Here is a 72,089-nt window from a genome sequence, read left to right as displayed (position 1 = left end):
TTGGTTAAGACGAAGACACTGGAGTCTGATTGCTAGAGCCAATCCTTTCGCTGTTGCATGCTAGCTGAGGTGCTTACACTCTCTGCCTCTGTTTCCTCATTTCTAAAATGGTTCTAGAAATAGTTTCTACCTTATATGGTGGTTGATAGGATTATATTTAGTGTACATAAAGTGCTTAGACATAGTAAAGTCTGATGAGGACTCAATATAAATTTGTACTATTTGTACTATTTTGTATTCAGTGATTACAAGGCCTGGTGGCTTGTAGATCTGGTAGAAGTTCAAGAAAGAATTGATAAATAGTGTAAAAAACTCTAGATGGAATAGCAGTTTGGAGGGAAAGTGTAGTTTTGGCCAAAGAGAGAGGATTAAGGATTGCCTTATAGAAAAGATAGCATTTGAAATGAGGCTTAAATAATACAGTTGAAATGGAGAGGAAGAACTCAAATTAAAAGAATGTTGTAAGTAAATGAACAGGGTCAGGAAAATACAAGTCCTATTCTAGGGACAATCAGAAGACCAGTTTGTCTGGAACAGGAGTTTCAGGAAGGTGTAAGACTCCAGTCACTCTCTTGCAACCTTCAACTCCTTGCCTCTATCTTTTGGCCATACTGCCCTAGGAAACATCATACTTTTGGATCAATTCTATGCAAACTACCTTCTCTATTTCTACTTCCAGGCTGGTGACTATTGCTGGAAAATGGGAAAAATTCCTAAATGTTAGAAACACTAGAGATTCATAGTGTCCTCCCTCATGTGGCTCCTCAGCAACGCTAACCCATTCTCCCCCACTTTCCCAAAAAGGCTATCTTCTCAGCATCTACACCTCTTTTCTACCACTCTTCCCTCCCACCCCGAACAGAGGATGATCTTGCCTTCTATCTCACAAAATTGCGGCTATCACATGGAGATCTTCGCTTCTCTGCCCACATATCTGTAAAACTCACCTATATCCAGCTGTTCCCTCTTTGTGGGCACAGATGTTTATGACCTCCCTGTTTATGACCATCCTCTTCGCCTGTATTTTGTGTCTATCTCCTCTCCTTCCCAGGGCCTTTCCTCTCTTAATTATCATCTTTCACTTTTCACTTCAACCGCTTTGAAGCCAATCCCTGGCTCTATTCTTTCAGTCTATAGTATCGGCTTATATCTCATATATTAAAGAATCCCTCTCCTGACCTAATGTACCCTTGTAGATGAGCTGTAATCACTGGCTCATCCCTTTCCATTTCTACTCAGATATTGGGGAAGGCTAGGCTAGATTTTCTGTGTCTAATTCCTCATTTCCTATTCGCTATTTATCCTGGTTTCTATCCCCAACACAAAACTGAATCTCTTTTACAAAGATCAGTGATAACTCAAAAATCCTGTCATTTCAGAAGGAGCTATAGCCATGGTTTGTCAGGTGACTGATTTCTCTCTGGCTACAGTTATTTGGATTATTTATGGATTATTGACCCAAAGGCTTTCAAACCACTTGCTATCCAGGATCCTTTGACCTATGGCCAGATGAAGAAGAATAAGGCAGGTTTATAAAATTCTCTCTTCCTTTGTAACTTGTTTAGGAAATATTGAGAATTCCTAGTTAGAAGTGGGACCTAAAATGTGAATATTGTGAAGATGAAAGGAGCTAGATAGAGGCTTGGATGTTAACAAGAGCCACATGCAAACTAAGCTATGAGGACGCAAACTATGAAGAACGAGAACAAGTGTCCTCAGAGAGAGAACAGTACAGAGAGAAGCAGGGATGCCGTGAGGAGTAGAGCCTGGTTCTTACGGCTGCCTCGGTTTGCTGTTCCAGTTCTAGTTTATATTTATTCTTGCATTGACTTCGTTTTTCTTGAGATATCTTGAGTGAATCTGAGTTCTTAGCAACCAAATAAAAAAGCCTGTAACACCATCCAACTTTATCTCTTGCCACACCCTTATGTGTCCTTGCTTTGATCATGTAGAACTACTACTGGTTCTTTCAACCTAAGGTGCTGTTTCCTGTCCCTGTGCCCTTGTACAGGCACTTCCTGTAGCTGAGAATGTTCACTCCCTCCCTAATTTCCATCCACCTGGGAAGCTCATTGCCTTCCTTCAAAATGTTTAAGTAGCTTCACTTTCCCCTCCAATATTTGAATTTGAAAGTTAAAAGAATTGTACAACAACTATTTTTATACAGTATATAATCAACCAAATTTTTACTTTTGTGAAGCTTTCATTGGAGTTCAAAGTAAATTTCATCACTTTCTTCTCAGTGATAGTAGCTATTTGTTTTGATATTTTCTCCTCTTTTAGATCATGAGCTGTTTTATTGTTGTTGAAGGAAGAGATGGTATCTTCCTCGGCTTTGTATCTCTAGCATCTCAGTCAGTGTCTGGCATCTTTGTGGGGGTGAGGGGAAGGTAAGTTAGGTGTTCTTACTCTTTTTGTTGCTTTAGCGCTTTTATTATACTACTTATAATCACTTACAATATTGTATAGTGTAGTAATTGTTTCGTGCCCCACTTCGCAAAAAATATCCCCAAGCCAAAAAACAGTGTCTCTATATTGTTAATCTTTCTATCTCTAGTTCCTGGCACCTTTAGGCTCTCAGTAAATATTTTTGAATGAATGGATGTGGACTCAAATAAAATTCTGAGGTCTTAAGTCATGGTCACTGTCATCAGTGAAGATAAAGTGCCAGGAGGAAAAGGAGTTTAGTTTTAATCATTTTGAGTTGGAAAAGCCAAGGAACTTTGTAAATGCAGATTGAAATCTCAGAGCTGGAGAGTACTGAGTACAGATTCGGCAAGTGCTACTGGGTCACATCAATAAATGAGAAAGAAATGAGAGAAGATGAACAGAGGACAGGAGCTTGAGGGTCAACAAGAGGAAGCTGAGCAGTTAGTGGATGAAAGCTGTAACAAACAGTCAAGGGCACAGGAGGAACCGCAGATGGTACAGTCGCATGGAAATCAAGGTCACAGTGAGCTTTACTGAGTGGATCTCTGGACCCTAAGCAGAGGTGGGAAGAAATCAGGTGGAAAATGACACACTTTCCAGCAAATTGCCAACGTCCATCTTAATCATTTCTGTCTTTTCCTATTCTCTTAACACAACGTCTCACTAACTTGCTTCCCTTCTCCACCGGCCAAAGGTGGTGAACTTTATAACCCTAGAAAAATGATAAAAATGTGTTCTGAGGGGTCTACATCTGGGGCTAACCATCTTTAAAAAGAAAGTCTTATTGGAAACATAGTAAAAACTGGCTATTTTGACTTTCATTTTTCTTATTCGTTAAGAGAATAATATTAATGGTCACAATGGATTGCTGGGGAGATTAAATTACTTTTGTAATACTCTTTGTAGCATGGATTAGCTACTCCAAAAGAGGTGGTTTTTAATGTTATTATTATACAGCCTGCCCATATTCAAATTTAATTGTACTTTCTCTGCAGTGTCAACATTTGATGGTCTAAATCATTAAGAACCATTGAATGGAGTATGGGCTCTATGAGGGCAGAGATTTTTGCCTGATTCATTTACTGCTACAGTCCCAGCAAGTAGAATTGTTCTTGATATGTAGTAGGAGTTAAAAAATTTGTAGAGGATGAGTGAATACATTTATTTAAAGTAACTAGTTGAAGAAGTAATTCTAAAAGAACTAGGAATGCTAAATTGTTTGGTCATAGAATTTCCTCTTTTCCAACTTTGATGTTTTAATCCTTGTTCAGGTGTTAATTTGTCAAAGCTAGTGTCTGATACTTAGAATCTTTAAAGTATTAAAAATAGTTTCTCATCAAATCTGAGGAATCACAATGTCAAAACCAGTTTCTAGGACAGATCATTAAATATTCTTTTGGATAATCTGTTCTCATTCAAGTTTCTGAGGGAGATGGAAGATCCAAAATTCTGTTCATTAAGATGCCTTATTTGTAGCAGTCCTTTTTTGTGGTATTTGTTTTTCATTTTCTCCTTTGATACCCAGGTAATTTCAGTACTTAAGTAAAAATATCTTGAAATGTATTTGGCATTATCCTCTTGTTTTGGATCTAGTGTATCAAGAAGAGTATGACTAAACATTTCAGCAGCAAATCAGTGGGGAAAAATTCAGACTTTTCTGAAGTATGTTAGGGAATGTTATTTTTAATTGACTTTCAAAAACAAATTTTCAGTGTGGGAAAATATTTCACCTGGTTTGCACTATTGTCACCAATAAATATTTAGGTGTACCTAATATCAGAGCCCAGTTAAAAGTTAATCCAATGAAGAATCTTTACCTCAAATATCTGTTCTTTTCAGAAATCTTCAAAAAAATTTTTATAAATATGTTTTAAATTAAATATGAATAATTAGAAAGCTTGTGACATATCCAGTAAGTTAATTGTTTATAAATTCTTGAGCAGAATATGGTGAAGATAAAATGGTAGTGATTTTTTAATGTTATAATGCAAACTGAGTAAAATTCTCACTTTTCTCTGCTGTTTCATTGTATGATGATCTTATATAATTTTTTACAAAACCTTACTTGTGTAATTTATTTATTTTTTATATGCAAGCAATACTTCAGGTTTCAGTTTTTTCAAGGGCTCTGTTCCAGATTGGTGCTGTTTTAATGCTGGAGTGCTGAGTCAACACACACTATGGCTAGGATTTGGTAAAAGCAATCCAAAATAGAACTATTCCTGTTTTGTGAACCTTATCTTTCTTTGGTCTTAAAATATCAGTAGCTGAAAGTCACACATTTTGAGGAGAGAATATTTCCTGGTAGTTATGAGCAAAGTGAAGGAATTTGAGAAACTAGATTCCCTCTCCCTGCTTGCCTTCTTCCCTTCCTCCCTCCCTCCTACCCTCCCTTCCTCCCTCCCTCCTTCCCTTCTTCCCTCCTTTCCCTCCTTTCATTCTTTTCTTTGAGAAAACATTTGTTGAATGCCTGTTATGAACACCACACATACATCTGTCAACTAAAGAAGGGCCTTGCCTTCATGGAGACTATTCTGTTGAAGGAAAATAGATAAGAAACAACATAACTGATATATAGTATGTATAGAAATTGATGTATGAGATCAAACAGTGATCAATGCCACACACACAAAAAAATGAACTGGGGCCAGCCCTGGTTGCCTAGTGGTTAAGTTTGGCATGCTCTGCTTCAGTGGCCTGGGTTTGGTTCCTGGGCGTGGACCTACACCACTCCTCAGTGGCCATACTGTGGCAGTGGCCCACATGCAAAATAGAGGAAGATTGGCAGCAGATGTTAGCTCGGGGCGAATCTTCCTCAGCAAAAAAAAAAAAAAAAAAAAAAGAACTAGTATAAGAGGTAGAAAGTGAATAGTGACAGAGTGGTTAAGACAAGGTCTTCTTGAGGAGGGAATGTTTTAGAAGAGACTAATTGAAGTTCAAGAACAAATCATGCAGATATTGCAGAGGAGAGAACTACAAGGAGAGCAAACAGCAAAGACCCTAAAGTAAGAGCGAGGTTTGCCAGTTCAGGGGACAGAGGCATCCACTGTGGGTGAAACTTGGGGAGTTTGGCAGAGAGTGGTAAGAGACCACGTAAGAGAGTTAAGGGTGGGGGAGAAGACCACACAGGGTCTTGTAGGCAGAGATAAAGACTTTGTGTTTTATCCTAAGTATCATGGAAAACCATCAGAGGGTTCTGAAAAAGGGAGCGACATGGTAGTAATTACTTTGTAAAAAGATCTTGCTGGTGGTTCTGTGGAGAATAGACTGCAGAGAGCAAGAGTGAAAGCAGGGAGACCAGTTATTGTTGCAGAACAGGCAAGAAATGATGGTGGCTTGGCCTGGAGTGTAGCAGGAGGATGGTGAGAAGTGGTCAGATTCAGGTTACGGTTTGAAGGCAAAGCTGGCAAGATTTGCTGAAGCAGTGGATCTGAGGAGTGCTAAGAGTCAAGAAGGATTTGAAGGTTTTGGCCAGAGCAACTGGGTTTGTGGCTACAGAGGGAGAATAGAAAGGGTCTGAGGACTCTGTCCGGGGAATACTCTGACATTTAGAGGTCAAGAAGCGGTGGTATCTCCAGAAAAAAACAAGAACTGGCCAATGAAATAAGGGAAAAATCAAGAGAGTGGGGTAGAAGAAAAAGAAATAACTCATTTTAAGTAGGATACAGTAACCATACCAAATGTTATTTAAACATCACTATGATGAGGATTGAAAATTGACCATTGTTCATGGCCATTTGGAGTACAGCTTGACAAGAGTGGTTTAATTCAAGTGATGTGTACAAAGTCTGCTTTGAGTAGGTTTGAGAGAACTGGAAAAGAAGTGAAGATGTGCAGAGGCAACTCTTTCAAAATGTCCCATGTTAATTTGTGGGAGATGTAAGATCAGTGGAGAATTAAAAACACAATAAAACAAAACGTATAGGTGATATTACCACATTTATGTGCTATTGGAAACAACCAATAGAGAGAGGGAAAAATTGATGATGTGGGATATTTAGAGTAGATAATTGCAGGAGGAACCTCCTTGCATAGGGGAGAGGGGTGGGATCTAGTGTGCCAGTTGGTTTTGGAATAGGGGTGATTTCGGTTCATTCCATGAAATGAAAGGAAAAGCAGAGTATGTGGGCACAGATCAAGGCGTGTTGAAACCTGGCTTCTCCATTCACAAGCCGTGTGAACTTGGGTAAGTTATTTAACTTCTCTATGCATTAATCGGCTCATATATAAAACAGAAAAAGTAACAATGTCTACCTCGTAGAGTTCTTTAGAGGAATGAATGAAAATGACAGAAAGAATTTAGCGTAGAATTTGGCATGTACCGATCCTCAATGACACAAATATTATTTTTTGTCAACTCCTTAATACTGTTGAGTTAATCTTATGATTGTGTTATAAATGAAGTATTTATGCTTTTATATGCTGTACTGCCTTGTTATGTGTCTGTAGCTCAGGAGTTGGCAAACTAAAGCTGTGGGCAAATGCAGCTTCCCTGGTGTGGTGAATGCGGTTTATCAGAACACAGCCTCCGCATTTGTGTATTGTGGCTGCCCTCTGGGCTTTATCTGCCGGGTCGGCTGCTTGCTGCCGAGACTGTAGGCCCACAAAGCCCAAAACGTTCACTGTCTGGAACTTTCAGAAAAAGTTGGTTAATCCCTGCTCTGGCTGTTATTACCAATCCATCCTGTATCCCCAGACAGACTGTAAGCCCCTTGAAGTCAGAGGTCAGATTTATCAGTTCTTTATATCCCTATTACACTATTATTAATGGGCAACGTTAAGTAATTGTTAATGGATGTTCAGATATTTTAGAAGTTTCGTTTTTTCGCAAACCATCGCAGATGATGGAAGGTGAGACCGTGTGGGAAGGGGCTTTTTCTGAGGCTGTGTACTGACTTCGTGCACTCAAGGTTTACATATCACTCAGCATAAGAACCAAAGCCCTGTGAAGGCTCATGAGACCATATGCTGTCCAGCCCTCGTCTGCCTCTCTGGTCTCACCTCCTGTTCCTCTCTTCCCCGGTTGCTCTGGACCAGCTGTACTAACCTCCTTATTCCTCACACCAGGCAGGCAGGCCTCTCTAGACTTTTGGCATTTCCTGTTTCCTCTGCTTACATGGTTTGCTGTTTCACCTCCTTCGGGTCTTTAATCAAATGTCGCTTTCTACCTGGCTACCCTATCTAATACGATTGCAACCTTGTTCTGTCCTGCCCCCCCACCCCGCACCCCCCTGCCAACATTCACCATTCCCTCTTCCCTTTCCTATGTTACATGTAAGCTCCACGATGTTAGTAACTTTTTGTCTGTTTTGTTCACTGTTGTTTACCCAACATCTAGAATAGTGCCTGGTAGATAGCAGGTGTTCAATAAATATTTGGGGGTGAATGAATTACATGAGTTAGTGATAAGCAGAAATTTCTCTTACCTGATTTCAGTCTGCTAGTTCCTTTCTTGCACCAGGCAAAGAGCACAGGCTCTTCCCTTGAAGACGTCTGAGGGGAACAAACCCTTAAGGAGTCCTCAGTTTTTCTCAGCTTGCTTCTATGGCCTCTGCTGCTCATGGCCTTGCCATTCAAAATGTCATCTGCTGACTAGCAGCATCAGCAACACCTGAGAGCTTGTTACAAACGCAGACTCCAGGGCCCCAGGATGACCTATTTGATCTGAATCTGCATTTCTACAAAATCCTCCGGTGTTTGCAGAGTTTTGAGAAATACTGGCTGGCCTAGGTCATTTGATAACTTCTTATAATCACTTTAGTTCAGACTAAGGGTTTTGATTCATTTTTGGTAATTCCTTTTACCGTAGCCCCTTTCTCTGTGCTATTTTATTTCTATTACCTTTTTTTTTTTTTTTAACTCTTTTTACTGTCTTCATCTCCTAAACTGCCAGACTGCCAGCTTAACCAGAGCAGCTTGGAGGACAGATTGTTCTGCAAACAAAGGATTCTATATGTTGGGGATGGCAGATGTTGGCAAAAGTGCTGCCCTTAGCCATCCTGTGTGCCTGGCAGACATCCCTCATCAATCATAGACCTTTTGTCTTGGGACTTAGACTTGGCCTATAATCCATCTCTGTGCCAGACATCCTATAAAATGGCCTGAGTTAGCAGGTAAGAGTCAGAAACCTGTTTATTATTCCTTGGAGTCAACTACATAGACACTCATTCACTCATTCTTTCCTTCAACTGATACTTATTGAGGGCTTACTTTATTTCCAGTAAGATTTAGTTCTAATATGAGAAAATCTGTGTATTGAGTTCATGTTTTTTTAAGACATAGAATCTTCTGCTTCTCATATAAATGGGATTCTATGATCTTTTAAACTAGAAAAAAATTCATCTTAAGTTGCATTAGTCTTGCAGTCAGGCCTCTGGAATAAAAGTGTGCCACTAATTCATAAGAATCTTCAAGGGGCCGGCCCAGTGGCGCAGCGGTTAAGTGCGCGCGCTCCGCTTCAGCGGCCTAGGGCTCACAGGTTCGGATCCCGGGCGCGCGCCGACACACCACGTGTCAAGCCATGCTGTTGCGGCATCCCATATAAAGTAGAGGAAGATGGACATGGATGTTAGCCCAGGGCCAATCTTCCTCAGCAAAAAAGAGGAGGATTGGCATCGGATGTTAGCTCAGGGCTGGTCTTCCTCACACACAAAAAATAAATAAATAAAAAAAGAATGTTCAAGATTGATGGTTTGTATAAGGCTCCTCAGAAGTTGCCTATACTCAGTATGAAACAGAGGGTTGTAAGACAGGGAACAAAGACAGCATTTTCTCTGTTATTGTCTTTGAAAAGTACTGTAGTGAACAAAGTTATATTTCATTTTACTCAACTTTCCCAAGTCCACTTGTCTAGGGAACTTCCTTTATTTTCTAACCTATTGACACTCTTGAACAATCTTAACCAAAGGTTATTAATGTGGCCAGAGAAGTCGTATTCGTCACAATGCTTCAAAAAAATGGTTTATTCTAGCATGATAAATTTGGTAATTAATTATAATCATTGACTTAAGACTTTCATTTGATGTATTGATTTCAGTTGAATTTACCTTAAAAGCTTTCTTTATATACCTTATGTAACTATAACACAATAATGTGAGAAGTTAATTTCAAAAAAAAAAAAAAAATCTATTTTAGTGGTATCAAACTTCAGCATGCGTAAGAATCCTCTGGAATGCGAAGTTCCAAGGCCCCAAAGCCACATAGTCTTTTTTTTCTCAGGCCTGGGATAGGGTCTGGAAATATACATTCTTAATAATTGGATCGGGTGTTTCTGATACAGAAATCCCATGGAATAAAATATTGTTCTACCTCAACGTCATATTATAGATGAGAATCTGAGCTCACTGAAAATAAACCACTTGTCCAAGAATATTTATACAAATGTCATTAAATGTACCAGAATAATAATTCTACTTTATCTACTTGTTTTATTGCTAGAGCCTGTTGACATATATTTGTTCATTGTATAATGTAGACTGATTCCTAAATAGTTTTTCTCAGGTAAATACTATGAAATGAAGACTCAATCCGTGAAGATCTCAATTTTGAATTCTATATTGGTACTTTTGTGTCATTCAGCACTGGACTTAGCACACAGTGGATTGTCACCATTTTAAGAAGTAAGGGGGCTGGCTTGGTGGCCTAGTGGTTAAGTTTGGTGCACTTCACTTTGGCGGCCCGGGTTTCGTTCCTGGGTGCGAACATACACCACTAGTCAGTGGCCATGGTGTGGTGGCGAACCACATACAAAAGATAGAGGAAGACTGGCAACAGATGTTAGCTCAGGGTGACTCTTCCTCAGCAAAAACCAAAAAACAAAAAAGAAGTGAAACATACCCTGAGCCTTCTCTCTTCTCTCTAACTCCCACCCCAATATCAACATACAGTAAGGTAACTGTTCTTTCTCTGAGGTTCATATTATTCTATTGATGTTTTTGGCTATGGAACTTATCACTTGCTACTTTTGCATGATATTTTTTTGGATCTTATATAGGTCCTAACCAAATGCATTTCAAAAGTTTGAATTATCACAAGTGATTCTTGAGTGAATGACTTTTCTTTTTCTGTTTTTATTTTTGCTTATGTGAAAAAGTAGAGAGTGGAGTAAAGAGTAAAGTAGGACTTTGCTCTCCAGTCAACTAACAGGAACATTTTACCTGTAACCAATGTGTTTTTAGACCTCAGAAAGACTTTCTAATTTAAAGTCTTTACAAATATTTTCAGTAAAAACTATTGTATAATCAATGATCTGTGCACTGATGCATTATGTTGTCCTTTTAGAAAATTTATCTTGAATCTCCAACTTTATATTTTCCCATTTCCTGTAGCCTTAAAACATTCCGTAAGTTTAAATTGTATTTTTCTGACAGGTTGATTGTACTTCTTTTGAAAAAGAAAAAAAAGGAGGCGATATTCTTAGATAAGAGATAGCTCTCCCAGATTCTACCTGCCCTCCGTCCCTTCTTGCCCACAACTACTGACCATAGTCGTATGTAAAGGCGAAAGAAAAAGGAAAACAAGAACAAGTCTATAACGGTTGACATCTTGACACTATATTGTTATGTAAAGAAGGACGACATCATTGATATCAAAATTTTGTTTGAAGTTATAATTAATAAGAAGTATATCAAGAATCTTTAAAACTGGGGGAACTTACCATGGAACATGCAATAAGAGCCAACAGGCTGAAGATGGAAGTTAATTTTTCCATTCTTTAATGTTGCCCCTGAAAGCAGGCCAATGGTTGTCTATGGTTAGTCAAATTGATGGACATTATTTTTCTTAATTTAAGATAAAAATTTAGAAAGGATTCTAGTGCATGTTAAGTAATATGACAGAGAAAAAGCACTACAGCCTTTTAAAGATGTGCTTGACATTTTGGAGAAAGGAAGCAGCATATATGCACAGCAATATTATTATGTGTGTGATATTTTATAACAAAATGATGGGACTTGTATTTTATGAAAGGCAATTCCCAGATAATTGTTTGAATACATTTGGAAAATAAAAGCATTTTTGGAAAATCCCTGTTGCCTCTAGTGGTGACTAGTTTGGAGAGTCATAACTTATTTGGGTATACTTTTGATATTGTTTGTTAAAATTAGTCAAAACTTATAGATTTCTGTATCTGTAGATTCATGACCCAGATAGTGTCAATGTGACTGGACTACTGTAAAAAAATAACTTCTTAATACAACTATTTTTTAAAAACAAAAGATGTCATTCCTCTGTTAGATTTATCTGAAGGGAAAAGAATTGTGCAATGTGTATCTTTCCTTTAACATCACTCTACTAAGGTATGATTGCCTTGATATGTTTTTTCCCCAGTGATTCCCAAAAGCCAATTATTGTCGGTCAGTGTCTGAATTAGAAAAAGAGGTTCTGTCCTTAATCTGATGATAGTTTTCAGCAGTATATCACAAGTACATGGCAACTTGTGTTCTGGGAAGGCAAAGTTCAAGCAACATCATGAGGACAGATTGCCTTGGGGTCAGTGTGGTGTCTGTCATCTGTACTAGCTTTGAAAATGACATAGGAAGAGAGGTCCACAAATTCTACAGTTGTATGTTCTTCTTAAAATTGCTTTCTCTAATAAGCTCTCTTTAAAGGCAATTTAAAAATACATAAAAAACCCAACTCAAATAAAAACAACAGAAATGCAAATCTGTCTTTATATGTCTTTAAGACTCTACTGCTTGTGATTGACTTTAGAGACCATTAAAATATATCAGCAGAAAAGAGTCAATAGATTGTGAAATTGGATATAAATTGTGCAACCAGTCAACATGAATTCTTGACACACTCTTTCAGAAATTTTAAAGAATTGTTGAGCTTTACCACTGGCAATATTTCTTTCTTAAAATACATTTGAGTATTTTAGGTAGCATGACTATTTCTACTTTTTCCTTCAGCTTTATTGAGGTGTAATTGACAAATAAGATTGTAAGATATTTTAAAGTGTACATGTGATTATTTGACATGTGTGTACATTATGGAAGGTTTCCCCTCATAAAGTTAGTTAACAACCATTATCTCACATATTTACCCCTCCCCCCTTTTTTGTGAGAACATTTAAGTTCAACTCTCTTAGCAAATTTCAATTATACAGTACAATGTTATCAACTGTAGTCATCATGTTATACATTAGCTCCTCAGACCTTATTCATCTTAAATTGAAAATTTGTACCCTTTTACTAACGTTTCCCTATTTCCTCCACCCCCCCAGTTCCTGGCAACCACCATTCTGCTCTCTGTTTCTATAAGTTTGTCATTTTTTTTTGTTTTTTGATTTCACATACAAGTGATACCATGAAGTATTTGTCTTTTTCTGTCTGGCTTATTTCATGTAGCATAATACCCTTCAGGTTCATCCATGTTGTTGCAAATGACAGGATTTCCTTCTTTCTTTTTTAAGGCTGAATAATATTCCATTGTATATATTTAACACACCATGAGAATGATATGCTTGAGAATATGAGCAAAAGTTAGAATTCCAGGATCAAAATCCTTACATCTATATTTCTAAGTACCTACCTTGGCAGGAGATTCTTTCGAACAAGCAAGCTGTTGCTTAATCTTACTTTTGCCAGATACTCAGTTTAGGTAGCCACAATTTGAAAATTCAAGAGGAAAGACAACTTCCACAGAAAAATCTCCCTTCTTAAATACCTCTGTCTGGATTTCTCTTGGAGTTGAGAGAAAGTTTGAAGGAAGATCATCTTCCAAGTTGATTTTCTTTACCTAAACAAAGAAACATTGCAGTTGCCAGTTTGGCAGCTTCATCCATAGAACTGTGATCCAATCACAAACAGGCCTTGGAAAAGCATGCATAATACTCTAATACATTGGTTTTCAAACTTGACTGCCCATTAAAATTACGTGAGGAACTTTTAAAAAATTCCCAATTCTCAGACTTTATCTCAGACCAATTTATCAGAATCCATGAGTCAGGAAGACAGGCAAAAGTTATTTTTAAAACTCCCCTGCAGTGATTACAAAGTGAAATCTTGTTTGAGAACGACTGCTGTAAAATGGTGTGGATTCTGGAGTTTCCACATGTCTAGACATGTGTAGCAGAACTGACATGTGTACAGTGAGAGTTGGCATATTTGAGAAGAAGGATTTTGAAGAATGGGAAAAGGAGGCAGTTGAAATAAATGCTTTGTCTCCATTTTGGAAGTAAGAGGAAAGATCTGGTGGTGGGAGGAGAAAATTAGGAAACAGAGTTTATAGTTTCTTAATCTTAATTTGATAGATGTATAATTTTATTTAAAGGTACTGTAAATAGGCCTTTGAGCTACTTAAAATATCAAACATATGGAAATTGCTTAATAAATTTTCCTGTAGCTAATGAATAGCTGGATTACTTAAGAGGTAAGAAAATACTCCAGGATACATTGGATTCTGTAAGTATGTGGTGTTGTCACCATTCTCTGAACAATATGAATGGGTACAATAGCTAAGATGGTAGATATTGGAAAATTACATAATCTATTTTTAATTTATGGCAAATGGATATAGTAAATTAGACAATTTTATGTTTAAGATGAATCCAGGTACTGAGAGATGTATCCATATAAGATAATATTTATTCAGTTGAGAAAAAATTACCCTATGCTAGAAGATGTTATACTTTATTTTCTAATAACTTGGATTTGTTGAGTTCTTACCACATCCTAGACTGTGTGCTGATCCCTTCATATGGATTAGATCATTTAATCCTCACAATAATGCCTTGATATTTATGTTATTATTGTGAGATTACTGATTAGAAAATGAATCATAGGAAAGTCAAGTAACTTGCTCAAGTTCACACAAATATTTAAGATGGGAATTGACCTTACATTTGACACATTTCGGAGCTTGAATTGTTTTCCACTGTGGTATTTTGTTCCCCAAATCCAATTGATTTCCAACCACTAACTAATTAACATACTTTTTTTATGACAGCACTTACTGAAGTGTAGATGCAACCCATTAGTAATCTGTGATATCAATTTAGGGAGTAGCAAACAGAATTTAAAGAACGGATTCATCAGAATAGAAAAGAAAATATCAGATTAAATTAAATGTAAGTATTTTTTCAAGAAATATTTTATGGTTATACATGTGGGTGTATATTGGGTTATTATGTAAATTATGTCTTTGAGTCGCAGTCCGAAAAATGTGAACACCTTTGTTAGAGGGTAGTTTAGTAGTGTGTGTGGGATGAAGTCAGGTAGCCTGACTGAAATCTCAACTCCCCTCGTCTGTTGAGCTGTGTGTTGTATGGTCAGCTACTTAACATGTGTCTCAACATTGTCATCTACAAAATAAGGTAGTACTAATCTATTTCATAGAATTGTTCTGAAGATTAAATGAAATTGGACATATAAAAGTTCTGACCCATGTAATTAGTAAATGTTGGTCTTTCAATAGAATTTCGTCGTTACTTCATTCAATTTTTAAAATATCCTGCTGTGATGAGTTTCTAGTAGTTGAGGGGTAATGCATAGTAAAATTTTAAAGGTGATTTAAAAACTTTTGGTGGTATGGGAGAATTGAGTTGAAATTGATCTTAAATTGCCAAATTTTCTTTACCTTTTCATTTCTTTGCTAATGATTTGATGTAATTGATAACTAGAACTCATGTACAATCTATTAGATTGCTAGTTATTTTTGACATAATTCTGTTGCTATACATTTATATGATCCAGCAAATGTTCTAAGTTAATGCTGAATACTTAAATTAATGAACTGTTAGCTTCTCTAGTCACATACTCTGTGAAAAAGGTAACATTTCTTTCTTCGTGGGCTGTAACATGTTTTGATGCCAAGATACACTTTCAGCCAAGTGTTTTAAATACGAGGTGCAGTTTCCAGTCGTAATGGAATATTGGCCACGAAGGACTTAGAATGAACATCATCAAAACTGAAACAATTTCCGCATGAGTCATAGCCAGCAAAGGATTAGAGTCTCTGAAGCAAACAGAAACACACTTCCTTTATAAACAAAAACTATTTATCCAAGTGAAATTTTAATTAAAATCTGACTTTAAATCTTTTAATCTAGAGATCTCTAGAGACTTTCTAGGACATTACCTAAAGGAGCAATTGTCTTTTGAAACAGGAAATTCAGGTTGCGGGTGGATTCTCGTTGTTATTGAATAAAATTATTTAACAGATAGAATTTTTTTCCTAAAGAAATTTGTATTTAGCAGAATTAAAGTCAGTGATTTATGTTTGCTCCCCTGTTAAAATAGCCCTTTTCTTCCTTTAGTTCTGTCAGTTCTTGCATTATATACCCTGAGGCGATGTTTTAAAACAAATTTAAAATTGTTAACTTATTGTTGGATTAATCCTTTTGTATTAGGAAATGTGCCTCCTTATATCTTTTAATACTTCTTGCCTTTAAATCTATTTTATCTGCTATTAGTATAGCTACAGTGGCTTCCTTCTGGATAGTGTTTAGCATGGTATACTTTTTTTCCATTCCCCCCGCCCCACCCCAATCATTGAGTGTCTTTATGTTTAAGGAGAATCTCTTGTAGACAATACATAATATTAAAAATTAGGTCTGATAATCTTTGTGTCTTAATTAGATAATCTAGTTTGCTTACATTAAATGTTAAGTACTGATGATTTTGTGTTTAAATTTATTTTCTTACTGTTTGTTTTCTGTGTCCTATTTGTTGTTTTCTTTTTTTTGCCTTCTTTAGGATTAATCAGGTAAGTTCTTATTTCATTTTCCTTCTATTGATTTGTTAGCAATAGATTCTCTTATCGTGATTTTAGTGGTTATTCTACAGATTAAAACACACATCCTTGATTTATTAAAATCTATTTTAAATTAGTACTTTTATTACTTCCCAGACAATGCAAGATTCTTACAATTTAACTCAATTTACTTACTTTCAACATTTATGCTATTATTAAAATAAATTCTAGTTCTACATGTATATTAAACTGCACAACACAGTTTGGTATTGTTAAAATAGTCATTATTTATTTAGATGTACCCACATGATTATCCTTTCCAGTTCTTTACATTTCTTCCTGCATTTCGTATTTCCATCTGAGATCATATTCCTTCTGCTTGAATGTCTGCCTTTAGAATTTCTTTTATTGCAGGTCAACCAGTAACACATTCTCTCAGTTTTTTGGTCTGAAAATCTCTTTATTTTGCTTCAATTTTGAAAGGTGTTTTTTCTGGGTATAGACTTCTAGGTTTCTAGTTACTCTCCATGAGCACTTTAAAAATGTTGTTCCATGTTTTCTGGCAGAATGCTTGTTAGGGTTTTTTGGATTTTGGAGACATTTGAGTGAGCTACCCCTGGTCTCAGTTTACTGAGGAACACATCAAGCTGCCAGTTCTGAGAGGGGACGAGAGCAACAGGAGGCCCTATAGTGCATCCAGAGTAGAGTACCTGCTGCTCTTCAGCCTGGGCCTTTTGAGACTTAGCAGATCTGATGGTAAAGTGTATGTGGCAAATGGAGATAACTGTATGCATCCTCTGGCAAGTAAAAAGAGCAGAATTACAGTGAGATTTAGAGTTTTGAAGAAAATCTATTCCTTCCTGTTCCTTTTGAGAAACATCTCCTGGATGCCTGATGTTAAGTTGATTAAATTGTACCCCACCCATCATAGAGGGGAAAGTGATTTGCCCACACTGGAATAGACATGTCCCCTGGACATGGATTTGCCTTTCTGTCCATGATACTTTTGCTCTAACCGCAATATATGGACCTACAGAATGCTGTATTCACTAGTGGTATTCTACCGCAACATCTTTCTGATCAAGAATCTCATTTCACAGCAAGAGTGTGGAATGAGCTCATGCATGTGGAATTCACTCTTCTTACCACACGTTCCTAAACATAGGAGTGTAGCCTAATAGGTAACCTAATAGGACAGTGGAATGGCCTATTGAAGCCTTTATGATGCCAGTTCAGAGTACAGACTGTCCAAGGATGGGGTTCTATTTTACATGATGCATATATACTTTGAATCACTGACCAATATATGAGCCTATCTCTTCCATGGCCAGAATTTATGAGATCAGGGATGGAGGTACAGCCGGTAGCACTCTTCTCACTATTGTATGTAATAGCCCACTCACAGAATTTTTGCTTCCTGTTCCTGCAATTTTGAGCTATGCTGGTTTGGAGGTCTTGGTTGCCAAGAGAGGAATGTATCTACCAGGAATTTTTGGTCTTCTCATGCCACTGAACAAAGACATGTAAGGGGGTTACCCAACTGGCTAGAATGATCCATCCTGATTGCTAAGGGGAAAACTGAGGGTTGCTGCTAAAAAAGAGGAACAGAGAGACCTATGGAATCCAGGGGATTCTCTCAAAAACTGCTTAATATGTTCATGTTCAATAGTTAAATTTAAGGGGAAACTGTATGACCACTGAGGATTTAAATACTGCAGAAATGAGCGTTTGAGTTTAAGTTTGGGTTTGAGTTAAGGGTTTTCCCTTAGGAAAAGAACATTGGTCAGCTGTTAAACCCTGTTTGCAGCTTTCCCAATACTTACAGAAACAGCCTCATTAAATTATCTCAGAAATGCCAGGACCAGTCTTCCAGCATCCCTCCGTACTGGACAAAAGCAAACCTTCCTCTAAACTCAGAGAGACTAGCACCAGTCAAAAAGTTCGGCTTTTTCATAGGTCTGCGTTTCACACTGCGGCACCCGTCCTGCAAGCTTCCAAGTTTTTATAATTTCAAACATTGCCTTTCTTCCCTTAGCCCTAGGAGTGTTAGCTTCTTTCTGTAGTTGCTGTCTCCATGATACCTTAGTGTTCTCATTTTGCCTTTTCAGTTATCCAGTTAACAATGCATAATGCCTAGTTAATGGTACCTGATATTAAATTCTCTCTATTAAAAATAACTGACGTTCTTTATATCTCCTGACAGGACCATGACTGATGCACTGACTAAAAGACTGCAACAACTACTCTGCTCTACTAGCAGCAGTGGTCTTGGGTTCAGGATGATGTTCAAACTCACAAGACAAAATATTCTTCACAAGTTTACTTAACATTCACTTAGAAAGTGTATACAACAGGTAATAGCATAGCATACTTGGCAATAGCTTGATGGAGATTTTGTGAATTTTAGGCTTCCTGTGTCCTAGTCACTCTGAACCTGGGGTGTGCATGGTCATGAGAAGCAAGTCTGGATGGAGTGGAAAACCTAAGTTCAGAGAAGCCTTAAAGCTTATTGATTTCTGGAGACTCTGATGTAGTTAAATGGCCATGGTTGGGTGTTCTGGAGGCTCAGGCTAGAGGCATATTTTTTTATGGAAATATTATTGCCAACTTAAATGATAGTAACATCTCACTTATAAATATGGTCTCTTTAATTACTCCCTCATAACCAGAATGCTGAGAATCAAAGCTAAAATATCATATTTGGAAAATATTGCTCTTTCAGCCTCTTTTGTAACACATGTTCCTTTGAAGCTAATTTCATTCAATTCTGCATGCTGACTTTCTGCTCATTGTAGTCACCCCTTCTCATTTCTTTTGTCATTGGTATTGTTACTTGGCTAAAGTCATCCTGGATGACTTAAATATTCAACTGGGTGTCCCAACGATCCAGTGTCCTCTCGTCTGTGACCTTCTCATTTCCAATGACCTTTCTCTTCTCTGCTTTAACTGTTCATTGCTGCAGTCAGACTTTGGGTTGTTATTACCCTAATACATTCCACTTCTAAATCACTCATTCAAACATCTCACTCAGAGACCACAACCACCTTTGTTTAAGCTTACATGTTCAACTATTCCCACTTGTATCTTACATGGAACACCAGTCCGTTGGCCCTTTGACTTTCTCACAATCTGTCAGCTCTCTTTGTTTGTCCTTCCCTTCTTTAGTCAGCATAGATTAATGGTAGAACATTAAAGTAACATTCTTTCTAATGTCCTAAGTCAGTATTTAAAAAATTTTATGATTGTAAATAAGAGTCAGAAATATATTGAACAGTATGGCCCAGGATACATATACATGCACATATTTAACAGAACAAGGGGTTATAAAGTGCAATGCACTCTGTTACATCCCATTCCATCCTATTGCATCCCATTCCATCCCAGGCTATCTATCTCATCCAATTGTATTGCATCAAAACTCCTTTCCATCCTAGACGGAGAACATTTCCCTGGTATAGGATAAAGAGTAAGACCCCTTCATAATCTACTTTAGTGTGCAGAAAGTAAAACAATCACTTATTAATTATTTGTTTAGTTATGATTATTTACTAAACACCAAGGAGGATTCAGAAAATAATATATGTACGTATCTCAGAATCTATCTCTCTATCTGTCTCTTTATCTATCTATCATCTAGGAACTTACAATGTATTTAGAAAAGACCTTATAAAAAAACAAAATAGGGGGCCGGGCCAGTGGTGTAGTGGTTAAGTTCATGCGCTCTACTTCGGCAGGCCAGGGTTTGTGGGTTCGGATCCTGGGCGCAGACCTACACACCGTTCATCAAGCCATACTGTGACGACGTCCCACATACAAAATAGAGGAAGATTGGCACTGATGTTAGCTCAATGACAGTCTTCCTCAAGCAAAAAAGAGAGGAAGATTGGCAACAGATGTTAGCTCAGGGCCAATCTTCCTCACCACAAACAAACAAAAAACAAAAAAAATAAGAAAAACATATTTAAAGAATAAATTATCTGACACTCATTATAAATGTTGCAAAGGAGGTGGGGAAAGAAAACTCTGGCTTTTTCCGACCACTTCCCTAGAGTTACAGGCTCAGTAGGCATATGAATGGTCTGTCTTCCAGGTTACTGCAAGTCACAGTTTTACCTAAATTTTGTCACTGCATAATATGTTCTCATTCTTTTCATCCTATTAATTCCATATCCTTACAACCCACTATTTGATTGTTAAACTGTTTCTTAGTCTCTCTTTCCCTTTCTTAGTGCAGCACCCTACTTTAGAATTTCTCTGTTGCCAAACTTTTTGTTAGAGTAGACAAGGCTGCAGGAACAAATCTACCCAAAACATAATAGCTCAGAACAACAGAACTTAATTTCTTCCTCATATAACTTTCTATTGACATCATAGGTTGTCAGAGTTAAGATTGGGGAGGCTTGTTTACATATAGTCATTGAAAGTACAAAGATGATGGCACATATCTTCAACATGTGATTTTAAAGGTTTCCCTGGGGGTCATTGTTTTAACAGTAGGAAGGGAGAAAGATCATCAGGGAACACATAGGAAGGATTTGTGGCTGGGTTTAGAAGTGACTCATCACTTTCTGCTCCCATTCCACTGGGTGAAGTTAAGGCACATGGCCACACCTAACTGCAAGGAAGCTTGGGAAATGTAGTCTAGCTGTATGTCCAGAAAGAAGAGAGAAATGGATTTTTCTCTGACACCTTAGGGCTCCTTCTATAATCTGAATTCTTTTGACATTTAAACTCCCCTCCTCACTTTAGGAGTTCTCTGAGAGATTTGACATTCCTTCAAAATGACTCCTTGGAATAAATATTTCTGTAAAGGTCCCTTTGACCTATGGATTTTTCTGGATACTTGTGGATTTCTTAACCCCCCTATTTAATGATATGATTCTCCAATGGCAACTTGGGATTGTTGGGCCCACGGTAAATATTCTGAAGCCACATCCATCTTGGTATTGCTATATCCATATTGTTTGTAATTGGCAGTGATAGATGACGTAACCCATGTGGAGAGACACACCCAGAAGTCTGCCACTATGAAGTAAACATTACCCAGCAGGACTGTCATTAAGTGAAATAAGGAGTACCTAACAGGAACCAAGGTGAGATTATTTTTCATCCTTGTGAGTAGACTTGGCAAGGTCCTATGTACTCAGCTAAGATAAGAGGAATGGGTATATACATTCTTTATATTGTCATTTCATCCTGGCTCCAGGTGTAATTTTATTTTCATTTTCCAAATAGTTGAGATTTTAATTCCCATATTTATAAAGATGAATATTCCATACTTTGCTCTTGGGATGCTCACAATATGAGGGAGTAGATAAAATGGACTTATTGGAGTAAATGGCAGGAATATGTAGCCTGTCCAGACAGCATAGATTTGTGATCTACCTTAACAATGTTCATTGATCCAGGAGCAGGAGCAGAGAAAGTAAACAGTGAGAGTTGCTCATAACATAAAAATAAAAATGGGAATGCTAGAAATTGTAAGCATTGCCTAAAGAATATGGATGTCAGAATTGGATCTGCTTGAATTGGAGTCCTGGCTCTCCAACTAATAAGATGCTTCTTCTTAGCTAAGTGATTTTAACTCTCTGAGCCTCATCTAAAGAAGGAAAATACTAGTACATGTATTGTAGAACAGTATATATATAATCTATTTTTATCTATCTATCTTTCAGTATCTATATTTTGCATTGTCAGTTTCAAGCTATAATAAATTTACAATACTTGCTAGTTATTGTTATTAAATGTCATAGTCAATTTATTATTCACTCAAAAATATTTACTGTGTGCCATCTATCACTCTATAGTTTTTTCAACATTAGGATCCAGGCAGAAAATGGAAACACGTGATCGCCAAATGGTAATCATATACTGAGAAATCAAGAGGAGTTAATGAACCTAGTGAGACTGAAGAGGATATTTAATAGAATGAGGGGAAGGGCAATTTAGAAAGACAGAAAACTGGGCCTGAGAAGAGGATTCTAGAGCCCCAGATTTGAGATGAAGAAATCTTATGGGATATGTCTATTTAAAGGAATGGTCTTCTGATGATTGGCTTAAGTGATGTTGGCAGGTGATGGAAAGTGATGTGGTTAGAAGCTATGAAACTAGGAATCGAGTGGGGTGAAAACAAGGGGGCTGCCATGGTGAAGGATGCGATGGAGACAGAGCAGGGCAGAAGAAAATGGAGCAGGGTCTAAAACTCACTGAAGAAGCTAGGAGCATGTTCTAGAGGTTAGTTTGTGGCTTAGGTGAGGAAATGGAGGTGATACATGACTGTTAAAAGAGGAGAAATTGTTAAGTAAGGACAGTAGTAAAAGGATCCGGATGTGGCTGAGGGCAGCTAGCAAAATTTCCTGCAGACATATAGTTTATAGTGAGTGGGATAAAGAGTATTTTTTATAGGAAAGGTTGTATGTGCCGTTGTGTGGAAGAAGCCAGGTTTAGCTGGTTTATGATTCAAGGGAAAACCCTAAGACAGAAGGAGACATGCTTATAATAGGCACCCCGTTGACATGGTCAAAGGGGCTGATACAATATTAGATAGATAGTGGTCTGTTATCTATTGACTATACGGCCTATTCCTTGTTTCCTGTCTTTCTTTTGTACTGTCATGGTTCTATTCAAGAAAAGAAACCATTCTTTCAAGTAGAAAGGGAGTCCACACAGATAACCACATGTTTACAAAGCAATGGAAAGAATGATTGAAGGAATGGAAGTTAAGGGGCTTCCACTGTCTATTGGCCTTAAGCTTGTGTGCTTATAGTTGTGATTCAGAGTTGTGATACAAAGCTGCTTCTGCTGCTACCACTGTGGCCAAATTGCCTCACACCCATGAAGCAGCAGTCAGCTGCCTCAAACACATCTGTCTCATCTTCCTTGCTAGTAGCCAAAGCAACAAGAAGATGGCTTCTGCCCTACTTCTGCCTTCTACATCTCGTGTAAATGTACCCCACTGGATTGAATCAAATCACATTCAGAATACTAGCTGTGTCTTGGATATATAATTTTTAGTTTTTCCTCTTCTGACATATAAGAAGTTACATATAAATTATCGGTAAGTGAAGACAAATGGTAATAAAGCATAATAAATACACTCATGTCTTTATGTCTTTTGTTGTTGTTGTTATCCAGCTTAGATGATATAGTACACTCCTATAATCTTTTGCTTATATCTTCTCATAGGCCTTGTCCATGTTCAGTGCTCAGAAACCTTGATTTGACTTAATGGCACACTAAGAACTAAAATATGAAAAATAGGTTCAGCAAGAAATTCCTTAAAAGGCAATATAGTGGACCTTTCAGTGCCGATGCACCCCTCCCCATGCCTAAAACAGCTTAAGGGTCAGTTCTGGAGTCTGTGATCTGGTAGATTCTTCAGTCTGCATAGGCTGAGCCCTCTAAAATTTGGATGTGCCTACGTGAGGAAGAAGGGAAGTAACAGAAAGCCATACCACTCACTCACTCACACCACATTTTCTTGGTGTCTGCATATCATTTTCCCTGCTCATTCACATATTTGATAATAATACAAAGTAAAAGAATGCTTAGCTAAGTTTGAGTTTTCCTTATATCCAATAAGCCTACACCAGCCTTTGTGGTGTGACTTAGCTTATATATAACCACAATTCCTTGAGTAGCTTCTCTTTCTCATCTATCTTTCTGTCATTCTCTCCTGGCAAACCTGGTGTTCTGGTTAAATTCAGTCCTCCCATATATTCTGCTCTTGCATATATCCTGCCTGTTCAGTATCTCTGCTTGGAAGTTGTTGTAGGCAGATTTCTAAGAATGTGCCCCTCAAGATTTCCACTCCCTAGTTATTTAATCGAACACTAATCTAGGTACTGCTGCAGAGGGACTTTCCAGATGTTATTAAGATATAGATCTTTAAATAGAAAGATTATCCTGGATCATCTTAGTAGGCCCAGTCTAATCATTTGAGCTCTTAAAAGTTGATATATTTCCCTGGGTGGAGTCAGAAAGATGTGGCAGAAGAAGAGTCAGGCAGAAGAGATGTCTGGGAGAGATGAATGAGCCTTGAAACATTCTCCCTTAGAGCCTCCAAAAAGGAGTGCAGCCCTGCCGATACCTTGATTTCAGCCTTGTGAGACTAAGCAGAGAACTAGCTGAGCTGTGCTGTTGTGTGGACTTCTGACCCATAGAACTGTGAAATAATGCATTTGTGTTGTTTTAAGATGCTGAGTTTGTGGTAATATGTTATGGATATAATAAAATATAATGCAGAAGTTAAATAAAGATCTCAAACTTAACATATCCAGTGCAGAACTTAGGATATTCCAATTCCTTCCATCCTGATTCTTCTCTGGTCTTTCCTCTCTCACTAAATGACACCATTATTCACACGCTTGCTTGGGCCCCAAATATCGGAGTTATTTCTAGATTATTTCTTTTCCTTTAAAACCCAAATCTAACACTTCACCAAATATTTTTGAATATTTTTCAGCTGTTTCTATATCTGACCACCTATGATGAAGTTTAATTTATAAATTAGGCACAGTAAGAGATTAACAATACTAATAATAAAATAGAACAATTATAACAATATACTGTAATAAAAGTTACCATAGGTCTTAGCAACCTCAGCATATGATTTTTTTTCTTTCCTTATTAAGTTGAGAACTTTCACCTTTTCAGTTAAAGGAAGCACTTTACGGCTTCTCTTCATCATATCCAAATTGTCAGCATCACTATTCTTGCACTTTGGTGCCATTATCCAGTAAAGTAAGGGTTACTTGAACACAAGCACTGCGATACTGCCACAGTCGATCTGATAACTGAGATGGCTACTAAGTAAATAATGGGCGGGTACATATACAGCATGGATACGCTGGACAAAGGGATGCTTCACGTCCCGGGCAGGACGGAGCAGGGTGGTTCGAGATTTCATCATGCTACTCAGAATGGCTCGCAATTTAAAATCTATTATTTATTTCTGGAATTTTCCATTTAATGTTTTCAGACTGAGGTTGACTACAGGTAACTGAAACCGGAGAAAGAGAAACCTCAGATGGGGGGCACTAATGTAAACAAATTTAGGCTTACTTTAGGTATCTTTGAGAAGTTTTGATTCATAAGTGTTTGTTGACAATATAGGTATTGTGTCCTGAAAGAAAAATGGAGTTCTATACTTTAACAGTCAAAAATGTGTGAAAGATATAGCTCTCATGATATAATGAGGACATTTCCCAAATAGTCATGTTATAATAATTTTGATTAAAACCTTAGCTAATAGTTGGAAGCAATGGAAACTTGGAAATCTCAGCCATCAGCCTTTTATAGATGATGTCTGAAGCCATCATCTGTGTTTTTCTTAGGTTGGAAAATGATTTTTTATATCAAATTCAAAGACTTGTACCTCATATTTCATTTAGATATTTAGATTTGCTGGACAGGCATTTCTGCTCTGGGATTGAATAGATCATATAAAAGCCTTTTTATAAGTAATGATCAGGTGATTCTCAGAAATTTTTCAGGGGGCATGCTGTGGGGAGAGCTAAGATTATTTAATTTTAATATCTATTGACATGTTATTTTGTGTTTTGTAGTTATTTGATGGATTGTGGTACTCATTTCTAGCTTCATCATCCTAAGTACAAGTCCAGATATCTCACTGTATTTTTTCCTAATTACCTCTTTGGGCTCATGGTACAAGGCCAGACTTCTGGCAGCAGTAATCTTCATGTGAGTGACATAACTGGGGACAAACTGGTGGCTGTTATGACAACACTGGAGGTTTTGTATTGTTGCTCAACTCTTTATTTTCACTTTTTTGGCATAATGTTTACGTGGGTTGTTTCACAGTTTCTTTCTAAGATTATTTCTCACCAAAGCTCAGAGCTTTTGGAACATCTCATCCTCATCCCCAAATGGAAATATTTTTATCTAAAAGGCTCTGATAACTTGTATTTTGGGTCGTAGAAGTCATAGTTGTATTTTGAGTAGTAGAAGCAGTAGTTGTGGGGTTAGTGGGGTCTGTTGTGGTTGTAGTGGAGTCCGTTGCTGTATTTGGGATGCAGAGGTAAAGAAAGGAGGATAAATTGAAGGATATCCAGGGAACAGTGGAGGTCCAGGTGGATAGGTCTTGGTTAGAAAGGTGGATTTGGATAACCTGAGCCATAAGGAGGAGGAGGAAGGGGAGGAGGAGGGGGTGGTGGAATTCTCCCTGGACCATTGGGTGGAGGAGGGGATGGAACAAGTTCTGCACCAAAAGGAAAAGATGGTAGAGGAGGAGGAGGAGGTGGCTGTGGTTCAGGTGGATGTGGTCCTCTGGGGCCTCTTTGACTCTCACCAGGCTAAGGGAAAAAAGAAATAAACAATTTTAAGTTAGATATGTCAAAGTCAAGCATAAGAATGTACACTCTCTGTAGCAGGCAGAATTCTAAGATGGCTCCCAAGATTCCTGCTCCCTGCTGGCACATGCTGGCCTGACCTTATTGGATAAGTCCTTTTAAAATAAGTTCTATAGGTCAGAGACAGAAGAAATCAGAGAGATTTGATGCTGCAGCAAATGCTCTTCCTCTGTCTTTGAAGCAAAGAGCCATGTTGTAGGCAGGACCACGTGGAACTAAATGGTAGATGGGCAATGGGAGCTGGGAGTGGCCCTGGCTCATAGCCCACAAGAAAGTCGGGACCTCAGTCCTACAAACAAGGAACTGAATTCTGCCAACAACCATGCAAACTTGAAACAAGAAGACCCTGAGCTCCAGCAAGAAACACAGTCCTGGGAACACCTTTTCAGCCTTGTAAGACCCTGAGCAGAGAATCCAGTCAAGCCAAGGCAAGAGTTCTGACCAAAGAAACTGTGAGATAATAAATGTTTTTTTTTTTTAAGCTACTAATTTGTGGTAATTTGTTATGCAGCAATAGAAAACTATTGCATGTATCTAAGTCACACAGTCTGAAAGTCTATATCAGAGAAAAGAAAGAGTTTCTCTTTTGTCCTCTGAATGCCTGGGCTCTCAGTGAAAGCTGGGATAGTATTGAATGAAAAGAAAAGATTGTGGGTAAAATCATATCCTTTGCTTATAGTAGAGCCTGTCATCGGAATCAATTCCAAATGGGGAAAATGTCTCCTTATATCTCATTCAAGAGTTCGAGATTGTTCTAGACTTTGAACATTAACAGGTTGTGAAACATGTTATTGAGCACCTATTTTGTGCAGTATGCTAAAGTAGGAGCTGTAGGGATACGCACATGCCTTTTGTGAGTCTACAGGCCAAGGAGCTACAGTACAAGGCAGTACAAAAATGGCCCCAAGGGAGGCAGAATGATAGTCTCTGGAGTTTCATGGTGCCTCATATTTCATTTAGATATTTAGGGTTTGAATTCTGTCTCTGCTGCTTAGAGATTCTGTGAACATGGAATCCTCTTTGAGACTCTTTTTCCTCATGTGGAAAATGACGTTCATAAAAATACTCAGCTCCTAAGGTTATTATCAGATTTGTTGTGAAATAGTACCTGGAAAGTGCCTAGGGCAGTTGGCTCAGGTATAGTACTCAAATGTTATGTGCTACTATTTGTTATGTTAATACCTAGTATAGTGGTTGCAATTCTTGGAAATACAATTTTGGAAATAAAACTAGCTGAAAAGTAGTGCAGGAAACAAATACATTAGGGATTCAGAGCGATTAGTTTTGGATAGAGGAAAGATTAAGCATTGCCTCGCTGAGAAGGCAGCATTTGAAAGGAGGCTTAAATAATATAAAATAGGGAGAGGGCATGCCAAATGTACAAAATGCTCGTGCTCTGGGCTAAGAAAGCACAGGTCTTGCTCTATTGAGGGTTTATATGGGACACACAACTGTGTTCCCTTCCTGCTGTCCTCAGACCCTTCACCTGTTTGTTTGTCTGGCACTTTCCTTTGCTAATTCCAAACTTGAGGGTTCCCATAAATCATCTGTCTCCTTAAGCCCTAATTGCAGGTTCTTGAACAGTGGTGGCAGATGTCAAAACCATCACAAATTTATGGTTCTTCAGCGCTGTCCTGCAATCTTTTCAAGTGTCTTAGATTTGCTCTTCCCTGTTCCCCAGAGGCCTATAATTTTCCAAGTTGATGCCAATTTTATTAAAGTTCTTTACCTCTTCCTGAGCCCTCATCCACCCCACCAAGATGACTCTCCTTCTACTTCTTCAGAATAATGCAAGCAGTTAGAAATGAACTTCGCCGACTTACTGGCCACACCACTGTAAAGTCATTGATATCTAGATATTTCCTTTTCCTTTTCAAGTGTTTTCTCAGGGCTTTGTCAATTTTCCCTTTTCTTTCCTGCATGTCAATATATGCCTTTAACTGGCTTGTTTTCCCCAGAAAACAATGATCACTTATGTTCTATTTATCTTTTTTAAAAAGATTCACTTTCAACCATGCATTCTCTTGTTGTTACCACTCTCTCCTCATCTCTTTCCTTTATAGCAAAGCTCTCTGAAAGGGTAATCTAGGTTTGCTGACCCCGCTTCTCACTTCCTATTCCCTCTTCAACCTGGCTTCTGCCCCTAACATGCCACTAAAACTTGTATTGATATCACCAATGAAACAAAAAATGCCAAGGCACTTCTGTGGAACAAGTACTCAAGTTTGTCCTCTCTAGCTAGTGATAGGTTATTGGATTATGGAGGGCATTTGATGCAAGGGCTGACAATCCAAGGGCTAGTCAGGGTGTTTGAAAAATTCAGGACTTGATTTTTATTTTTATTTTTGTTGAGGAAGATTTGCTCTGAGCTAACATCCATTGCCAGTCCTCCTCTTTTTTTTTTTTTTTTTTGCGCAGGAAGATTAGCCCTGAGCTAACATCTGTGCCAGTTTTCCTCTACTTTATATGTGGGACACTGCCACAGCATGGCTGGTCAGTGGACCCAAACCTGCAAACCCGGGCCACTGAAGCGAAGCACGTGGAACTTTAACCACTCTGCCAGGGGGCCGGGCCCAGGACTTGATTTTTAATTGGCAAAAAAACCAAATCTTTAGTATAGAAAAGTATTCCACACCATTTTTTGTTGTTGAGACAAAGAATTAGCTAAAAGTACCCTTGTTTCCTAAGGATATCCTGAAATAGATCTAAAAGTTATAGTCATAAAAAATCTTTGTAGTAAATATCTGTTCTTTTCCTAATCTCTTAACCCAACCACAGTGATTAGCTTCCCTTCCACAACAGGACAGAGGTAATGAACTTGGTGAAAATGATGAAAATACTGTGTTAGAAAGAAAAAGCAGCCTCTCAATGGCCTATAATTGGAGCTAATTTGCATTACTTCTTTTAGGAACAACCCAGCTAAGACATGGATATTTCGAATCTAAATTTATTTATATTTGAATGGGATTAATAGTAGTCCCTTTGTCAGACTTGCTTTGAGGTTTAAATTAGATAATGTTTGTAAAGCATTTGTAAAATTGCCTATAACAGAATGAACACTCAAAAGATGACAGGCTGAATATTACAAGTTACCCTGCCCATATGCAAAGGATGTTCTCCCCTTTGCATTTCTAACAGTCAGTAGTTATTAATCATCATGAATTTCATATTATTATGTTGGAGAAAGGCTTATTTCTACTTAAACTACTTATGCTAAACTGCTTATATTATTGAAACTCTCAAATTTGTTTTGAAAAAAAAAATCATTGTTTAGATAATCAAAGCCTGATCCTTTAAAAGAAGAAAGTGTTTTTCTCTTATATTCTGAAGTTAATAAAATATTGACAATCAGCTTTAAGATCAGGTCAGTAAGACATAATATGACCTTTTAAATATGTCAATATGTTTTATTGGCTTATCAAAAATTATGTCATATCTATAATGCACTTAGTAATATGGCCAAAGTCAGACTACCTGAGTGACCTGTCGAATGGCCTGCTTTTATTGAAGTTTCTGAGAGTAGGTGGAAGTAGCATTATTTCATGTTTCAGAATGATGTAATTTATGTTGCCTGCTTTGTGGAAGTCCTAGTCTTCTGCTGAAAAAGATTTTTTATCTTTTTCCATTTGATATAATAGATTTTGTCGTTCTTTGGTAGAAATTACTTTGGAATTAATTTCCTCTTCCCAAGACTGGAATTAATGTATCCCTACTTTGAAATTGATCATCATTACACTGCTTAAAAATAAAAACCCAAAACTTGTGGCTTTTTTTATCCTTTGCAACTTTGACTATTTAGAAGCTTTCTTGGTGCTTACCCCGGTTCTTTACACATGGTCGGTGTTAATGTAAATGTTTGTAGTTTCTCAAAAGTCAACGTGCAGCGATTCTCCTGAGTCCTTGGCAAAAAGCATATTCATTCCTCTGAGGTAGATGATCCATGAACTCGATGTTGAGAAAAACTATTTTAATTATCTCATTTTGTAAATGAGGAAACAGAGTCCAACAAATTTAAATAACATGTTCAAGGATATTCAAATACTGTCTTTAAGTATATTAGATCAAAAATTTACTTTACATGCTTATGAAATTGCTAATGTGTGGGAACCCACCTTTATACATGTCTGTGTAATGCAGTTTGATGTTATAGATCTAAACTGTCCAACATGGTAGCCATGAGCCGTGTGTGGTTATTTAAATTAAATTCGATTTTAAATTTAAATTAAAGCACTGGAACAGTGTTTCATCAATGATTGATAGCTACTAATATATAAGGAAGGGTAACGTCATTAATGTGAAAAGAAATCTGAAGTAATAATTGTGAGAAAAATATACATATGTGTTAATGAGACTTACCGGGAAACATACTACAAGAGCCGAAAGGCCCAAGATCAAGCACAGTGGTTTCATCCTTACGGTTCCCCCTGGGTCCCCCTGAAAGTAAGCACGATGGCCGATTAGCATTTCTGTCTTTTTTTTTTTTTATTTAATTGAAGTAGTATTTGGTAAGTGTCCCAACCCTTGGTATATGAGGTAGCAGAGGAATAGTATTGTAACATTTTAAGAAATTGGCCGAATGTTATTTTGGACTCAGTATGAATGTGGAGCAATATTGGTAGGCTTATAACATTTAACTATAAAACGATAGACCTAGTTTTGACTTTTGACTTGTGCACTGACACTGAAGATAATGGCAAGAGTTGTTCATAAAGTGTTCTATGCAATTGGAGAGTTTATAAGTAAGGCTTTTGCTTTCAGAAGTACCTGCTTTGAAATGGACACATTTGGATTTGAACATCTTGGTATTTTTAAATAGCGTTTACATTACTTGATACATTTCTGCAGACTTGTATTTGAGATATTAATGTTTTAATTAGATCAGATGTTTTAAATTTAATTTCTTGGGACATCTCAAAAATAGAGATAGGAAAAGATTTAGCCTGCTAGATATAAACTAGATATAGTTTAAAGAAAAATTGTCACGTAATATGTATCCTAGTTTTAACAACATTCTACTAAGTTATTTTAGTCCATGATGAGCGGTCTCAAACTACTTCCAAAAATCCATATATGGTACATCAAAGACCCAGGCAGAGAAAAAGCAGGTGTCCAGGTATTTTACTCTTAATTGGCTCAGAATTTACAATATATTTCAAGTCATGATAGCCTGAGTTCCAGGAAAGCAACTCCGTGCAGCTTTGTGCAGGCTGGTTTTCTGACAATCAACTCTGCCCATCGGTTGAGTGTGTGGGCTGAACAATTCAAGTTTTGAAAGAATCCTAGGAATAAGATTTCACTGAATATTCAATTATACATGCATATGGTTATTTCTTTAAGCATCACTTTTCCTATGACACATTCTTATAAAAAGTTTTAAAAAGCAGGGGCCGGCCCGGTGGCGCAAGCGGTTAAGTGCGCGCGCTCCGCTGCGGCGGCCCGGGCTTCGCTGGTTCGGATCCCGGGCGCGCACCGACGCACTGCTTGGTAAGCCATGCTGTGGCGGCGTCCCATATAAAGTGGAGGAAGATAGGCACCGATGCTAGCCCAGGGTCGTCTTCCTCAGCAAAAAAAAAAAAAAAAAAAAGAGGAGGATTGGCGGATGTTAGCTCAGGGCTGATCTCCTCACAAAAAAAAAAAAAAAAAAAAAAAAAAAGTTTTAAAAAGCAAAGGCAGAACTAATAATAAAAATATACTTAGAGCAGTTCTCCCAGAGTACATCCGATAGTATTCTGATCACTATGAAGCTCGAAAAACATTCAAGTACATCGGGGGGAAAAGTTGATTGATTGTGTAACTGGATGGATTAATTGTCCCAGTTGTCCAACATGAATGCTTTACTCTGACAGATAGACTTTCTCAAAATTTAATGCGTTTTATGACTTACCAAATTTCATGTAAGGCACATTTTATTCTTTTGGTGAAAATGAATGTTCTATAAAAAGCCCATGAAAATGGTATCTTTGAATATCTGAGGAAAATTGAGTATTCAAAGTAAAAATTCTTCAATTCATTTTTCCATGTACCTACCGTTGTGTGAAGATCCTTTTCAGGGCTGATTATTCCGCTGGTCCAAATGATTCCAGCCGGTGACTTTTTGAAAGATGACAAATGAAGATGAGAAAAAATGAAAAATCTCAGCTCTTACATACGTTGCAATGGATTTCTAGTGGAAAGAAGGGAAAGGCTAGTTGGAAGATAAAATCACTTCTAGATTGATGTTCTTTAAACAAAGATAGGAAATTTGTCATTGCCAATTTGGCAATCTTTTTCTGCATGTTTTTTTTTCATTTCTGAGAAGCTTTGATCCATTCAATATTTGGTGTTTCCTGAGGAAACATATATTATACAATGAATCATAATGTCCTTTTGTCTCAATAAAATAATCTGGAGCTTGTGGCTCACCATTGCCTCTTTATTTTAAAAAAAAGTACAAGTTGTTCTATGTCAAATAATTTTAATAGATCATCTTTTATGTGTTACTATCACCATATATTCTATTTTATCTAATAGTTAACTATATTATGTGGGAGATTAAAAATTAATATTATTTTTAAATTAAACTCTAACACAACCTAGAGAGAATTTGGGAGAGAAAACCTAGAATTAGAATTAGAAGTCATTATTAAATAGATGTTGCTAAACACCATATACATGGTACCATGGCCAGTTATGTTCAGAGTATCTAAATACATTGCTTGACTGTTTGGACCACTTGTGCTATATCTTGTGGGTTTCATGTTTCTATTCTTTTTTCAGCTGAAATAATGAAACTGTATTACTATTTTATGCTTGGGCATTTCTACATATCTGATCCTGTGTGTTATTTCTCCCATTTATGTAACATTGGCTGAGTTGAAGAAATGTTTTTGAAGGATGAGAAAAACGAGTGCTTGCATTAAAATTTTGATCTAAGTTTTCAAAATAACAAGAAAGAAAACTTCCACACTTTTAGTGGTTAAAGAAGGATAATAGTCAGAAGATTCATGTTTCTCAGTCTTAACTATAATTTAATTCTCTGTGTCTGTAATTGTTTCAAGATATGTAGGTTGTTTAAAAGATCCTTAAATGGACATTTTTTAGGAAATTTCCTTTTGCCAATGAAAAACTACAACAGTAGTCTGAGATCGTGTTTTAAAAAGTCATATGCTGCTGGCCATTATTAACTTGAGAAATTTAAACAAAAATATGATGATGTAAAGTTTTTAATTATGGGGAAATTATACAGAGATATTTTTACTTTGAAGTGGACCTCTATGGGAAAGTTACAGCTTTATACTTTTGCTAAACCCAGGCTTTGAGAAAAAGTTTTCCTATCCTAGATGATTCTGTAATCTCTAGTTTTTACAAATTGTTGTATAATAATAATAGCTATTGTTTATTAAGCCTTTACCATATAGCGTGTGGCAGGATGATATGAACTCTGTTATCATCTTTGTTCTACACATAGATACTAATGAACCTAAATCTACTCACTTCAAGGCCTGAATACTAAGTTAACCAGTGTTCCATGTTGCCTCCCATATGTAAATAATATTTGTAAACTTAACTAACATTGTATGTTATAGTACACTGCAGAGACTAATCAATTATAGTCAGGTCATTTTACTTCAATGCCCAATACCAACCCAATATTTACTGGGCAATATCAGACAAGCTATTTTACCTCATTGTGCCTCAATTTTTTCATTTGAAAAAAATATATATTTATAATTTTTATGTCATGGAATTTAGTTATTCCTTTGTTCATTCATTCATTCATTCAACATTTGATGAATACCTATTGAGTGTCAGACGTAGTGCTACTTGTTAAAGTCACAGGATATTTAAATGTTTAGTGTTTTAAAAATCTTTTAGGAGTCATAGGTGGTATAGGAAAAAGGAGCCACACTTTGAGAGTTGATCTTAGTTTTAAATTACTGTACTTAATTTCATTCACTTTGTCATAATTTCATTGCCTTACAAAAATTCTAATGACAAAATCAAGTGTAACAAACTGTATTACTGGTTTGGTAATCTAGAACCTCATCAGTTACTAAACAATTACATGCCCAAACAGTGAAGATGTTTCTAAGTTAACATGGAAAATTCAATAAACTGCTTTCTTCTCTGACAATAATTGTTTGTCAAAGATGAGTCTCTGTTTTTTCTTGTTTGGATGCCAACGTTTCTATCAGCCAAGCATTTTAAACCCGGGTATGATTTACATTGTAGTGGATCACTGGCTCTGAAGGACTTAGGAGGAACACTGGCAAAACTGAAATACAGTTTCTGAGTGGGTTGTGACCGACAAAGAATTAGAGCAACACAAGCCAACAGAAGCACATGTCTGTAAGAAACAGAAACAGTCCCTCAAGTTAATCTTTAATTGACTCATGGCTTTAAAAGATCCTGAATGAATACTTTCTAGAACAGTGCCTAAATGAGCTAATGTCTCTGATCACAGGAAATTCAAGGTGACAGTAGAGTCACATTGTCGTTAGTGCAGAGACTAATGTACAGATGGAAAATATTTTCCTGATCTAATTAGAAATAACAGAATTAAACTCAGTCATGCAGCAACCTATTTGAAATCTGCTGCCCTATTGTGCAGCAGTAATAACTCTGTTTCTTTGGCCCTGTGAAAGCATATGAATGTGTTTTTTATAGATTATTTAGAAACAGATGATTTGGCCTCTGGGTTAATAACACCTTAAATATGTATCATGCATTTGAATTTGCAAATTGCTTTTAAAAATTTGTGTGGAAATATTTATTTTGTAGGATTAATCAGTGATGCCACTGGGCCCTGAGAGAAAACTTATTCTATTAGACTGAAGAAGTCTAGCATGATGAGATAAAATTAATAATACGGCTTGCAGATTGAAAAAAAGCTATAGCTCTGACTTGTCCGGCATGGATATTGCGTCAGACCCAGACCAGAGAGTTACATAACTTTCTGGAAGTTGGTTACCAATTTTTCCATTGCTTTCACCTAGCCAAAGTTAAAAATGCAATCAGATAAAAACAAATCACAATGTCCATAAAATAAAATCACAGTAATTGTGCTATTGTACCTTTCCACTCATTGCCATGAGAAAATTTCTCATTTATTTTCAAGCAGGAAGTGTATTATTCTAAAGTAAACATGAAAGTGATCTTCACAGTATAACCTGAATGTCTCCAGCCTGTGAATGTAAATAAGTGTACAATTGCCCTCTCATCAGAATTTTGCTAGATTGGTAACTCCGATTATGTAACCAAACAAATTTAGTTCCCCTTTCAAGATCTCTCTTGAGGAATATTCCTGGCTTCATCTTGATATCTAAAATATATTTCCTTTGTCACAATTTCATTTTATTTTTAAAAAGTCTGGTTGTATACAAGTTTTCTCTGTAAACTAGATCCAATACTTTAAAACATTTAAACTGTAAATGAAACATATTTGTCAGTTGATAAATCATGTTATATTTATTCTCTCATTTAATATGTAAAATAACTCTAAGACACAGTCAGGAAGAAATTAACATCCTAGTTTTTTAAGTGAAGAAAGTGCTGAAGGGCAGAGTTAGTACTAAGACCATATCAGGCTGGTTTAATAAGGTTTATTCCTAAAAAAAATTGTTTGTAGTCTACTGGTAAGAATTTGTTACTTAAAAAATAATGAAGGACTCTAAAAGATAAAGTCTATTAGAAAATAATGAAGTTGTGCGTCATCTCCTGAAAGCTAGTACAAGTGCCTTAAATAACAACTTTATATTTTTGGGGAAAATGGTGAATTGTTCTCTGAAATGGAAGTCAAAAGACCTCAGTTCTGGAATTGATTTTGCTGCCTATGAATAGGATGGCATTGGGAGAAAGTTCACTGACCTCTCAGGGCTTTATTTTCTTGCTTTGTAAAATGATAAAGTTAAATTGAATAGCTCCGTGTCGTCCCCATCACAGGCAGATCTAGGTTTTGAGGAGAAGAAAGCTTATATAATTTTGGGAGTTGACTATAAAAAAAGAATACAAAATCATAATTACAAAGTACCTGCAGCTACTCGAAGGCCACCTTATAGGAGAGGCTGTGAATACACAATGGTCTGAACCATCCAAAGTCCACCTGTTATGAGGGGAGATGTGCCCAAGGGTAAGTTGAAATAGTAAGAGAAAGAGGCAATGTTAACCAATGGTAGTTTAAATATCTTACTTTTGCAAATTTAATAAAAATCCTATGACTTTTGGACACATTGCTGTAGCCCCTTAGAAGGCCTTGGGAGATTCTTCAGTTTCAGTTTCATTTGCGTTGTCATTAATCTCCTTCTGGGCCTCTTCAATTTCTCGCATCTTCGTTCTAAAACTTGATGTGCCTAATAACCACCTGGAAGTTGATGATAACTAAAAATTCAGGGACTCAGTGGCTGAGGTTCTGTTTTGTTAGGTTTGGGGTGGGGTCCAGGAAACTGCATTGTTAGTAGATACCATAGATAATTCTGACACAGATGTTGCATACAGTATACTTTGAGCAACAGTACTCCAATAGAATCCAAACTAATGGCTGGAAATAGACAGTAAAATCACCTCTTGCATTTTAACTGGAAGCTGTTATTGGGAGCAACTGATGCTTTGGGAAAAAGATAAGGAAAGGCCATTAAAGGCTAGTTGTGAAGGTCAGAAGGCCTCCCTCACGGTGTGTAAAGAAACTCCAATCTCCTGCAGTTAGAAAGGCAGAAAAATTTGAGGACCAGTCCCAGGACTCAATTATCAAAATAGTTGAGTTCCAGGGAAGACTACTCTCAACCTAGGCAGATCTGCAATACCTAGTTTAGGGCCTTGATTGGGAAAGAATGAGACCAAGAAATATGGATTGATCCTTAGATCTCATGGTGTATCAGTTAGCTGTTTCTGTGTAATAAACCACAGCAAAACTTGGTGGCTTCACAAAACAACTGTTTAATATTTCTTATAAGTCTATATGTTTGCTTGGACGTTTTCATTGTCTGTCTAGGCTTGGTTGACCTTGATTGGGCTTGCTTATGTGTCTGTGTTCAGCTCGTGAGTTGGCTGGTCTAGGTATCCTTGGCTGGGACAGCTCAGTTCTTTTCCACATGTCTCTGAAATCCCTCCAAGAGTCTGGGCATGCTCTCATGGTGATATGAGAGATTCAAAAGAAAAAATCATAAATGTGTAAATGTTTTTTTCAAATCTCTTCTTTTTTTTCCAGTGTGATTGATACAGTGTTGTCCCACTGGCCAAAATACGCTAAACGTCAAGCCCAGAGACAGTGCAAGAGGGTATGCAATAGGCTTACATAAAGGGAGGTGTGAAAAATTGGGGCCATTAATTCAATAAATCTCCACACTTGATGTCCCCTACTTTCTGCTTCAATTCCTAATTTTAAAGAATCTAAGATTGGGCTTAGTTTACAGTAGAGTTTCTCAACCTTGACACTGTTGATATTTTGGGCCAGATAATTCTTTGTTATGGGGGACTGTATTGTGCATCCTTGACTTCTACCCAATAGAAGCAGTAGCCAAAAGCATCCTCCAAATAAAAAGCTATAATGACCAAAAATGTTCCAGACATTGCCAAATGTCCCCTCAGGAACAAAATCATCCCTGGTAGAGAACTGCTAATCTAGATGAAGGAATAAATCCTAATTTCAGCACCTAATTGACTTACTCAGGTTTAGTTCTCTAAAGGGTATTTCTGATTTTGCCTACTCTAGGCATTAGAGCTATATGGAAAGTGGATTGTAGGAAGCGAAACTAGGGGAAGAAAGACCTGTTAGAAAGTGGTTACGGTTGTCCAGATGGACTAGTGTAGTGGCAATGGGACTACTGAGAAGGGGACAGAATCAAGAGATGTTCGTGGGATGTAATCAACAAGTCGTTTAGATGGACTGGATATGGGGGGTAAAGGAGAGAATGATGTCAAGGATGATGCCCATGGGTCAGGTAAAATTACAGAAAGAGCTTGGTAATTGAGACAAGAGGGTTGAACTTGATTAGGACACATGGAGATAATTAGAAGGCTATTTCAGGACAATAGAGACATGTGTGCCAAGACAGTGAAGAGGAGGATAGAAGTACATTGTTAACATTCAATCCAGGCTGGAGGATATAACAGTAGTATGGGTGAATAGCAAAAACAGGGTTTCTGGGGAAACCTGGAAAGATAGCAACAGATGGAACTTCTGCCATAAAAAATGAATAGGAATTGTCAGGAATGTTTCAACTTCAGATGAGGTGGGTTTGACTCTATAGGTTTGTTACATGGGGAATACTTGCAATGGACAAAATGGTGAATTGGAGGAGAAAACCAGGGAAGCACAGTAGGATTGCCAGGCAGATCTGATGGTGCTGTTGAGTTTGGGGGCCTTGAATTTTAGTGGTGTCTCTCTCTATAGTTGTGTATTTTTCCTTAGTAGCACTAGGTAGATTTTGTATACACTCAGAGGAAGTAATTATTTCTATCAATCAAAGATAGCAATTTTACCAGATTGATGAGCTATTAGAAAAAAAATAAAAAGAAAGTTGAAGGCATTTGCAAGCTAGTATTTGAATTGATGGACTGTAAAATCTAAGCTGGGTATGAAAGAAAGTTGAAGGGGCGCTCTGGCAGGATGGCAACTGGTCAAGGAACTGGAGATCCTATTGAGTTTAAAGAGTTGCTATAGTGAGGAGAAGTGCAATATCTGGGAGTATGGGAAATTTTGATCAAAGATTTTTTTTTGTGTGTGAGGAAGATCAGCCCTGAGCTAATATCTGTGCTAATCCTCCTCTTTTTGCTGAGGAAGACCGACTCTGAGCTAACATCTGTTGCCAATCCTCCTCCTTTTTTCTCCCCAAAGCCCCCATAGATAGCTGTATGTCATAGTTGCACATCCTTCTAGTTGCTGTATGTGGGACGTGGCCTCAGCATGGCCGGAGAAGTGGTGCGTTGGTGCGCGCCCGGGACCCGAACCTGGGCCGCCAGTAGCAGAGCGTGTGCACTTAACCGCTAAGCCACGGGGCCGGCCCTGATCAAAGATGTTTTGATCAAGTATGTCTTGATATGTGACTTTATAGGTAGAGTATATCTGTGTGAGGGCAGCAAAGTCCAGGTTACTTGTGTAACTGAAGAGAAATAAAGATCATTCAAGATGAGAAGATCAAGGAATGGAGTAATGTGGGTTTTAATGGATTATCAGTGTGGACTGTGACATTTCCCAGAACTGTGGTGGCACTTGGGATAAACTTTGTCAATCCAGAGTTCTGCAGAGAGTGAGTGGTGACCGAGAGCTTGACTGATAACAGCAATAAAGAAGAGGAGAAGGAGGAATGGCTAAATGGCACAGACTTCATTTAAGTGGAAATTGTTTTTCAGAGGATTAGAAGAGTGACAGTTTCTGTGTTAGTTGGCCTTACTGTAGTAACAAGAACAGCAACAAAAGTCTCAATGACTAACAAAAACAAAAAATTATCTCATGTCACATGTTGGCAGCTGTTGTTTCTGCAGCTCTGTTGTATATATCTTCTCATTCCAGGACCCAGCTTGAAGACACAGTCTCTATTTAGGACATGCAGCTCTTGTAGTACAAAGGAAAACAGGAAGAGAGGGAATTCCTGCTTTCAATTTCCTACTGTGACTTGATCTCATATTTCGATTGCCAAAGCAAGTCACAGTGCCAAGACTGATGATGAGATAGGGAGGTATACTCTTTACTGAGGGAGGGATGCCCTGCAAGCCTTATGACAACCAGTGGAAATGTAGAATCCTCTTTTTATAAGGGAGGTGGAAGTAAATGACAGAGCACTAGTACCCTCTACCACAGTTGGGAAGCAGCAGCCAAAGAATGACAAATCCACCTCATTTCCCTGAGACTGAGGGTTGAGGAAGAGTCAGTAGCTTCCGCTTGAGAGGATCCATTTACTTGTCGTAAAGAAGCAATCTTCTTTGAAAGTCTAATTCTTCCTGCTTTTTCAGGGATGCAGTTTTATTAATTATCATCTTTTTAAAAGTAAACATTCAATTTCTCATTTTCAACTGGATATAATTCCTAATTCATCTTTCCTAATACAAAATTACGCTCTTGATTGCTTTACCTTTTCAAGCCATCCGCCTGTCTTCTGTGGTCTCTTTAATATAAAACATCTTTTGTTACTTGCACACTTTTCACTGCTTAACTTTGTTATAATTTTAACAATATTGAGACTCTTATTTCCAAACATTTTGTTGTTCATGTGCTCCTCATACTTCTCATTTTTCTTCTTTTTTCTTTTCTCTCTTTTTAAAGGTGTTTAACTCTCTCTTTTTAAAGGTGTTTAAACATTTTTTCTTAAACCTTTTTCTCCTCTTGGCTTTTTTTTTTAATTCCTAATTTTTTTTTTGTTTTTTTTTTGGTGAGGAAGATCAGCCCTGTGCTAACATCCATGCCAATCCTCCTCCTTTTTTTTTTTTTTTCCCTTTTTCTCCCCAAAGCCCCAGTAGATAGTTGTATGTCATAATTGCACATCCTTCTAGTTGCTGTATGTAGGGCGCCACCTCAGCATGGCCAGAGAAGTAGTGCGTTGGTGCGCGCCCGGGATCCGAACCCAGGCCACCAGTAGTGGAGTGCACGCGCTTAACTGCTAAGCCACAGGCCCGGCCCCTCTCCTCTTGGCTTTTATAAAAGTCTCTTAGTTCTTTCACCTCTAATTGCTCCTTTCTATCAGCTTTCCTTGCTTTTTTTCTTCTGGTCTAAGTTTAGGTTTCCCTCATGATTCTGCCTTTCTCTCTCCTCCTCCTCCTTCTGCTTTCTGCCTCCTCTTCTGCCCCCACCTCCTTGTCCTCCTCCTCCTCCTTCTTCCTCTTCTCTTTTTTTTTATTATACAATTATAAATATGTGAGAGAACTTGTGTTTTGAAGAGAAATGTACTCTAAACTATTGCTAATGATAAAGACACTATGAATTACATTAATGTGGAGTTTGTGTAGTCCTAGTTAAACGAAACTTTTACTTATAAAACTCCAGGATAAGCAGAACACAAAGCTGGCTGGACCATCACAATAGATTCCTAATTTGTTTCTCCACTCCAGATGTCCTGGGCATTTTTTGAGGGAGAAGTGGAGAGTACATGGGCTACACTAACCAGGTTAGAATGCCTGCTCTTCATTCACCTACTGTGTGTCCCTGGGTAGTTGATTAACCTCTGTGTGCCTCAGTTTCCCTATTTCTAGAGTGTCAGTAATAATGGGAATTATCTTATAGGGTTATGGTGAGTATTAAATAGTTGTATGTCAAGCCCTTGGAACCGAGTTTGGCACGTGTAAGAAATCAAATGTTTTTATTATTTATAAGTTATATTTTCTATATTAATCATCTGTGGTAAAACCTTTATTGATTTTCCCTTTTCTGTAGAATTAATCCAAACTCCTAATCCTGGTCCTTGATCATATGATTATAACTTCCTGTTCTGATATCCGTTTTTCTAGGTATGTCCTACATTCGTGGCTGACTTCTGTTTCATGGGGTAAGGAGCAACTTGACAGTGTGGTATGTATTTTATCCATCTTGTTAGTCCCAGAATCAGAGTCCTGGCAAGTTGTATACACTCAATAAATGTTTGAAGAGCATGGATATGAATCCCATTTGCTCTCCGAACTCCATGCATTTGCTGTGTTTTTATCCAGCAGTGGGCCTCCTACCTTTTTTCTACCTGCTGAAATCATTCTTTCCCTTTTCATCTCTTGCATGAAAACTGTTTTTTGGATATCCTCACTGAAATTCCATACTACATTCTGGGGATCGTTTTTTCATGGCCATAATCATAGTTATGTGTATTCTTGACCTTTACTTCCTACTCTCTCAGGACTAGGTTATGTCTCATTAGCTATTAAAGTCACTTTCAACCCTTCAATACCAAGATTTTATGATTGTCTATGTCTACTATGATGGTTTATCCATTATAGTTTTTGCTCCCCCTAAAAAAGAATAAATATCTCCTTCTCCTGTTTGCTCATTATTGTTTGTGTCTTTGCAGATAATATTTGCTATAGATTCCTTATGTAGTTATTTAGTGTTAATTACCTTGTTTCTATCTTTGCCACTTGAACCTTTGAGGAATAGCAATTGAGTTACTTATATTTGTATTCTTCTGTTCCCTGTCCTAGATCTAGGTAAATTTTACTAAATCACTTGGATGAATTAATTTATCAACTAGAAATTGATCTACTATATTTTTGAATGAAATGAGTCATGAAATGGTACAAAATTTCAGTTGAACAATCTCTAGAGAAAATACCTCTTTAGATGAAGGAATAGTGTTTGAGATATTCAGATCTATAGATCTGTAGAAATTTAACTTTTTTATTCTTTCTATGCTTTTTGAAAATATGTCCTAATAGACCTTCATCTCTTTGAAGGAAGAATTGTATTGCACCTCTTCTTTGTAGCTTTTATCATGGTTGTAATTTTATATAATCGTATATGTATCTATAGGATTACATTTTATATAAATTATTTGTATGTAATTATTTGGTTGTGACTAAGTGCACTGATGCTTTATATCACAAAGAAAAGTCATTTCTAGACTATTATATTATAACATGACATTATATGGGGTGACTTCAAACAATTTTGATTTTTTTGCCTTTGAAGCATTTACATTTCTTTTTCCTGAACACATACTTTGTGTGTTATAGTGCCACCTGAAAGAGTGAAGGTGCTGGTAATATTGCTGTCTCTCTACAGAGAAATAAAGAAGAGACCAACACACATGTGATCAAATGCATAAATCAAGTTATCTTTGGAAGTTTTTACAGTATAGCAAAGCTACAGAAGAAGGATTAAGAACCCACATCCCTTTATTTTTGTATCTTTTCCTATATTTTTGTTAAAACTAAAATGATGAGAGAATGTGATCACAAAAATATCAATATTCAGTTTTTCAGGATCTGTAAAAACAAAACAAAACAAAATGCCACAAGCCATTAATTAAAAGTACATAAGCTCTTTTGTCTCCAATTACTTTAAAACGGCCAAATGCTGGGTAGGACATTAGAAGCTGAGACTTTAGAGTTAAATGGATTAGAGTTTGAAGACTCTGCCATTTGTACTTTGTGATCTTTGGAAAGTCACATAAATTCTCATAGCCTCAATTTTTTCATCTTTAAAGAGGAATCAATGATATCTACTTTATAATGTTGCTATGAGTATTAAATGAGATGCAATACAAGAAGTATTTAGTGCAATAACAGTGTCAGAGCTATTCTAAGTGTTCCACAATTGGCATCTATGTAATTTTTGTATTATATAATGGGATAATTCTTCTCATTTATATTCATAGTTAGGAGCACCTATATTCAGAATAGAAGCAATATATGATATGCTGTTTTTCATTCAATATTCTTTCTTAAGGATCATATTACATCATGATGTGTGTATTGCAGTCAATGTGTATAGCAAGAGAGCTCTTTCATGGGTTGTGATTTAGTTTATATTTCTATTCTCAATGCTAATTGTAATATTTGCTAAATTATTTCATCTTTTTTTTGCTTTATTAGAGTTGGTAGGTCCTGAAAGAGTGAGGGGAGCATTCCTCTATGTCAAATGCACACTTTGTGGGATTTAATAAACTTTGAAGTATAAACTAACTTTTATTCACTAAGACTCTAATTAAAAGTGATTATTTCAGGAAAATTAAACACATTTCAGCATTGGGAACAGAGGTCAAAATACATACACAGTAGGTGACCCTTTTAATTGTTTCTTTCTTTTGTAGGAATATGCGAGCACTGGGTTTACAGATATAACCTATCCACTCAAGGAGACCAAATTTAATTTTTGAAATAAGAGAGGAATAAGAACTTCTAATCCACGTGACAGAGTCAGAAACTATTTGTTTATCCTTCTGTTTGATAGGGCAAAAAAACACCTGATCTTGTTTAGACACATCTCAAAGTCACTCATTTAGGTAGAAAATATTTTGGAAAATATTGTTTACCTCAGTTTGTCTTTGTCATCTTGTGGTTTGGTACATTTGTAATCTTAAAATGCTTATAGAATTTCCTGAGTCTGTTGTTGCTAGTAGATAGTGAAAATCTCATAGGTATGGGTAATATCTGCTGTTGCAGGAGAGGTAGTGTCAGCCACTGGGGCAGCAGCGATGTCAGACACTGGGGCACTGCTGTTGGACTCAGATTGGAGGGTGCTGGGAGCTGTGGTGCTGGAAACAACACCACCTGTAGTGTTGCTGACAGAGGTGGTGGAAATGGCAGTGGTGGCAGCAGCAGCGATGGTGGTGCTGATTACAGCTGGAGGAGCACTAGAAGTGGCTGGTGGTGCCTGAGAGCTAGAGTTTACATTCCCAGGTGATGTAGGGCTGGGTGATGGACCCTGTGGGTGGTGGGGGTAGAGGGAATGGTGGGAGAGGTGGGGAAGATGTGCGAAATGGAGATAGTTGGATTGGGTTCATGATGACCACGGTGATCACGTGGACTCCCAGGAACTTGTTCAAGTTTTGCAAAATATTTTCTTGGTAGCCCAAAACGTATTTGTTTAAATGGTTTAAAATGCTCTTCGAAACTTTTGCTAGACTTGAGAGAAAATACAAAACACAATTGATTTTGTACAGATGAGATGATGAACAAGCCTGAAATCAGGCTTTAAGTATATATCTATATTATCATTTAAATTTGTGTAAATATTCTAACTTTATTCCACAAGTAATTTGATGGGTGTGCCCACCAAGTAGAGAGTTTTGAATTATGACCTTTGGTGAAATATAAAGTAAACTGTATCTCTGCTCTTCTCAAAACCTAATAGTTGTATTACAGATTTTCACAAAATGTGTTCTATATTGAAAAGATTTTGGTGGTCAAATAACTATGGAAAAGATTTGGGTAAACACATTTCTTTACTACAAGACTCATTAGAGTTGTCAGTATAATATGCCAATGAATATTTAGCATACCCAAGGATATGCAATATTTCCCAAACTTACTTCACCATGGAAATGTTGTGTGTGTTTGCGTGTGTAGCATTTCTTCATTCTAGTGTTTTAGTGTTTCATGGAGAACCTATGGGACATTCTGTTTTAATTTCCATCCTGGAAAAAAGTATAATGCATTTTACTGCTCTGAATAAAGAGAATAAAAGGAGACTATCGAAGCTTTGCATGGCTTTCTTTTCATAGACCCAAATATGAGATTGATAGAGCATTCCATGAATCCATGTGGCTGACCCATTTGCACAGAATCACACGTATTAAAAGCTAGAAGTGCCTTAGATCAGTCAGCGTATATCTACCCAGCAAAAGCCTCATTTCAATAATGCCATGAGGAATTTTAATTGCCTTTAGTTACATGGACTTTTAACATGACACTCTCCTAGGATTTTAATTTAGGTCTTTGTCTCTCATTTTGTCTTCACTGGCAGAAGTTAATCCTTGAGATCTGAATATGACACTCCTCCTGCCTCTTCATGAAACATTAGTTCTCAAAGTGAATAAATTCTAAGAAAGAGATAACTGACTTTAAGATGAAGAAGAAATACATTGCCAAAATTGTCATAAACTTTCCAGGTAGGTTTGGAATTATATTTTTTTCTAAATATCAGCACAGTTTGGGGGTCACTAAACCTAGATGATGTCTATTCCACAACATTAGAAGCAAGATACCTTTTTTGTTTTTAAGGTTTCATTTAGAGTACTTGTCTTGGAGTGGGGAAAGGAGAGAGCGAGGGGATGTAACAGGGTGATGTGACCACATCCTACTGTGCCACCCACCTCCATTCTGACGTGGAGTAGGGATTATGAGAATTAGAAATGGCAGAGAGTAGAAACAGGGATTTATAATTTTGAAAAGTCTTTCCAGATGATTCTGAATTTTCTTTCCTTTCCAACGAAAACCATTGATTTTGAGAAAAGAAACTAGTTTTTGCATTTTGTGGGATCATAGGAAATGTTCCTCATTAAAAAGCCATCAATATCTATAAAGAGAAAGACATTTACACTGAACAAACAAATGTAGATAGTTTTGATCCTGATGGCTGGATAAGCTTTGCTTTTCGTATGCTAAACTGTCCTGCTTCCACTGCGGATTAATATGTATCTAAGAGGCAGGGAGCTGGAGGCAAAGTTTTCGTGCTCACAGAACTGTTCCTGTTGGTTGACTCTGGCTCTCTCAACATGTTCTTAGGTTGAGAATAAAAGAAGATATTTGTACCTTATCAACTCCTCAGACATAACTAACTTTTGATTATGAATGAAAATGTTAAAAGATAAGCAGAAATATAAGTAAAACTTACTTCTCTGTGGCTTTTTTGCTTGTGTGCACCAGCTGGCTAAAATGAGATAGAGAATACAAATATATATATAAAAAATTAGACCTTGAGCATATATGGCATGTTAAGAATACTGATTATAAATTATTTCTGAGGTTAAATGTAATTGGTTAGGGTGAATAGAATGGAATACAATTTTGGGTGTCATTATTAAATGTGAGGGACCTTCTAACAGTTTAAAGGGTACACAGTTCATGAGATAAAGATGATCAGTTTTTCTGGAGGTCTTTAAGTAGAAGGGTTTCTCTCCCTCCACATTCTCATGGGTGTGTTGCCAACCAGTCTCCAATTTCCAGGTAGTGCTAGATTTGACTCCTTTTGTCAAGGAGTCACCAAGTGTCACCATTCACTCAGGTGCCAAACCTGGAGACCATTATGGAACCAACATCTTTATGAACTTTGTGTAAGGAACTTGGTATAAGCTTGTCTTTGTGGGAGAGAAAAATGGGTGATCCAAACAGCTCTGGAACAGGGTTTTTCACTGGATAGGAAATCCTCCTTGGTACATTTTAGCATGGGACAATAGGAGAAGAGGCAGTTCCCATAGATAGCAGTGCCCAGACACTGTTGTTCATGAAATGGTACTGGATTATGTCTGTAGCAATAAGCCTTAGACAGTATAACTTACCCTTTAGATAAAGTAACTTAGGTGCAGGCGTTTGGTAAACAAACCTAAAAATGTTAGAAGATATAAAACACATGCTCTTGATTGGAAGTTATATATCGTGTCTAGAATTTCTTAATTTATTTGATCCATGTGAAATCTTTTATATGGTTGCAAATTTATAGTGTTCCCTATAATCAGTTTTCTTCTTCACGCATCTTTCTTTTTGGAGAGCCTGCCAAAGATTAAATGTTATCCAGGAACGCTACCACAGAGATAGAATCAGAATACACAATTTAAAATCCTGACACTACAATGTCTTACTTAACACATCTCGGGAATTGTAGAGACTACCAATATGTGAAAAAAAATAAAATAAAAATATTGATTGCAACCCAAGGTCAACGAAAGATCATGGAGAAAGTTAAATGAAGGTCTTAGGCAAAAATAAAACTAAAACAAAGAGTATGTAGTATAAAGGTATGTTAACATAAAACAATGAGCTGTATGTACACTTTATGATTAACTAAATAAGAAAATAAATATATGTAAGATATTCAATATTTACCGAGAAGCCAGCAGTGAAAGTCAAGACGACAGCAATAAAAATGAGAGCCTCCATCTTGTCTTAGGATCTTCTAGAAGAAGGCAGCAATGGATGCTTCCTTGGTAGTGGGAAAATAAATAGCATTTTGTTTTTGCTAAATTTTAACCAAAAGAAAAACATTTACACATGTTATAGTACATCTATGGCATATATTCTACCTGTGACATAATAAAAACTTTTCAAATTTATAAGAAAAATGTTGAGTCCAACAGATATGTGCAAAGGTTAAGAATAAAGAATTCCAATAACAATACAAATAATAGATGAAATGTGGGCAAAAGTTAGTCCTTGTTTCATTATCAAGAAAACATGTACAGCTTCCTTTTGGGCTACTATTTTACAATTACTAAAGAGTTATTTAAAAAGGTAAAATCAAAATATGATCCAGATTGTGGTGAAGTTGATATCCTTGCACACGGCCATTGTTTCTATTAATTGAGATAATTTTTTTTGAAAAGCAAGATGGCAATATGCAAAAGAAACATGAAAATTTCATACCTTTAACATAAAGAATCTCAGTCTTGGGAATTATTCTCAATAACTTAGTTAACCAATAGAAAAAAAATAAAAAATGTTCATTCCAGAGTTACTTACAATTAAAAAATGTGGATACTGACAATCATGAAGATTTTGTGGACATTTGAAAAGTGCTTATGTTATAATGATAAGTAAAATGTTTAAATACCATACTGTATGTAAATTATCCAAATAAACACAGGAAAATGTAAGCAAAAATTAAAATAAGTGTGGTATGATGGTTTAATTTCTATGTATTATTTTCTGTTATTAACAAATTTATGATGTTTTGTTGATTTTATAATTTAAACACATAAAAGAAATCAAGAAATTGCCATTAAATGGTCTTCTGGCTCTGATTTTGACCTTACATATTTAAGACACTAGACAAAAAGTTTTAAAGGTTAACTTACAATTTAAAAACACATATATTTAGAAGTACGAAGTATTTATATTAATCTTGTCATCGGTATTCTTTTTATTATCTATGAGTAACATAGAAATTTGACATTTCTGCTAAACTTTTTTTTTCATATGATCATTATTGCTAGATTGTCTTGCCCAAAGGAAATGGGAAACAAACAAACAAACACACAACAAAACCTAAGCCTCTCTAATTGCAGTTCTTTGAGGGCTATTATAAAATTATCCTTTCTTCATAATTTTGCATTCATATTTCATACTTCAGCAATGAGTCAATTTTTTTGTCGCTGTTCACTTAAATAATTACTCTTCCAAAGAAGAAAAGTGAGGAGTTAATGGCTAATTATTCATGCTTACAAAATTTCAGCTTCAAATGTGACTGCGCTTCTAATCTTTAAGTTACAACATTAAAAACATGATAGCCACCTTGGGGTTAAGGTTGGTGTGCTATGCTTTGGTGGCCCAGGTTTGTGGGTTCAGATCCCGGGTGTGGACCTGCACCACTCGTCAACTACCCTGTGGCAGCGACCCACATACAAAATAGAGGAAGAGTGGCACAGATGTTAGCTCAGGGTGAATCTTCCTCAAGCCAAAAAAAAAAGGGAAAGATTGGCAATGGAGGTTAGCTCAGGGCGAATCTTCCTTAGCAACAAAACAAAACAAAACATGCTAGCCACGACATAATTGATGGAGTATTACTATCTTTTAACAATGATTTTATTCAATAGGGCATCTCTTTGTGATTTTATGGGAAAGACCACTGAATCAATAGTCATAAGAGTTGAGCTTCATTTGTCAAACCTGGTCACATTAAATAACCTATCTGAGGCCCATTTTTCTAATTTTAAAGTGAAGTGATTAATTTATTTGATGAAATGGTCACGTCACAATACTCCAAGAATAAGAATAAAAAACCAAATTAATAAGTGTATCCCCATCATATGAAATAGTCACAATCTCAAGCAAAATATAAGACACATTTAGAGTTTTATATGCCCTTCCCTTTGTAATAAAAGAGATAAATAGAATGGAAGTATTCAATTAGTAAAAAAGCATTTGGCCTACCTTACTAAAACAGATAGATGTTTCTGCAACTGAAACCATTTTCATTTTTGTAGACACAAAACTAAAATATTGATTCATGTCTAAAAAGGGCCACTTGAAAGTTATTTGGGATGCCAGAGGACAAGCTATTTTTATGATCATGTTAACTGAAATTATTAACATTTTACTAATAAAAGTAGATTGAACTTATAAGCTGATGAATTTGTTAAAGCATTTCCATTTTTTTCGATATATAATATTTCCTTTCAAATGCATTGTCTATTAGTACTCTCTGGAAACAGACTTTGAGATCTCATGATAATTACACTAATTAGAAACTGGATATAATCAGTCTAAAGGAAATTGGTTTAAGTCTTTCAAATTTTAAAAATGATACTGTAATAGGGGATCCTCTCTCTGCTTGTCCAGAAGTGTTGGTCTTGCTTCAGCTTCTGAAGTCTGGATGCTCAGAAAAAGATACAGTGATTCACACCTTATAAAGGATTTTTTCCCCCTCTCCTTTATCCTTTCAAATTTGTGCCTATATGCTAAGCAAAATATTACTATTATTTTAGCATTTGCTTCTGAGCTAATCCAAACTATTTCCTGAAGCAAAAAAGTAGTGTTATAATCTTCAAAAGTGGACATTTGTCCTTTTCATTTTTCTTAGAAACATCATGGCTAATTATCCGCGCATCAGAAGAAATGAAGGCTTATTCTTTATAATTTAAAGATAGTACTTTGAGTCTACTTCTTTCCTTTATTTTGGTTGTTTTCTTAAATAACTTGACATTTTACTAGCAAAGCAATAGTCACTGAAACTCAACTACAAATCCTAGGTCTAATGAACATTTTCCTACTTAAGAATACTCCACTATTTACAATATTTGCCTTGCTAGTATGTGGTAATGTTGTGGACTCTGAGCTGACAGAAAGTATTTAAAGATGGTGGCTTCTTTTGTGTTCATCTCTAGCTTTTTAAGGTAAAGTACTTTGTTCCTGAAAGTTAATTTTTAGTGGTTATAAAATGAGCAGGATTTAAACATTCGTAGTTGGAGGGCAGCTGCAAACATAGCATTCTTTTCTTGCCTTTTCTGGACATAAAAATAAAAAAAAAAAGGTGACTAATGAATCATTTTGACACTCCTTCATATGCTTTTTACCTCTAGACTAACAATAATCTGTAATTAAATGTGACAGAAGATATGTTGTGCACCCTAGTAATTACCTTGCTCAGAAGAAATGTGCCAGTTACTGAACACAAATATGAGCATTGTAGTAGTTTGACATTTGCTTTGATGTCAGTAAGTTTTACTTTCCGTGAAAATGTTTCTCATCACCAGAAAGATAGGAAAACATCCTGTACTTACCCTTGAAGGTCTACTGGAGGGTAATCGGATTTGTGATGCTTTTCTTTCAAGTTCGCTGTTAACAAGGGTGTATCTTCTTGGTAGAAATTTACCCGGTGATGAATTGAAAGATCAGATGAGGACGTCCAGACTTTTTATCCTAAAGGTGAATTTGAGGGCACTGGACACTATGTCTCCTTGGTTATTGTTTTTTCAATTTGTTCATATCTTTTTAATTTATTTTTTAGGATATCTTATTGCAATGAGAGCAACCTAAAATCTAAATCAAGATACAGACTTATGTCTGTGTGCTTTCACATAGAAAGTATTATTTTGTACATGAAGTGACTGAGACTGGAGAAAATAAGTGACTAGCTCAGTTTCAAGAGCCAGTGTTTTAACTCAGATTTGTTTATCTCCACAGCTTTTTCTTTCCCCTACACCAAGATATATTTTTAAATATGTTTCACTTCCATTAAGAGAATTTTTGATTAATTATTATAGTGAGTAAACTGTAGACAGAGAGACTCTGTGTTGGACATTTTTGTGTCTCTATCAACTAGTAGATTTCCTGGCATCGATTTAGGCGATAAATAACACTTTTGACCAAGTAAAATATATGAACTTCCTTTCTTTTTCTGACTTTGTTGTAAATTATGTCTAATCCAAACTTCAGTAGAATGAGAGAAAATGTGGGGATTCCAACTCACAAGATGCTTGCTCTCATTAAAGAGAGTCAGCCGACCTGGCTAGGAACAACTACCAATTTGGGTGACACTACAGCTTTCAGATTCTACATAAAATTTTCATGTTAAGGAGTCCATGTAGTTAAGTTGGTGCTTATTTTATTATCATTCTGGTTAATAGTGTAAATGGAATACACTGATAAATCTTGGAATATATTGATAATTATCCTTATTGATTCCTGCTATAATTTCTTTTTTCTTTTTTTAATTTTTTGTTTATTGCAGTAACATTGGTTTACAACATTGTATAAATTTCAGGTGTAAATTATTATACTTCTATTTCTGCATAGATTACATCATGTTCACCACCCAAATACTAATTACAACTCATCACCACACATATGTGCCAAATTATCCCTTTCGCCCTCCTCCCTCCCCCCTTCCCCTCTGGTAACCACCAATCCAATCTCTGTCTCTATGTGTTTGTTGTTGTTATTATCTACTACTTAATGAGGGAAATCATATGGTATTTGACCTTCTCTCTCTGACTTATTTCACTTTGTATAATACCCTCAATGTCCTGCTATAATTTCTTATCTCTCTGCCTCTTACTTCCTCTACCATCCCCAGTCTAGCTTTTACTTTTTCACCAAAATAATCTTTATAATACATAATTAACATATTAACCCCTTGCTTAAAACTTTTGATGCCTCCCATTATCTATATCAGCATTTCCCAAACCATGTTACACAGAGTATTAGTTCCTAGAGATGTTTACTGGAGCTCCATGAAAATATAGTTTCATGAACACTTCATATACATATTCTCTTTTAAAGACTCTAGGAAATTCACCCCAACATTTTATCAGTGCGTTTTACTCTGAAACTCTTTTTAGCTCTTGCAAGAAAACCTATTAATTCCAGTGAAACTAGCTCAGGAAATATGACCTGTTATGTGAAATTTTAACCTTAAGTTGCTGCACACGGTGTGATGGTTAATTTTATGTGTTAATTTGGCTAGGTTTTGATGTCTAGTTGTTTGGTCAAACACTGGTCCACATGTTGCTGTGAAAGTGTTTTATAGATGTGATTAACATTTAACGTCAGTTGGCTTTCAGTAAAGCAGATTGCCTTACATAACGTGGATGAGCCTCATCTAATCAGTTGAAGGCCTTAGAGCAAAGATTGAAATTTCCTAAAAAAGAAGGAATTCTTTCTTGAGACTGAAACATAGAAACCCTGTCTGAGTTTCCAACTGCTGGCTTGCCCTGTGGATTTTGGACTCAAGACCACTATACTAACTCTTACCTGAATTTCCAGCCTACCAACCTGTGCTATGGATTTTGAACTTGCCAGTCTCCACAATTACCTAAGCCAATTTCTTAAAATAAATCTCTTTCACTCATCCATCTATCTATCTATCTATCTATCTATCTATCTATCTATCTATCTATCTATCCATCCATCCATCCATCCTCTATCTATCTATCAGCTATCTATCTATCTATCATCTATCTATCGTCTATCAATCATTGATTCTGTTTCTCTTGAGAACCCTGACTAATATACATGGTCTGACTCAATTTGATTATTTTTGCTTTTCTAAGGCTATAATATCAGTCATAATTTGGTATATTTGTTACCATTCTCTTTCAGATCCACTGTGCTCTAACCTTACTTCAATATTACTGAGCACACTGAGTATTTTTATGCTTCTGGATCTTTGCCCTTGCCTTTCCCTCAGCTTGGAATCAGTGATCCCCTTCTTGTCCTGGTAAACTCATATTCGTGATTAAGGATCCAGTTCATACTATTCTTCCTCTGAGCGCATTCATAGCCTAATAAATGAAATCATCATTCACTGTTTCATTTAGTTCATTCATTTAACAGATGTTTATTGAACATCTGCTGTGTTCAACACTCTCAGAATTGAACAGTGGACAAGGGGGTTATGATCTCTTTGCTTAGGATGGAATGACCAGCTCTGTTTACTCAGACACTCTAGTTTATGCCTGTTGTCTTAGAGTCATTATTAATAGTGCCTCCTTTCAGTCTCAGAAGTGTTCTGGTTTTGATGATAAATTATGTGATCATATTAATTATCAAACATACAATATAGTAGGGAAGATAAACATTAAATAGGTGTTATGGGTTGAATTTTGTCTTTCCCCTCACCCCCAGAACCTATGAATGTGACCTATTCAGATATGGGGTCTTTGCAGAAGTAACCAAGTTAAGATGATGTGATACTGGATTAAAAAGCCTAATCCAATGACTGATGTCCTTTTAAGTAGAGAGAAATTTGGACACAGAGACATACAAAGAGAACACCATGTGATGAGGGAGGCAGAGATTGTAGTGAGGTGTCTATAAGCCAGACAATGTCAAGGATTGCCAGCAACCACTAGTAGCTAGGAAGAAGCAAGGAAAGATCCTCCGTGTGAACCTTCAGAGAGAGCATGTCCCTGCTGACAACTTGATTTCAGACTTATGTCCTTCAGAACTGTGAGAGAATAAATTTCTGTTGTTTTAAGCCATCCAGTTTGTAGTAATTTGTTACAGCAGTCCTAGGAAATTAATACACAAGCAATTTTAAAAATTATGAGTGTTACGTAAAGCACGATATTGTGTACCATGGGGCAATATGATGGAAGAATACAAGTGCCTACATGGTTGGAGGAAGTGACATTTAAGGGAGTTCAAGAATGACTCAGGGTAACTGTAGCATGTTCAATGATCCTGAGACAAGATAAAGCTTGATGCTCTAAAGAAACCAAAAGTAGATCTCTGTCAATGGGATTTAAGAGTGAAAAATGACAGTAGCATATCATGAGGCTGCATAGATAAGCATTGTCCTGCTTGTGGAGAACCTGACAAATATCATGAAGATTTTGCACTTTATCCTAACATTTGTGGAAAGTCACTGGTGCATTTTGAGTATGGAGATGAAAGTGGCAGGATCAACTTGTGCTATAAAATGTCACTCTTGCTTGATAAAACTTGGGATAAAGAAGTGGCAGTGGGAATGGAGGCAAGTGGATTCCTGAGGGTCCAGAGGTGAAAACTTAGTTTTTGTTGGATGTGGGGAATGAGAGAGAGAGATGTAAAGGAAGAGTCCCAGTTTCTGGCTTGGACAACTGTGCAGATGGTATCTCTTGGTGAGATGGGGTACATTAGAAGAGGAGAAATTTGAGGAAAGGGGAATGCCAATTTCAATTTAGTCTTCTGTTCTCTTTGAGGTGTAGGTGAGAAATCCAAAAGAACATACCAGTAGTGTTGTAGAAATAGAATGCAGACCCAAAATTTAATTCATGTTTCATTTATTTACTCCTAACCTGCAGCAGGTGAAGAATTGGTCAGCACACACATATCATGCACATACTGCTCCAATTCCCCAGTCTTCTTGGTACTTTGAAGTTACAAATGTTCTTTAACGCATCCTCATGTAGAGCGTCTCTTTAGGAGAACTGCCTTTCTTTGCGGTCAGGAGTCTTTTCATCTTAAAACTAGTTTCTCTGTCTCTCATATTGTGATCAGGAATGCCTTATGACATGGAAGGGAGTTTTATGTCTCAGGGTGGGGGTAGCTGTGAGTAAGGGTTACAGTGCAGATTGTAAACAGGGGTTACAATAGGACAGAGGGGAACTTTGGACAGAGGCATCTTGGGTCAGAGGGAAATGTGGACAGGATTATCTTGTGACTCAGAGGTATCTTTTATCAAATAAATACAATAAAGTCTTATAAATGGTGTTATTAAAGAATTATATAGCGAGTGAGGTACATAACAAGTCGTCATACCTAGGAATGGTTAGAGAAGATAGCACTTAAGGTGAGTCTTGGAAGATGATTAAATGTTTACCACATGAGACTGTAAAGAATTCTAGGGACAGGGAATCTGATGAAGACACAGGGACTTGAAGTAGCTTGGATTCTTAGTTATTAGGATGCTTTGATTTCAAACAACAGAAAACTCAACACAAACTTCTTTAACTAGAATAGAAAATGTATCGTCTCAGGTAAGTAAGCAGACCAGGTAAGGCTTGATATATGATGTAACTAGAATTCAGTTCTTCTTTATATTTCTTGGCTCTTATTTTCTCAGTGCTGGCTCTATTCTCAGCATCCTGCTCCCTTGTAATCCCTAGATGGCTCCAGAAGCTTCTGGCACTAGAGGTTTCTTTCAGAAGCTTATTTCCCAGAAATATGGCCTCTTTGCTCTGACTGGTTTATGTGCTTATTCTTGAATGACTGGGGCAAGCTGTATGGGACACAGAGTGACTAGCTCATTGCTAAAGTTGGAAGTAGGGTCTTTCTCACCTAAATCACACATGTATGAAAAGGGAGCAGTTGTAATACGAAGTAAATCTAGTTTATTACAAAGAAAATTTTATAGCAAGTGGGGGTTGGAAGCTACGTCAAAAACAGTAGATGTCAACCATATTAAGGAAACTTAAATTCCTGTCATTTCTTCATTTATAAACACCTATTGAGTATCTACTATCTACTAGGTACTCTTTAGCTCAGTAGTCATGGGTCCCAGTTCTCAGGGAGCTTACATTTCGTCCTTTATATAGAGTGTAGTGCGTGAAGGGAGGGCAGTAGAAGTAAAGGTGGTTGTGGGCAGAGGAAGAACATGTAGGAGCTTGCGTGCTTTGCTAAAAAGTTTGGACTTTATCGTAAAGACAGTAGGGAGCAAGTGAAGGGCTTTAGAGGGGAGACGAATACTTAGGGGCATAATTAATTGACGGGATGCAAGACCAGATGTGGAATGGCCAGTTACATGACTGTGAGCAGGCTTAAACAAGGGAGTGGCAGAAGAAGTGGAGAAAGGGGGAGGGTTATAAGTAGGTAGGATGATTCGTTGTTCAACAGTTCATCCAGAGTTATGTGACTTTGAACTTGGACTTTGGGGTCATGCAGATCTGGAGAGCTGAGCTTTGCCACTTACTGGCTTGGTTATCTTAGTCCAGTGACTTTTCTCAGTTCTCACTTTGGTCATCGGTAAAATGAGACTATTCCAAATGTCCACCAACTGTAAGCACCAAACTCCTTTCTAGGGTCATCACTATTTAGTGTATTTGGGAATAAGGACTCTGTCTCACATCCATTCCTTAATTCTGTATCTTGGCTGTTTCTCTTTAGGCTCAGCAATTCCTTTATTTCCTCAAGAATTGCATATTCAAGACCTTGCTTCTTTCAGATGTTCAATGAAATTTCAAGGTAAGGAGAAACTTTACTTTGAAGTTGCACAATTTGATTATTAGGTGTCTATTCTTTGACAAGTCTGATGTCCATTGGCCACCAATAATCTCACTGGCCACTCTTCTTTCTGGACTCTAGCCAATTGCCAATGAGCTCTGTTCCTCCTGTCTTTGACCAGCCCTATCTGCAAATTGCCATTATCTTGTGTTATAGAGCACATTATCTTTTTAATTGTTTAACTGTTCCAGTCCAGTTTATGCTTCAGGGCTTCATCTCCCTCACTCAAAGGGGACTATCAAGATATTTTCCTAAGCAAAGGCCCTGAAAGGAACTATGGTTTCAGTTTATAAAATGATGTTTTTCAGCTTGCCACCTATCCTAGTACTAAGGTTGTTTTGAGGTTAAATCATTAAAACCTTTAATAGCTTTCAAATATATTCTGAATGAGATCCAGAATGTTCAACAAGCACCACATGAGCATCTCTCTTCTCTACTTTTCCAGTGATTATTTGAGATTATTTGTTTAATATTTATCTTTTCCAGCGGATTAATTTCCATGAAGGCGAGGGCTGTGTCATGTGTTTCACTCAGTGTCCCCAGAGGCTTTCGTGGTGCTTGGAGCATAGTAGGTACACAATATATATATATATATATATTTGTTGAGGAAGATTGGCCCTGAGCTAACATCTCTGCCAGTCTTCCTCTAGTTTGTATGTGGGATGCCGCCTCAGCATGGTTTGATGAGTGGTGTGTAGGTCCGCGCCCGGGATCAGAACCTGCAAATCCTGGGCTGGTAAAGCAGAGTACGTGAACTTAACCACTATGCCACTGTGTCGGCCCCAGACAATAAATATTTTATAAATGAAAATGAATACAATACTTAGTGTCTGACACATAGGAATGCTCGATAACTACTAGCTAATATTTTTATTAGGTGTAGAAGATATATGTTGACTCTCAAGTTTTCTGACTGATGGAGTTGACAATTGTTCTTCCCCTTGGTGTACACTTTATGTTCTGAATTTCATGCATTTATGCATGAAAGCACAGAGAAGGAAACAAAATCACCTGCTTTTTCTTCCTAGAGATAATCTCTGTTAAGGGATTGTTATATCTATCTATCTATCTATCTATCTATCTATGTATCTATCTATGTATCTATCTATCTATCTGTCTATCTATCTATGGCGTACATATCACTGTGTAAATTTTGTTCAGTTTAGTGTGAACATTTCCCTATGTGATTAAAAACTCTTTTATAGACCACTTAAAAAAGATGCATACTATTGCTTCATATGGGTAAATAGAAATGTAACAAATTCCATGCCACTAGCATTTTAGATTGCTTTTAGTGCCACTCCTTTAGAAGCATACAAAATCACATTCTTCACTGTCTTTGGCAACATTCTTGTACTTAAAACTGTGAGAGCCAGTACAGCATAGTGATTAAGACAGCCTGAGCTCTGGAGGAAGACTGCCTGATGTGAAGCCTTCTTTGTTACATATTAACTATGAGGCTTGGGCGTGTTACATAGATTTTTCTGATTTAGTTTCTTTATCTGTAAAATGGGCATAATAATGTTCTTTCTTATAGTATTGTTGTGAAGAGCAAATGTTATTCTAAATGCAAACGCAACAAAGCCTGTAGTAAGACCTCAATAACTTTCATGATCTCTTAGCCACTTTCACCATCTCTAATTCTTAAGAAAATTCTTAGTTGTAAAAATAGCTAGGCCAAAAACTTTGAATATATTTAATGCTTGCTACATATATTGCCAAATTGCCTCCCAGAAAGGTTGGAGAAATTTTCATTAGCCAACAATGAATATTTAAAATGATCATTGTCAATTGTCAACTGAATAAAAATATATCTATATTATAATATATAATAGAGCTAATAGTTTCACTTTTTTTAAATACTACGGTCATTGAATATTTTTCATATGTTTACTGGCAATCTGTGTTTTGTGAATTATCTGTTTATTTCTTCTGCCCATTTAAAATGCTTTCTTTGTAGGAGCTGTTCATAGAGTAAGGATAGTAATCTTTTCCCTGCCATGTATAATGCAATTATTTTTCCCCAATTATCATTTGCTTTTTAATTTTATGTTAATTTTCTTTTGTACAGAATTTTAACTATTCATGGTGTCGAATTTGTCAATCTTTTTTTTACAATTTCTTGTATGCTTAGATAAATTTCTCAACTCTGTTTGGATAAGTATACACATATGTTTCCTTCTAAGTTTCTGTGTGATTTTATTTTTAAGGTTTTGATCCATGTAGAATTTATTTTAGAGTATGGTCTTAAATAGCACTCTAGCTTAATTTTTCCCCAGATACTCAATTGTTAAAGCAAGGTTAATTAACTATTATATCCCATGGTTTTGACGTCCACTTTACCATATACTAAATTTTTATGTTAAAATGTGTTTCTGGGTTTTAACATGCTACCATAATTATTCTAGTCTGTAGTCTATCAAATGGTGTAAATCCTTATCCATCCGCCCTTTCTCTCCCCCTTATATGTACCATTTACTATTTCCAGTGTTTTGGTTTTGTTTTTCTTTTTTTTTAATATAATAAAATTATGAGTCTCTATAGAATAATTCTATTCTTGGTGTCCAGAGTTAAGTTATTCTTTAAACAAACAAAGGATTTTCATTTTACTTATGTCTCTCCTAATTTGATAATTTTGTGCTAGAATATCAAACACATCTGCACACAGTAAATCAGTTGCCATCAAAAAGATTTATTGAAGAAAAATCAGCAAAGTGAAAACAGACCCATTTTAAAAGTCTGTGTCAGAAAAGAATGAAGATCTATGTCCTTGAATTGTTAACCAAAAGCATAAGAAGAGTGTGATATCAGTGATTAAGACCTGAAAAAAATTGACAAAAATTCAGGAAAGAAATTTTAAAGAAAGAGAATCAAATTGCTTCATGTTTATACACAATATTTTTTTGACAAATGTAAGTGTTTGTAAAATATCATTTGCCTTAGTCTGCATCCGGCATGAGCCAGGAACTCTGTAATATTTCTTACAAGTGGGTGCTAAACAATTACTGAATAGCCTTAACTCTTATATAAGTGAGGATTGCAAATATGTTTTTTAATAGAAGAGAACCATTGGTTGCATACTAATGAAAAAAATATGTTTAGAATAAGCATTTCAGATATTTTAATACTACAATATTCTTTTTGAGATGTTGTTAATTCAATTCTCTTCATCTCTTTAACTCACTAAAATATGCTATTGAGGGTTAACTAAAATGACCTACATCATTAAATGTAGCAAGACGTGAGCTTTCTTTATTGCTCTTTCTTCATATTCCTGAAAGCTGGGATTAAAGATTTTATATTAAAATAAGTAAATTGCATAATAATTAAACTTTGTGATACTAGGGGAACTTTTGTACTGCTGAGTTTTCTAAGTTTCCATACATATATTCTACTGCATGACCTCTATTTCTGAGCATCTGCATTTTCTAAGTCTAATACTTGCCTTAAATGCCCACATCCTTTCATTCATTAAGATTTTTGCTTGTTGGACAAACTTCTAAGATGTTTAAACTTGCTGTCTAGGCTATTGCACAATTCTATGTGGCATCTCTTTCATTGCTTTAAATCAGGAACTCATCTGGTTCTTCTTTCAATAGTTTAAAGACACCCATTTCAGTTGTAAAGGTGTCTTCTGTGTGGTTTGGGGTATCTAAATCAGGAGCAGTTCCTGAAAAGGCCTCAGTGTCCTTAGTTACAGATTCCATTCTATTATTTTCAGACAAATCTTCTTTGGTCGTAGTAGATGAATCTTCCATGAGATTCGTAGCTACTGATGCAGGGACAATGAAGTCATATCTGGATTCAACAGCGGTAAGCAAAACAGGATACTTCTCTGCTTCATTTGCATTCTCTGTCTCTATGCAAACGTTGACTTCATCTGTAGACTCTTCATCGGTTAGCAGAATATCTTCTGGGTTATCTTTGTCTCTTTCAAGAGTGGTAGTGAGTTCAAACACAGTGATGAACTTTTCTTCATCAGAGTCGGTTAGTTTAGGCACAGCATTAGGGTCATCCTCTGGAAGAATTAAGTCGATTTCAGGTATTTTCTCTTCTGTAAGAGAAGTTATGTCTGGAATAGTGGTGAAGTTTTTTTCAGTAGCAGGAGAGATTTCAGCCTCAGGAATAGAGGAGTCACTGATCTGGACAGCCTCATCAGCAGTGACATTGGGTTTAACTGAGGAACTATGAGTGTTAGCATCAGGTTCACCCTTCTTAGCTGGAAGGGCAGGGGTGTCAGCAATGTTGGCCGTGCTTTCTTTTAATGTGCCAGGGACTTCAGAAGTGATTGAGACATCTTCATCCCCTGGGCCAGTAGGGTCCAAGAATATATCTTCCTTCGCTGTATTAGTGGAAAAATCTATTAAAGAAACAGTAGCAACTGGTGATGAGATATTACCAATTTTCATTGAAATGAAATCTTCAGTAATATAGTCACTAGGCATGGAGTTTGTAGTGCCTGTCAGAGTGGTAATTTCTTTCTTCAGGTGAGGTGATGATTTCATAATATGGGATTCAGCATCATCTTCTGATTTTAGTCTTTCCTTTAGTGATGTAAGCTTGTTGTATGTAGTTGTTGAAAAATCACTTTCTTGCGTATGGTCGTTTACTGAAGTAATGTGGTCTCCTTCTGAAGTAATAGTTGTTTCTGATCTAGGAATAGTGTTGTCAGCCCCAAAGAAAATGGTTGCTTCTGTTGTTGCTTTACTGCTTTCTGTTGGATGATGAGAGTAAATGTTTGGCAAACCATCTTCAGCCATGGGACAAAGTGGCACCATGCACACTCACAGGTCTTTCCCTGGGCCCAGTGGTATCCCTAGGCAGGAGAGTGGTATTCATTATAGTGATGGAAGCATTGGTCATCATGGTGATTGTTGCATCAACCACAGGGCCAATGGCATTGGCTCTCCTTGGAGGTTGTTTCTGTGCTCTGATTGGGCACCTGACTGCAAGAGTAGTTATATTAGATAAAAAGACAATAGAGTCCTCTCTGATTATGATATCAACATTCACAGCTGAATACGTCAACTGCAAGAACTTGGGATTTACCATGTTTCTGTTTATGAGGGATGTGCCTTCCAATATGGGACTTGTGTCACTTGAAACAGACAGAGCAGAGTCTGCCAGGTACTTTGTGGGTTGTGTTAATGAGAGAAACTCCAGGAGCCACAAGATTATCAGCATCATCTCCAAGTTGCCTGTCTTTCAAGTTAAGTAACAGTATCTTTTTGAGGTGAAGCATCTTCTCTTGAGATTCATGGTATTGAAATGTGCAAAAAAAATGTAATGGTATTTTCAGCAGTGAATGTAGCTGCAGAAAGTGGTTAGGTAGCAGGGATTTCAGTTAGTTCTCTTCTTCAGGGAGGAAATCCTCACTTTCTCAGTAGGGATAATAAAAAATAAGTTACTGGCCTGTTAGAGTCTTTGCAGTTTTCATCTTCATTGTATTTCTTACTTTTTCTTGAATTAATTTAAGTAACAGTGAGAGTGACAGGTTTGGTAGGTTTAATTTCTTTAGGAATCTTCTTCTGTAGAGAGTGTTTATTTCAACCTGAAAAGAATTTTCTGTCAGGGAGTTGGTGTTAAATGTTGAAATTCACCCAGAAACAAGATCAGGGTATGGAATAACTATATTAGCCTTAAGAATTATATCCTCAGGTTCAGAGGGAGTGTTTTCTCTAATGATATTAGTTATATCAGTCATCATTATTTTGTTATCATCTTAAGATTTAGCTAATTAAATAAAAGGAGATTGTAGTCTTGTATTAATCTTTTCCCAGGATCATTAGAAGAAAGAGCACTTTCAGACTCAGGCAAAACTATCTGAAAAAGGGCAGCAGTAACAGCTAGAGTAGTGGTTTCTGTCTCAAGGGCAAATGCTTATTCTTCATTAGATGTGGGCTCAACCTCAAAGTTTATACTATCTTTTCTTGGTTGATTGACCTGGCACAGACGTATCAGCACTTGCTGTAGAAATATCGGATAGGGTTTAAGATGAACATTTTTCATTTTAAAGATATGGACATCTTCTCCAGAAATGTTTGTGCTTCAGGGGCTGTCACTATTGAGAGCTCCAAGTGTCTTCTCTGATATAGGGAGTGCTGTCAGCCTCAGGGACAGGGAAGGAAGTCTGAAGTTAGTGATAGGCACAGGTTCTTTATTTCTACATAGAAATACTCTCAGTTCCAGTGGCAGTAGAGGAAATCACAAGATAAAACTATTCTCTGATTTGGCTAACTTAATGGGAGATTTTTTAACCTCTACTTTTTTCCTCCTCATCTACCATTTCTGAAGCTTAAGTCAAGATAAGGCATGCCGTAAACCCAAGACTTGGTGTCCTTTTGGGGGAATTATTTTGTGTACAAAAATGGAAAAAAATTGGAAGAGTTAGCTATATAACTGCTAGCAGTTATCTTGGACTACTTGGTATTTGTTATGTTGAATAGAGTTAGACTATGGAGCAAAATATTCATTTTTGTGAGTATTTAATCTCCAGTTAGAAATGATGATATCATCTTCATAGATACTAATTTGTTAAATAGTCTTTAATTTCAGGGATTACTTTTGTGGTCACACCAACTCTGCTTCTACTAATATAGCTGTGAGGTGGAATCACATTGATTATAGCATAATAAAGCTTTTCTCTCCTATGGAGACTATTATTACCATTATTTGCATTTTTTAAACCATTGGCCTCAAAAAGGACACTTCAGATTGACAGTTTGTGTCATCCATCAAAGAGCAGGAAGCATATGGTGAAAATCCTGATGGGAATTCTGGAATTTTAGGAATCTTGAGGATGGAACTGGAGTCATCTGCTCTAGGGAATATAGTATATTCTTACTTGACCAATAATCATTATCATTAAAGATATTATCTGACTTAAGGACAGAGGATCAGATCCTATAGATAAGTTTCATTTTATCTCAGTAGTGGTTTCTTCCATTGTTGTAGTATCTATCAAGCTAATGAGAACATTTTGTCTTTTCTTAGGAAAGGATCAAATTTATATCTATTGACATGTCTCTTAGAGTATATATCTTCCTTATTTTGGTAGCTGTAGCAAGAGTTTGCTTGGGTTACATTTTTTACTTGCTCTAAATTTTGAGGTGTTTGGCTCAATGATTATGCCTTCTTTAAAGAAGCAATTTCTTCAGGTCCATAATGAAAAACCTTTTTTTTTTTTTTACATGAAAAAGTGGAAACTGCTGATAAAAAGGGGAGATTTCTCGATAAGGCCCCAGGAAGGTCATTTGGCACATTTATGATTTCCAAGGATACTTGACTAGGAAGAGTCCTTAGATATAGACTTTGAAAATGCTGATGTCATAGTGATGTCCACAATTGAAACTTTCTTTGTATGGAGAATATCTTGAGATTTATCAGAAGAAATGTCACGTGCAATTTCAAAAGAATCAACTGAGACAAGCGGTATCTCCTATACAAACTAGAATTCCTATTTTAGAAAGAGTCTATGTATCTTCAGATTTTATAAATTTATTGGAGAAACTAGAGTTATTAACCTTAATTGAGTTGATTATAATAATTACTAGAATATAGCTGCTGAGAAAGTTTCAGGTTCAATATCTTCATTCACAAAAGAATTCCCACCTTCAGAAACAGTGAAAGAAGTGAGAAGAGTAATGACATTTTGAGATTTGGTTATATCAACATCCGCATTTTTGTCCTCTTCCGTTCCAGTGATTGGAGTGTTGGGTGCATGAGTAAGGAAATTGTAGTTGAAGGATGTGTTGGCCTGTGGGATCACTATTTCTTTGTTTCCAGGAAAGAGGACATTTACAACATAGTCAGTCATGATCCTCATATCTGCTTTGTTGTTTGTATGATCCGCAGGGATATCCTTTGGAGTAATTGTTTCTATGTGTGACTGAGGAGTAGCAGCCCTAAAGAAAGTGTTTACTTCAGCCTCCTTATTAGCTTGTGGCACATGAGAAATTTCTTGAAATGTAGGTATTATGTTTTCTATCCCGGCAATGGATTCATGTGTAGCATTTGTGCTTTCTGAAATTTGAAATTCAGTATTTGTTGTTTTGAGATTGGCTACATTAAATTCCAACTGAGACTTCCTTCTACCTCAGAGATAATCTCTGTGTAAAAATGAAGATTTTTCATCAGTGGCAATAATGGTAATTACTTCTGTGAGCAAGTTTGAGTTCTCAACCATGAAGTAGGTTTCCTGAGGAACAGTTCCATCTGGGAGGAAATCCTCGGATATGTGAAAGCTTGAATAAACCACTACAGGGACACCGTCATAATCCTTATTGACTGATTTATTATCAGCAATGACATTTTTATTCAGAAGATAAGGTGAAGGATGTAAATTATGTTAAAAATTTAATATGTTAACACCTTAAGGGGCAGTTGGGGCGAGTCTTCTATGAATAGAGTCTATCGATCCCAACTGACTCTGTTCGCGGAAGACTCACCCTAAACTGTTCAGAGAAAATTGAGAACAAGGGAGTGCTACAGAGGGATAAGTTTGGGAGGGTCGGGGTGGAGGGGGCCCAGGTGGGGACATGTGTGTGCACCTTGATAGCTGTTTCGCGCCGTAGCAATTCGCGCCATAAAATGTAACTGTCTGAATGTTTTGAATTAACCAATCATGTAAAACCGCGCCAACCTTTTCCCGCTTTATGCTCCCAAATCCTATAAAAGAACCTGCCCCCTAAGGCTCGGGGTCGACCCCTCTGTCTCCTGCGAGGGACACGAGTCGACCCGGAGCTCCGTTCAATAAACCTCTTGCATTTGCATCAAGTTCGGTCTTCTGTGTCTGTGGGCCCGCGTCATCCCGAGACCTGGTGAGTTGGGATTTCCCTCCCCTTCCTCTTGGGAATCCAACATTTGGGGGCTCGTCCGGGATCCACGCGGTAACCCCAGACTCCGAAGCCCCCTTGGAGGTAGGCCTGAGTGACTGAGTGTGTGAGTGTGTGCGGCGCCGCAAAGTATTGTTTTATTGTTTTGGTTTCAGTATCGGGCAGCCGCCGCTTCGGGCCGTGAGGACCGAACGGCTGCAGTGGCAGACGTGCTAGGGACTGCAGGCTGCAACCCTGGGGGACGCCCCAAGGGATAAGGGGAGTCAGGAAAGCCTGACCAACCCCCCTTCCAGGTGGGAAAAGGAGCGATACCTTTTCCCGGGGAGGACTCGGAAACCCCTCCCGTCTGAAGCCGCCTTCGGCTGGCTTGTAGAGACGCCTTCCGGGCAGGGTTGTCTGTGTTTTAGTGTGTCTTTAGTGTTTATTGTTCTGTTTTTGTTCGTTACGTGGACTTCCTTTGACGGGATGGGACAGACTGTGACGACCCCCCTTTCCTTGACCCTAGACCACTAGACTGAAGTGCGAGCGAGAGCGCACGACTTATTGGTAGAAACAAAGAAAGGGCGCTGGCAGACTTTTTGCACCTCTGAGTGGCCCTCCCTCAATGTGGGTTGGCCCCCTGAGGGGACGTTTAATCTAACTATTATCCTCGCGGTGAGGGCTATTGTTTTCCAGGAGAGACCGGGGCCCCATCCTGACCAACGACCATATATTACAGTGTGGCAGGATCTGGTGCAGAACCCACTCCCGTGGGTTAAGCCATGGGTAAAAGCAGAAAAACTAAGCCCCCGAGTCCTGGCGCTGCAGGATGCGGAGACACGGAAAAAATCGAAATCAACTCGAACAGCGGAGTCGGAGACCCCTTCGGCCCCCCCCCCCCCCCCCCCCCCGGGGTCTACCCTGAGATTGACCCTCCTCCCGAATGGCCCCCTTTCTCGCCTCCCCCTTACCCCTCCCCCGCTCCAGGATCGCAATCAGGACGGAGGGCGACTGGCTCGGGTCCCTCCGCTGGAACCCGAAGCCGCCGCGGAGCCACTCCGGACGGGCCTGATACCACGGTGGCGCTCCCGCTAAGAGAGTATGGAGCTCCTGCGGGGCCCAACCAGCTGTCACCCCTCCAGTACTGGCCTTTCTCTTCCTCAGACCTGTATAACTGGAAAAATAACCATTCCCCCTTTTCAGAAAACCCCGCCGGATTAACCGCCCTGATAGAGTCCCTAATGTTTTCCCATCAGCCCACTTGGGATGATTGTCAACAGCTCTTACAGGCACTCTTTACCACGGAGGAGAGAGAAAGAATCACACAGGAAGCAAGAAAGAATATCCGAGGCACCAACGGGCAGCCGGCAACGATAGCTGAGGCGGAAGAAGGGTTTCCGCACAACCGGCCCAATTGGGACTATAACACGGCTGAAGGTAGGGAGGCGCTGTGCGTTTATCGCCGGGCTCTAGTGGCGGGTCTCCGAGGGGCCGCAAGGCGGCCCACCAATTTGGCTAAGGTAAGAGAGATCCAGCAGGGGCCCACTGAACCTCCCTCCGTTTTCCTAGAACGATTGATGGAGGCTTACCGCAGGTATACGCCCTTCGACCCATCCTCGGAAGGGCAAAAGGCCTCTGTCATTATGGCCTTTATTGGACAGTCTGCCCCAGATATAAAAAGGAGATTACAAAGGCTAGAAGGGCTGCAGGACTACGACTTGCGGGACGTGGTAAAGGAGGCTGAAAAGGTGTATCATAAAAGAGAGAGTGAGGAGGAAAAGCGAGAGAGAGAGAGAAGGGAGGCTGAAGAGAGGGAAGATAAGAGAGATAGGAGACAAGAGAAGAAACTGACCAAAATACTGGCCGCAGTGATAAAGGCGACAGGGCCAGATCATAGGCAGTCAGGGAACCTGGGCAACGCCCCACGACCAGGCTCGCGCAGACGACAGCCCTAAGACAAGGACCAATGTGCCTATTGTAAGGAGAGAGGACACTGGGCAAGAGAATGCCTGGTTCCTTGCCGGTCTCCTTGGAACACCCCTCTCCTGCCTGTAAAAAAAGCCTGGAACTGCTGATTATAGGCCGGTCCAGGATTTGAGGGAAGTGAACAAGAGAGTGCAGGACTTACACCCTACTGTGCCAAACCCATATAGCCTACTCAGCTCCCTCCCCCCATCACGGAAATGGTATACTGTCCTGGACCTGAAAGATGCATTCTTCTGTCTGCGGCTGCACCCAAAGAGCCAATTACTTTTTGCTTTTGAGTGGCGCGACCCTGATATGGGGATCGCTGGACAACTGACTTGGACAAGACTGCCTCAAGGGTTTAAAAACTCCCCCACCCTGTTCGATGAGGCCCTCCACAGGGATTTGACTGACAATAGGGTTAAAAACCCTCAAGTGACTCTTTTACAGTATGTAGATGATCTACTGTTGGCGGCGGAAACCCCGGGAGACTGTGAGGAAGGAACCAAGCGCCTCCTGGCCGAGTTGGGTGAGTTGGGGTACCGGACGTCAAAGAAGAAGGCACAATTGTGCCAGGAGAAAGTAGTCTACTTAGGCTACACACTAAAAGATGGCCAAAAGTGGTTAACCGACGCCCGGAAAAAGACTGTGACTCAGATCCCGGCCCCAACCTCCGCTCGCCAGGTAAGGGAATTCCTGGGGACGGCCGGTTTCTGCCGGTTGTGGATCCCAGGGTTTGCTACCCTGGCTGCTCCACTGTACCCATTGACTAAGGAAAGTGGGAACTTTGTCTGGACTCTAGAGCACCAGAAGGCTTTTGAGACTCTAAAACGGGCATTATTAGAGGCACCCGCGTTGGCCCTACCAGATTTGACCAAGCCCTTCACCTTGTATGTAGATGAAAGAAAGGGAATCGCCCGGGGAGTCCTAACTCAAGCCCTTGGGCCCTGGAAGCGCCCAGTCGCATATCTATCAAAAAAACTGGATCCGGTAGCCAGTGGATGGCCTTCCTGCTTAAGGGCGATTGCCGCCACTGCCCAGCTGGTAAAAGATGCAGATAAGCTAACTCTGGGCCAACAGATAACCATAGTAGCCCCCCATGCCTTGGAGAGCATTATCAGACAGCCTCCAGATCGATGGATGACTAACGCCCGGATGACTCACTACCAAAGTCTGCTCCTAACTGAGAAAATTACCTTCGCCCCACCGGCCATCTTAAACCCGGCCACACTACTGCCCGAAGCAGATGATGAAGTACCTGTTCACCAATGCGGCGACATCTTAGCATCAGAAACGGGGACCCGACCCGATCTGCCAGATGAGCCATGGGCTGGAGCCCCTAATTGGTACACCGACGGCAGCAGCTTCATGGCAGAAGGTAAGAGGATGGCTGGGGCGGCTGTGGTAGACGGGAAAAAGACTCTGTGGGCAAGCCGCTTGCCGGAAGGGACTTCTGCACAAAAGGCTGAGCTTATCGCCCTGACACAGGCGTTAAGGTTAGCTGAAAATAAGACTGTGGCCCAGGTCATCAGAAAGGCACCGACCCCATAGCTCAAGGGAACCGCCTAGCCAAGCGGGCGGCACTAGGACCTATGGTCCTGGCTCTCCAGGGAGCTAAGGTCAGCAAAGCTGCCTCCGGTGGGGAACTAACTAAAGAAGAGAAAGTCCTTTCCGTTGCAGAAGGGCGAGAATATCTATCACATCTACACCGGCTAACCCACTTGAGCCCTCAGAAACTAATTGAAATTATCCAGGCCTCCCCATACCAGGTACCAGATTTGAAAAAAACGGCTGAAGAAGTTTATAAAAATTGTAGAGCCTGCGCTCTCACAAACGCTGCAGTTTCCAAATGCAGCACGGGACACAGACTCCGGGGAAATAGGCCAGGAGCCTTTTGGGAGATAGACTTTACTGAAATCAGACCGGCCCGGTATGGAAATAAATATCTTCTAGTATTTGTAGATACCTTCTCGGGATGGGTAGAGGCTTTCCCCACCCGAAAAGAGACTGCCTCTGTAGTAGCCAAGAAGATATTGGAAGAAATCCTCCCGAGATTCGGGATCCCAAAGGTAATTGGATCTGACAACGGTCCTGCATTCGTTGCCCAGGTAAGTCAGGGACTGGCCAGTCAACTGGGGGTCAATTGGAAATTACATTGTGCTTATAGACCCCAGAGTTCAGGCCAGGTAGAGAGGATGAATAGAACAATTAAAGAGACCCTAACTAAATTGTCTATGGAGACCGGCGATAGTGACTGGACAGCCCTCCTGCCCTTTGCCCTGTTCCGCGTCCGGAACACCCCACAGGGACCCTTAAAACTTACACCCTTTGAGATCCTCTATGGAACCCCTCCCCCTTTGGCACAAATAGGGATACATGACCCTGACATTGTACCTTCTATACCTTTGTCAGCCCGCTTGAAAGCACTCGAGGCTGTCAGGCGCGACATCTGGAACCAGCTAAAAGAGGCTTACCAGCCTGGTGATCTGCTCATACCGCACCAGTTCCAGGTTGGGGACTCTGTCCTTGTGAGACGACATCGGACGGGGTCGCTAGAACCACGTTGGAAGGGGCCCTACGTGGTGCTCCTCACTACACCCACAGCAGTCAAGGTGGACGGTATAACTTCTTGGGTTCACGCCACACACGTGAAGAAGGCACCCCAGAATGCAGCAGATCTCTGGAAGGTGGAAAAGACTGATAACCCTCTTAAGCTGCGTTTGCGTCGTGGGGACGGCAGACAGACCGTCCAATCCTAACCCCCACGCTCCTCAACTGCTCACGTGGCAAGTCGTCTCCCAGGTAGGAGATATAACCTGGTCAATCCAAAAAACTGCTTCCCCTTGGACATGGTGGCCAGACTTACACCCTGACCTTTGTAAACTGGCTATAGGAACCCCCGACTGGGATTTCATGGGTCGACGAGGGGGGGGCAAAACAAGCCGGAGGATGCCACTCCCCCCATCGCAAGGGTAAACTAAAGGCATACCCCTATTTTTGCGTGCTTGTGCAGTTAGTGCCTAGAATTTACTATCATACTGCCAATAGTTTCGAAGATGAGTTTGATCAGAAATCTATACTAAGGAAAAGAGAACCAATATCCCTCACCCTAGCTGTGCTCCTGGGACTGGGAGTTGCCGCGGGCGTAGGAACCGGCACTGCAGCCTTAGTTGCAGGGGAGAGAGGATTAACTGCCCTGAGCAATGCTATAGATGAAGACCTCAGGACTTTAGAGCAGTCCATCTCTAAGCTAGAAGAGTCCCTCACCTCCCTGTCTGAAGTAGTGCTCCAGAATAGAAGGGGATTAGATCTGTTGTTTTTAAGGGAGGGAGGGCTCTGTGCAGCTCTTAAAGAAGACTGCTGTTTCTATGCAGATCACACAGGAGTAGTCCGAGATTCAATGCAAAAATTAAAGAAGAGATTGGACATGAGGCAGCGAAGCAGGGAGGCCCAACAAAGCTGGTTTGAATCCTGGTTCACTAAGTCCCCCTGGGTGACGTCCTTACTATCCTCCCTAGCAGGGCCTTTGTTAATTCTTTTTCTGCTTTTGGTTTTTGGACCGTGTGTTTTCAATAGAATTACTGCTTTCATAAGAAAAAGAGTCAATGCAGTGCATGCTATGATGCTCCAACGCCATTACCAAGCTCTCCCACGCCATGAGCCACTAATAGTAGACACCGAAAACTAAGTTCTAAGATTAGAACTAGGGACAAAAGAAGAAGTGGGGAATGAAGGATGTAAATTATGTTAAAAATTTAATATGTTAACACCTTAAGGGGCAGTTGGGGCGAGTCTTCTATGAATAGAGTCTATCGATCCCAACTGACTCTGTTCGCGGAAGACTCACCCTAAACTGTTCAGAGAAAATTGAGAACAAGGGAGTGCTACAGAGGGATAAGTTTGGGAGGGTCGGGGTGGAGGGGGCCCAGGTGGGGACATGTGTGTGCACCTTGATAGCTGTTTCGCGCCGTAGCAATTCGCGCCATAAAATGTAACTGTCTGAATGTTTTGAATTAACCAATCATGTAAAACCGCGCCAACCTTTTCCCGCTTTATGCTCCCAAAT

General features: G+C 38.1%; 2 protein-coding genes and 1 long non-coding RNA gene across 4 annotated transcripts; 1 reads left to right on the top strand and 2 right to left on the bottom strand.

Moving 5' to 3' along the window:
• Positions 1-26,067: 26,067 nt before the first annotated feature.
• On the bottom strand, positions 26,068-30,905 carry LOC131409258 (submaxillary gland androgen-regulated protein 3A-like). The gene is given in 3 exon segments (XM_058546343.1): positions 26,068-26,225; positions 26,228-26,438; positions 30,852-30,905. Coding segments are annotated over 3 exon segments (423 nt in total).
• Positions 30,906-37,690: 6,785 nt separating this feature from the next.
• Positions 37,691-57,914, top strand: LOC131409673 (uncharacterized). 2 transcript variants are annotated; one of them, XR_009220978.1, is made up of 5 exons: positions 37,691-37,747; positions 41,910-41,970; positions 45,853-45,997; positions 57,129-57,206; positions 57,732-57,914. It is a non-coding gene; the product is annotated as an uncharacterized LOC131409673 (long non-coding RNA). The 2 variants fall into 2 exon arrangements; XR_009220977.1 differs by lacking the exons at positions 37,691-37,747; positions 41,910-41,970 and adding an exon at positions 44,075-44,389.
• Positions 57,915-60,799: 2,885 nt separating this feature from the next.
• CABS1 (calcium binding protein, spermatid associated 1) lies at positions 60,800-62,055 on the bottom strand. Its single transcript, XM_058547221.1, has one exon. The coding sequence runs from the start codon at positions 62,021-62,023 to the stop codon at positions 60,809-60,811; it is 1,215 nt and encodes a 404-aa protein (XP_058403204.1). The 5' UTR covers positions 62,024-62,055; the 3' UTR covers positions 60,800-60,808.
• Between the last annotated feature and the right edge of the window lie 10,034 nt (positions 62,056-72,089).

Source organism: Diceros bicornis, chromosome 8 (genome assembly GCF_020826845.1).
Source record: "Diceros bicornis minor isolate mBicDic1 chromosome 8, mDicBic1.mat.cur, whole genome shotgun sequence".
Classification (NCBI taxonomy): Eukaryota; Metazoa; Chordata; class Mammalia; order Perissodactyla; family Rhinocerotidae; genus Diceros; species Diceros bicornis.
Note: the sequence above shows the minus strand (reverse complement) of the source record. Positions and strands in the feature narration are given on the sequence as shown.

Bases quoted from the DNA above. Each gene is read 5' to 3' on its own strand.
- CABS1 (XM_058547221.1), bottom strand. From the start codon at position 62,023: ATGGTGCCACTTTGTCCCATGGCTGAAGATGGTTTGCCAAACATTTAC.